The following is a 72,089-nucleotide window of genomic DNA, read 5'->3' on the forward strand; positions in this document are numbered from 1 at the left end:
GACCTTCTTGCCAACGCCAACGAGCTCCTATCGGCGCGGAGGTAGAGGACCTTCGCCTTCATTGTGCCGACGTGAAGGTCGAGGTGGCCACAGCCCAGACGCAACTCACCCCTCTGGCCGCGTAGGTTAAGGAGTTGGAGGAGGAGCTCACCCGCACGGTCAGCGACCGGGATGCCTTCAGGGGCCGAGCCGTTGAAGCTACAGCCTCGGCCGCAGCTCACGCGGGGTAGCTAGGGGCAGAATAGAGGGTGCACCAGCTGACAAAAGGTGCCTTGGATGAGGCCCTTGCTGCAGCTGAGGCCTCGCGGACCAAGGCTGTAATTTGGAGGGGGACGGTCGAGGGTGAGTTTTAGTCCCCTCATTTTGTTTTCTTTTTCTTATGTTCACTCCCTAACTCCCTTGCGTGACGCAGAGCTAGGGAGTGAAGCTTCCAGGGTGGCTGAGGCTTCTCGGGTCAAGGCCCAGCACTTGAAGGAGGAGGCCGAGGCTTCCCGAGCTGAGGCCCTACGCTGGAAGGAGAAGACCGAGGCTTGTCAGGTCGAGACCCGACGCTAGGAGCAGAAGGCCAAAGGTGGGTTCTGTGGGCTTCCACCCCTAACTTAGGTTGTTTTTTTCTCTCGCTCGACCTCATTCCATTTTTCCACAGTGCAGAGTCAGAGGCGAAGCTCACTCGGGCCACCGAGGCTTCCAGCGCAGTGCAGATGGTGCTCGAGACCGAGATCGGGGAGCACGAGGCGCTGAGACGTGCTGCCCTTTTTGCCTACGAGGCCTTGGAGGTTGAAGGGGTTCAGTCAGGCAGCTCCCTAGGGAGCCATTTGATCGCGCTGAGCAACCAGATGCGTGAGCGACTCCGAGGGGTGCTACACATGGGTGTCAAGCGCGCGGTGGCCGTCATCTCTTCTCACTACATCGGCGTCGACCTCCCGGCCATTAGTGATGGGTATGTACTGCCTGATGATGACGAGGAGGTAGACGCAGTGGTCACAAAGCTGATGGAGGCGGCGGAAGGCCCTGGCACGGCGCTGGCGATGCTCTTTGAAGAGGAGGTGGTTCCTCCCCTACCACCCGCCGATGTTGAAGGCTCTGAGCCTTGATCTGGGCCCTAGGGGCTTATGTAAAAATAGAGTAGGAGTTATTTTTGTATCATAACACTTGTGGCCATCGAGGCCTTTATTTTTGAAGTATTTGTGTTTCTTAGTTGTTTTTCTTATGTTTCCGAGCCTCTACCCTCTGTTGCTCCTTATCAGATTTCGTTTGCAAAACACCCCCTCGGGGCCTAAGCCATCCCTTGGGCGAGAGGTAGTGAGGGAGTGCCATAGCCCAGAGGCATAGGCCGTCTCGTGGCTCTACTGGCCTCTTGCTTAGGAAACAGACCTTGGTCCGAGGAGTTTTTACAACTGATTCGTCAGAGTCTGCTAGAGTCTTGGCGTAGGAATTTTTGTGAAAAACAACTAAAGAATGGTGCATGGGACCTATGGGGGAGTCCCCCATTTAGCCCCTGAGGGAGGCTTGGTTCTGCCAAGGCAAAGCCGAGTCTCCCTTGCAGTGTTATCGAGTTGCCGAGACCTACGATGGGCTCGGGGGGTTTCTCAAAAAATTAGACCAACTAAAGAACGCTTTTTAATTGAATTTCGAGAAACGACATATACAATGCTTGGAAATTTAGGGATAAAAGCGACATAGCTGTTCTATGTTCCAAGCATTGGTGAAGACTTCGCCCTTCTCATTGGCCAGCTTGTAGGTCCTAGGCTTCAGTACTTGGGCGATGATGTACGGTCCTTCCCATGGCGGGGTCAGCTTGTGGCGGCCCTTGTTGCTCTGTGCTAGCCTCAACACCAGGTCGCCTACCTTCAAGTCTTGGCCTTGGACACATCGGGCCTGATAGCGCCATAGGCTCTGCTGGTATTTGGCCAAGTGTAGTAGCGCGACGTCTTGGGCTTCCTCCAGCTGATCAAGTGCGTCCTCTCGAGTGGTGTAGTTACTTTGTTCATTATAGGCTTGTAGCCTCGAGGAACCATATTCCAGGTCAGTGGGGAGGATGGCCTCGGCCCCATAGACCAGGAAGAAAGGCGTGAACCCCGTGGCTCGGCTTGGAGTGTTCCTCAGGCTCCAGATGACCGACGGGAGTTTGGCGAGCCATTTCTTACCAAACTTTTTCAACCGGTTGTGAATTCTTGGCTTGAGGCCTTATAGGATCATGTCGTTGGCATGCTCTACTTGGCTGTTGGTCCTTGGGTGTCCTACGGCCGACCAGGCCACACGGATGTGGTGGTCGTCGCAAAACGTCAGGAACTTTTTGCCGATGAGCTGTGTCCCGTTGTCGGTGATGATGGTGTTGGGGACCCCAAATCTGTGGATAATGTCAGTGAAGAACAACACCGCCTGCTCGGATTTTATTCGATTGATCGGACAAGCCTCGATCCATTTGGAGAACTTGTCGATTGATACCAGTAGATGGGTGTAGCCCCCGGGGGCCTTCTGCAGAGGCCCAACCATGTCGAGCCCCCATACGGCGAACGGCCATGTGATGGGGATGGTTTGCAGGGCTAGGGCTGGGAGATGTGTCTGCCGAGCATAGTACTGGCATCCTTCGCAAGAGCATACTAGCTTGGTAGCATCGGCGACCGCCGTCGGCCAGTAGAACCCTTGGCGGAAAGCATTCCCTACGAGCGTCTGAGGCGCCGCATGGTGTCCATAGGCGCCTATGTGTAAGTCCCAAAGCAGGGCTTGGCCCACCTTGGAACTGATACATCGTTGGAGGACACCTGAGGGACTTTACCTATACAATTCATCATTGTAGAGGGCGTAGGTCTTGGCTCGGCGCGCAAGCCGTCGCGCTTTGGTTCTGTTGTTAGGGAGCTCCCCCCGCTCAAGCCAATCGAGGAATGGGATTCGCCAATCCGTGTCCTGGTCAGTCTGTAGAGGCTCGGTGTTGACTTCCATGATCTCGGGCTCGGTCGGGGGGGTCTCGGCAGTAGAGGGGGCGTCGAGCTTTGCCATGGGTTCCATAGGTGGGCCCCCCTCTGTTGTCGAGGTGTAGTCAATGGAAGGCTTGTGGAGGTCTCTAGCGAAGACATTCGGGGGGACCGGGGCCCATGCCGAGGCCATCTTTGCTAGCTCATCGGTGGCCTCGTTGTATTTCCATGCAATGTGGTTTAGTTTGAGGCCGTCGAACTTGTCTTCTAGGCGACATACCAATTTGCAGTAAGCCTCCATTTTGGGGTTGAGACAATTTGACTCCTTCATCACTTGATCTATGACGAGCCTCGAATCACCTCGGACATCGAGGCGCCATGCCCCAAGTTCGATGGCAACTTGCAAGCCGTTGATGAGGGCCTCATACTCAGCCATGTTGTTGGAGGCGGTGAAGTGGAGCCGCACCATTTAGCGCATGTGCACTCCGAGGGGCGAAATGAAGAGCAAACCCGCGCCTACCCCAGTCTTCATCAGGGATCCATCGAAGTATAGGGTCCAGCACTCCATCCGAATTTGAGCAGGTGGCAGTTGGGTGTCTATCCACTCAGCCACAAAATCGGCCAAGACCTGAGACTTGATCGCCTTTCGAGGCACAAAAGTCAAGGTTTCCCCCATAAGCTCGATGGCCCACTTGGCTATCCTGCCCAAGGCCTCCTGGTTATGAACTATCTCGCCCAGGGGGAAAGATGATACCATAGTCACCGGGTGCGACTCAAAGTAGTGACGCAATTTGCGCCAGGCCAAGACCACGGTGTAAACCAGCTTCTGGATGTGAGGGTAGCATGCTTTGGTCTCGGAGAGCACCTCACTGATGAAATACACAGGACGTTGGGTGGGTAGAGCATGCCCCTCTTCTTGCCTCTCCACCACTACGACAGCGCTGACCACTTAGGTCGTTGTGGCGACGTAGAGTAGGAGGGCCTCGTCCCTGGCCGGGGGTACCAGGACAAGAGGATTTATGAGCAGCCTCTTGAGTCTGTCGAGGGCTTCTTTGGCCTCGGGGGTCCAAGAAAAATGCTCGGATTTTCTCAAGAGTCAGTACAGAGGCAAACCTTTTTCACCGAGGCGTGAGATGAAGCGGATCAGGGCTGCAAGGCATCCCATGACCCTCTGTACTCCCTTGAGGTCTCTGATTGGTCCCATGCTGGTTATGGCCGAGACCTTCTCTGGGTTGGCTTCAATGCCACATTCTGAGACTATGAATCCCAAGAGCATGCCTCGGGGGACCCCGAACACACACTTCTCGGGATTGAGCTTGATGCCCTTCTCTCTAAGGCATTTGAAGGTTATCCTCAAGTCATCGACGAGACCCTCAGCCTTTCTAGTCTTGACCACGATGTCGTCTACGTAGGCCTCGATGGTCCGCCCAATGTTGTCACCAAAGACCTGGGTCATGCACCGCTGGTACGTGGCACCTGCGTTTCTGAGGCCGAAGGGCATCGTCACGTAGCAGTACATGCCGAATGGTGTGATGAAAGAAGTCGCGAGCTGGTCGGACTCTTTCATCTTGATTTGATGGTAACCAGAATACGCATCAAGGAAAGACAAGGTCTCACACCCTGCAGTGGAATCGATGATTTGATCGATTCGGGGTAATGGGAAGGGGACTTTTGGATAGGCTTTGTTCAAACCAATGTAGTCTACACACATTCTCCATTTCCCATTTTTCTTCTTGACTAACACGGCGTTAGCCAACCACTCTGGGTGGGACACTTCTTTGATGAATCCGGCCATCAAGAGTTTCTGTATCTCCTCACCGATGGCCCTACGCTTTTCCTCGTCGAAGCGGCACAGGCGTTGCCTCGCCGGTCTAGATCCAGCCCTGGATGTTCAGGGCAGTGCTCGGCGACCTCCCTCGGTATGCCCGGCATGTCTAAGGGACTCCATGCAAATATGTCGGCGTTTGCACGGAGAAAGTCAACGAGCACGGCTTCCTATTTGATATCGAGGGTGGCGCTGATCCTCAGTGCCTGGTCGTCGGGCAGGCGGGGTCGACCAGGACGAGTTTGATGGCTTCCGTGGGCTCGAACGCCCCCGTACGATGCTTGGAGTCAGGCGCCTCGCCACTGAGTTGGTCGAGGTGGGCGATGAGGGTCTCGGCCTCCGCCAGAGCCTCGGCATACTCGATGCACTCAATGTCGCAGTCGTATGCATGTTCATACGTGGACTCAATCATGATGACACCGCTAGGGCCTGGCATCTTGAGCTTGAGGTAGGTATAGTTGGGTACTGCCATGAACTTGGCGTAGCACGGCTGCCCCAAGATGGCGTGGTAGGCTCCCCCGAACCCGACTACCTCGAAGGTAAGGACTTCCTTGCGGTAGTTGGAGGGAGTGCCGAAACAGACGGGAAGGTCGATGCGCCCGATGGGTCGCGTGCGCTTCCCTGGCACGATGCCAGTGGAAGGGGGCGACTGCTGCCTTGGAGCCTCGACCGGTCGATCTCCAAGAGCTCCAGGGTATTGACGTAGAGGATGTTGAGGCCGCTGCCTCCTGTCCATCAACACCTTGGAGAGTCGGGTGTTGCCGATGATCGGGTCGACGACCAGTGGGTACTGCCCGAGATTTGGAACATGGTCAGGGTGGTCATCTCGATCGAAGGTGATCGCCTCCTGAGACCAGTCAAGGTACTGGGGGGTGGCCACCTTGATCGAGAAGACTTCTCGGCGTTCCCTCTTGCGCTGCCACGCCGTAAGGCACACCGAGGGTCCACCGAAGATCATGAAGGCATTGCGTACCTCAGGGAACCCATTGTCCTTGTCTTCGTCCTGGTCACCGGCGCCCTTCTGCTTGGCATCATCATCGGGGAGCCCGAGCCTAGCATAGTAATGTCACAGCATGGAGCAATCCTCGAGGGCGTGCTTGACCGGGCCTTGGTGATAAGGGCATGGTTTCTTGAGCATGTCGTCATAAGGCCTAGGGCCTTTGGGGCCTCGGGGATTCTTGTGTTCTACAGCCCCGACCAGATCAGCCTCTAGGACCTCCTGCTTCCCTAGGCGCCCCTTTTTCTTTCTCTTGGGGAGGTGGGAGGCTGAGGCCTCGGGGGCCTCATCCTTCCATTTTCCCTTGGTGTCGCTATCGGGGAAGATGGCTTCGATAGCCTCCTCACCCGAGGTGAAGTTGGTGGCGATGTCAAGGAGTGCAGCAGCGGTGCGCGGCACGTTCTGACCTAACTCCTGAACCAGGTCTCGGCAGGTGGTGCCGGAGAGGAAAGCCTGGACAATCTCTGAGTCGCCAACGCTGGGCAACTCGGTGCACTGTTTGGAGAAGCGTCGGATGAAGTCTCAGAGAGACTCATCTAGCTTCTAACAGCAGCTTTTAAGGTCCTAGGAATTCCTAGGGCGCACGTATGTGCCTTGGAAGTTCCCAACGAAGATCCTAACCAAGTCGCGCCAGTCATGGATTTGTGAGGGAGGAAGGTGCTCGAGCTAGGCTCGCACTGAGTCTGACAAGAGCAAGGGGAGGTTGCGGATGATGAGTAGGTCATCATCCGCGCCGCCTAGCTAGCAGGCCAGGCGGTAATTGGCAAGCCAGAGTTCGGGGTTGGTCTCGCCGCTATATTTCATGAGATTGGCTGGTTGCCGAAACTGGGCTGGGAAAAGGGCAGCGCGGATGGCCCTGCTGAAGACCCGAGGGCCTGGCGGTTCATGAGAAGGACTACGGTCCTCCTTGCTATCATAGCGACCGCCTCGGTGTGGGTGGTAGCCCCGAGCGGGCCCCTCATTGTTGTGCCGTTGTCGCCTGCTGACCACCTCATGGTCTCCCTGCACCTCGCGTCAATTGCCGAGGCGGTCCAGAAGCATGGGGACCCCATGGGCTATCGGTGCTCGAGTAGGTTCGGGATGAGCCGAGGCTTCCCTGTCCTGCCGAGGCGGTGCCGCGGGCAGGTTCGAGATGCCCCCGTGCCGTCGGGAGGCGGAACTCTCGGCCTGCTGTACCACGGTGGTCTCTAGGAGATCCCGGAGCTCACCACGGACCCGCCACCCCTCCGTGGTAGAAGGCTCGGGCATTGCACGGACCAGCATTGCCGCAGCCGCGACATTCTAGCTAGCGCGATTGAAGACTGGGGGTTGCTCACTCCCTTCGTCATCATGGATGTGGTGATGCACATCGCGGGCCCTCCATCAGGCTCCCCTGCCTTCGCCGCGACCTCGCTGTTCTTGTTCGAGAGTGTCTCGAAGCTGCTGCAGCAGGAGTTGGTCTTGTTCGACCTTGGCCTAGAGCTCACGGAGTTGTTCCAGGTCTAGGCGTTGAGGTCGCGCAAGGGCGAGGGTCTCATTTTGTGTGGCCGGCAGGACAATGCGTGGAGGTGTGGCAGCGCCTGTACCTGGGCGAAGCGGGGAACAGCTACCTGCCCCCTCGTCCTCCTCGCCCGCTCTCGGGATCCCGAGCCCGATGTGAAAACACTCGCGAGTGGGGTCATAGGTACCCTCGTCGTCGGAGTCAGAGTAGCCGAAGCAGTAGTCGCTCGTGGCCAAGAACTGGCGCATAGCCCCAGGGTCTTGGAGTTCAGAGAAATCCACTCCGGGCCATGCCTCGTCCTCCTCCGAGGAGTCGGCGTGGGTGCTTAGGTCGAGAATGAAGCGCTGGCGGCGTTCTAAGGGATCTTCGTGAGCGGCAGTGTAAGCATAGGCGTAGGAGGCGGTGGCATTTCTCAACCCAAAGGGGTATGGGGATGGTGCCGTCGCCTGACTCTGCTCTGCCGGGATCGGCTCCTCAGGGAGTGGTGGAGCAGATCTTGACGACTGGGCATCACCGCGTGCCACCAGCGATTTTCCTTTGTCCAAGCTCAGGCCAGACAGGTCCCCAGCTAGGGACCCCATGCCAACAGCTGGTCGTAGGATATCGGCGGGGAGCGGCGTGCCATCCCGAATTCGCGTAGCGTCGGGGTGGTCTTGCTCGCGTCGTGTCTAGCGAGCACGGCGAGAGCGGCCGCCCGGGCGCCGCCTGCGCCTGGGCTGCCGGTGCATGACTTCATCGTCGGTTGGTGGGGCTCGAGGGGTGAGGAGTACCATGTCGTACTCATGCCCTAGGGACATGAACTCTAGGCTCCCAAACCAAACCACCGTGCTGAGACGCAATGGTCGTACGGGGTCTGCCATCCGGGACCTGTTGGGTTGATGAAACTGACACGCAGAGGCCCCTACCTGGTGCGCCAACTGTCAGTGTTTTGGACTGGGGGGTCCTCAACGAACTAGTGAATTTGAGCTGCGTGCTCCCGATTCTGGATGGTGATGCAAAGAGACACAAGGTTTATACTGGTTCAGGCAATCGATGCCCTATGTCCAGTCTGAGAGATCGATCTTGTATTCCTTGCACCGAAGTGCTCGTAGCAAGGGATTACAAGCTAGGGGAGAGAGGGAGCTAGTCCCAGGTCTCGGCAAGGCGTCGTGTGGGCCGTCTAAGACGTTGCTCTCAGGTGGCTGTGATGTGTGCGTGTGTTACAATGTGTTCCCCCTCTCTAAGCGGCCCAAGTCCTCGCCTTTTATAGTTGAAGGGAAGATAAGGACAGTACCTGTGTTAACTATGCGGCGTCGTGCCAACAGGGGCGGCATGTCCAAGCCCTATGGCCTGTTCCTGTGGCGACGTGGTCGTCGGTGTGGTCCGTCCTTGGAGCACCGGGGCGGCGTGCTAGTCCCATCCGATCCTGTGCGTCGTGAGAGCCCTGGGACCGTCTCGAAGCAGGTGCGGCGGTGGATGTGCAAACCGCTGTGGACGGACTGTGCGTGAGGCCGAGGCTTGGTCGATGCCGAGGCTGCACCGCAATGAGGGGTCTCGGCGGGCACGATCCCCAAGATAGCTGAGACCTTGGTGCACAGTGTCGAGGCCCCGAGTGGGTGGCTAATCTGGTACGTCGGCTTGGAGGCGGTGATGTCCCGGGATAAGTTGTCCGTGCGATGTTGTTTTCGAGGCGGGGATGGCGGGACACAGTGCAGTGTGGGCGCTGATCGTGGGCACAGTGTCAGAACACAGTGGTCGGTAATCCCCGCCGTGCCCTGCCCCGGCCGGTATGGCGCTGATGTGACCTCAGGTCCCGTCGGCCACTTCTATGGCGTCGAGCCCTCATCCGGCGGAGATTGCGGGAGTGGTTGAAGTATTAATGAGACACGATGTGCTGTCGGAAAGACCGGTCGAGGCGGGGGCGGCGGACCATGGATAAGCTGGTCTCGTGCGATACGGGGAATGAGGCCTCGCGCGAGATGGAGAGCGGAGCCTCGCGCGGGACGGAGATCGGACTCCTTGCTGAGGCCTTTCGTGGAGAGCCTCGCGCGAGGCGGAGATTGCGTCAGGACTGCCGAGACCTCCTGCGCGAGGCTCGAGGCGAGGCGGAGGGCCTGGTGGGCTCGGACGTGGCGGGTGAGGGGCCCATGACTTACCTTCCAGCTTTGTTTTTTGACAGGACTTAAGTGACCCCTTTGATTGTTCGCTCGGGGTACCCCGTTCTAAGGTACCCGACACGTCTACTAGCGCTTGCCGCATTAGAGCACTAATATATTATTTGTATGGAGTTAAATGAAAATACTTTTTATACCAAAGTTGTAGCTCTCAATAAGATCTACAACTTTGTAGTTTTGAGTTTTTTCATTTGAGGACGTTAAGATGCTCAAAAAAATAATATAAAATTTCGGCGTCTCCCGAAAATAGAAAACCACTTTTGAAACCAGCCGAGGACCAAATTTGTCCGGTTTTGATAGTTGGAGGGTGTTTCTTAACCGGTTTCATAGTTGAAGGTTGAAAATCGAACTTCGGCGCGAGTTGAGGGTTGAAAAGTGTACTTTACCCAAAAATCTATCTCTTATTAATTAGCATTCCAACCGTCAATAAATCAATCTTGCACTCATATTCTAATTGGACAAAACAATGTAGACTCAGAACATAAGCATTTACCAGGGGCGTTGCACACACCGAGAGAATAATTCTTTATATATCTAGGAAAAAAAGTAAAAAGAAGATCGAATGTATTTGGAAAAAAAAAAGAAGGATCACCTCTAAACCAAAAAGCAGTATCTTTGGCACGTATGCCTCCTCACCTCTGTATTTGGAGAGTCGGAGCTAGAAGGTGACTCACACAGTGCGGTTGACAGAGCTGCCATCTGTGCTGATGACTTAGGGCTCCACCTCCGCATCATCAAGGTCCAGCAGCACATTGGCATTATCAGCACTACTATCTTCGTGAACGTGATCATACTGACCACAACATCACATTGGCATTATCTGAAAGTATCTCCAATCACAAAAGGACAAGATCAAATATTTTTGTCAGGCAACATTAAGAGAAATATATTAACCTCACCGTTCATCTTTACTACCATGTAAAAGCATACTCTCAGAAATCTCTACCACAATATTTCAAGACAATCAAATCTAAAGAAAATCTGATAATCGAAATATAACTTTGAATTTTCCATCTTTGAATAACACTGCATACAGTGTCATGAACAATATCCCTCAAAAATTTGAATCATGAAGAGTTTGCTTTAGTGGATATCACGATTGAACTGCTCAAGGTTTTTAATAGATAAAAAACATATACCAAAAAAAGAAGCCACACATAGCAAGGTAGAAACATTCAGATCTGAACTTCTACTTACCTACACATAAATCATTAGATATGGCAAAACAACCAAAAGGCAATGCACTTCTACTTACCTACACAAAAATCAAATGCAGGCAAGCATCTGACCCAATTCTAAATCACATACCTCCAAGATGTAGATAGGATTGGAACTCCTCTTCTCAGTGCAATATCATCGAACACCTATGTTGCATCCAAAAGCAAAACATGATTAATTTAAACATGACTGTCTGCAATTGCTACCTGCTCAAATTGGGTGGAATGCTAGATCCAACGTACATCTAGAGAGGGAGGTAGAGAGTGGATCTCACAGCCAGAGATCGTGGAGGCCAGCGACGTTGGGGAACTCAGCCATGGAACCAGCCTCCTGCATCACAACCACTCCGCCGTGGAGCCCGTGCGCGCGGGTGCGCCGCCATAGCTGAAGGCACCCACCATTGGGGCCCGCTGCGCCGACGCGACACCCGGCGGCGCTCGCCGTCACCCTGCCCATGCCGCACGTGGGGGGGGGGCGTGCGGGGGTTGAGGCGGATGAGTGCACCGCGCAGAGGGCCGATGACCGCCGACGACCGGTCGACCAGTACTGCGCCGTCACCCTGCTCGGTCAGGCTTGGCCGCATGGTCAGGAGAGAGAGAGAGAGAATGAGAGGAAGGGGAGGAGGCGCGAGCGCCGGGAGCGCCAGGGCGGCGGCGGCGTGGGGGCGAGCCAGCCGGCTGCCGCTGCGATGGGGCAGGAGGAGGGAGTCGCGCGATGCGATGGGACAGGGAGGGGAGATGAGGAGTCGGCGTGCGGATCGGGCCTCGCGCTTCGCCCCCGATGTAGGGCAGACACACTAATCATGAGCCGTCGGATTTGGATGAGTAATGGGAGAGAATGGCTAAGAGATAATCTGGTGCATCCGTTTTGATGGTGTTATATTTTCTGGATGCATTTATAGGTGTGGATGTAGCAAAGATTATGACGGTGGAGCAAGCATTTGTTGTGTGGCTGTAGATTTATTCTAATTGATGTATTATTATAGGGTGGGGTAGATTAAGGAGTATCCATGCTCCTATTCCGTTGCATTCGATGAACAAAGGGGGAAAATCCATTATAACATCATACATGGGCTAAATTGTGACACCAAAGTACTAGAAGTAGAAGAGACAACCGATCGGATTCCGATCCGAGAGAATCGGCCAAGCCTGGCTAGTGGCACCGCGACTGCTCGCCAGTAGTCGCGCTCCTCCCGCGGCGCGCCCCACGTGGACGCTGCACGCAGCTATATATAATGGCCTTACCCTTGGAACCTGTTGGATCCCTGCATATCTTTTAGCGATTCTCGAGAGTGAGGCGGCGATTGCTGCGTTCCGTTGGTGTTTGCGTGAGAGAGAGAGAGAACCCAACCAAGATCGCGAGGAGATCGGAGGATGTTCGTGGAGAGCTTCCAGGGTGGAGAGCCCACGGGTGCAGTACGGCGACGGCGAGATCCAGTCGGAGTACCGCTACGACACCACCGAGGTCGTCCCGCCGGGGAATGGCGGCGGCGCGGGGTGGGTGGTGCGCCCAAAGTCCGTCACCTACAACTTCAAGACCAGCACCAACGTCCTAAAGCTCGGGTGCGTCGCGTATACCCCAGCGAACCAGTTGCCCATGCATGTATAGATCGGTCGATCTCGATCGACCGGCCGGTAGCGCGCGGCCCTCTCCGTTCTCGTTCAGAGAGTGATCGACGATTGCGATGTTCTTTCTCGATTTTATTTGTTGTTGGGTTTAATTTGTTTTTCCCCTTTAATTACTTTTCATTTCTTTTGTTGCTTCGGACTTCGGTCGAGAGATCTTTAAGAACCTGAACCGCTTTGTTCTCGATTAGGCTAGTCACATCAGCAGATCATCAGTTCATATTTACTTCCTTCCGTTCCATCATATATGATTGATTGTTAATTGTATCGTTTCAAATATGATGGATGCAGGGTGATGCTCGTCGGATGGGGCGGCAACAACGGGACGACGCTCACTGCCGGGGTGATCGCCAACAGGGAGTAAGTTCCAGTAGCTGCATGCCATTTCCATGCTTGTTACATCGCACATTTCTCTCGCTCTTATGAGATCCGTGCATGCAGTTAGTTGGGTGAGAGGACTCAACAGCTCCATCAGCTGATGACGAACTGCGATTTCGATAAATAAATAAATAAAACCCTCCTCCGTATTGCATTGTTTCACGTTTCAGATGGTGTTTCTTGTAGAGGAATTTCGTGGGAGACAAAGGAGAAGGTTCACAAGGCCAACTACTTCGGGTCCCTGACCCAGGCTTCCACCATCAGGGTCGGCAGCCACAACGGGGAGGAGGTCTACGCGCCTTTCAAGAGCCTCGTGCCTATGGTGTGATCCTCTCCCTCTACACTTCCTCATCACTCGCTGCTTCACAATTACTGATATCCCGCAGCCTTCGGTGGCCGGATCTGCTCGGTGGTGACCAGATCTGCGCCCCACTGCTGCTCGGAGGAGAGAGAGAGGGGTCGCCGTGCTCGGAGGAGAGGGATGGGTCGCCGTGCTCGGACGAGAGGGAGGGGTCGCCGTGCTCGGAAGAGAGGGAGAGGTCGCCTGAGAGGCCTCGAGCTCCGCCCCACCGCCAGCTTCTCCCTGCTCCGCTCCGTCCCACCGCCGGCCTCTCCCTGCTCCACCCCGCCGGTCTCCAGCTCCGCCCCGCCGGCCTCGAGCTCCAGCTCCGCCCCACTGTCGGCCCCTCCCAGCTCCGGTGGGCCGGCCTCGAGCTTCGCCCCGCCGGCCTACTGCTATGCCCGAGAGAGAGAGAGAGAGAGAGAGATGGATGGAGGGAGTGGGTGCCGGTAAGGAGTGAGGCCGTTCGGATAAGGAGAAGAAAAGAAGGGAGAAGGAAAGAAAAAGAAAAATAATTCCAGTTACATGCACAATCCATGAATGCAATAGTACAAAGTTTGTACAGTGCTCTATTTATTAATTTCTAGTGCATGGATGGTGCTAGTTAACTATCGAAGCAAATCAGGATCCTAATTAATTACCCAAGCAAATGAGAATCTGAATTAGCTATGTCTTATTTTCCTCGATCTGTTAGTTTTTTGTGCTGCTACACTATGATATTGATACCCATTCCTTTCTTCAATGTTTCTAAGTTCAAAAAATTGTTTGGATGGTAGTTAAAAATTACCAAAGCAAATCAGGATCCAAATTAATTACCTAAGCATATGAGGATCCATACATAATTATGTGTCATATTCCTCAACAAAAATTATCAGTTTTGTTGTGACACTGTGATACCCATTTCTTTCTTCAATAGTGATAATGTATTGCTTGAATCATGCAGGTTAACCCTAACTCTATCGTCTTTGGTGGATGGGACATCAGCAATCTGAACATGGCCGACGCCATGGCCAGGGCCAAGGTCCTAGACATTCACCTTCAAAAGCAGCTCAGGCCCTACATGGAATCCATGCTGCCACTTGCCGGCATTTTCAACCCAGACTTCGTTGCCGCAAACCAAGGTGCCCGTGCTAACAATATCATCAAGGGCACCAAGAAAGAGCAGGTGGAGCAGATCAAGAAGGACATCAGGTGCTTAAATCCTTAAACTCAAAACATAGAATACTGTCACAAGATAGAAACCGAAACCCACAATGGTGAATTCGTTGTCTCAAGAAAAATATTAGTACTCCTCTTTTTCCGAATGAGGATTGTTATGAACTTAATCATGGGGCCAGGTTCGTGAACTATGTAGGGAGTTCAAGGAAAAAACCAAGGTCGACAAGATAGTTGTGCTATGGACAGCAAACACCGAGAGGTATAGCAATGTAATTGCTGGTCTTAACGACACCATGGACAACCTCTTGGCTTCGTTGGACAAGAATGAAGCAGAGATCTCACCATCCACCTTGTATGCAATAGCCTGTGTCTTTGAAGGTGTTCCATTCGTCAATGGAAGCCCTCAGAACACATTCGTGCCTGGTGCGTAGCGCTGCTCTACAAAATTCTACATGTGTATCCAGTGTTGCATTCCTCGTTCCATGCTTGTAGTAATGTTCTGTTCATGCACAGGGCTGATGGAGCTTGCCATAAGAAAAAATTCGGTGATAGGAGGCGACGACTTCAAGAGTGGGCAGACCAAGATGAAGTCCGTATTGGTCGATTTCCTAGTTGGGGCTGGGCTTAAGGTACCATCATATATACTCCTTGTCTATTGCTGGGAGCCTGGGATTAAGATGAATTGTCTTTGACATTCAAGAATAATCGATCTTTATTGGCATATCGGATAATAAGGTGGATTTTTTTTTGTGTGTTTGTGCTGTTGTAGCCCACCTCAATTGCTAGCTACAACCACCTAGGAAACAATGACGGCATGAATCTCTCTGCCCCACAAGTCTTCCGGTCTAAAGAGATCTCCAAGAGCAGCGTGGTGGACGACATGGTTGCTAGCAATCCCATCCTCTACGAACTCGATGAACATCCTGATCACGTAATCGTGATCAAGGTTCGTTGACTAGTTGTTTGTGTGACGGAGTCTATCCATGCTACTTTATGTTTGGTTGTTACTCAAAGCTGATCCCTCCTTTGCAGTACATCCCCTATGTGGGTGATAGCAAGAGAGCTATGGACGAATATACCTCCGAGATCTTCATGGGTGGCAAGAACACCATCGTGCTGCACAACACCTGCGAGGATTCGCTTCTCGCTGCACCGATCATCCTTGACTTGGTGCTCCTAGCTGAGCTCAGCACTCGTATTCAGCTCAAGGCCGAAGGGCAGGTAATAGTTGACGGACCAGATTAATCTATGCTTCACTGCATAGCGTAAATGCTGCACTAACTAATGAGTGAATGAAAATTATTGACATCGTTCTCCCTTTGCTCTTTGTACAGGATAAGTTCCACTCCTTCCATCCCGTCGCCACAATTTTGAGCTATCTCAGCAAGGCTCCTCTTGTAAGCTTTTCATTTTGTTTGCAATTGATACAATTTTTTTTGTCATCATGTTTATATTGGCCTCTAAAAATGGAGTATCAAAGAATTTAGAATCAAAACATCATGATTGTTTTTGTTGTCTATTAATGCATGTTATCAAATGGTTTATATTAGGAACAGAGAAAGTTGGTAAGGCAATAGTAAAATATGAGAATGTACGTTCGGAAGTAAGCCTAGCTCAACCGGTTGGGTAGAAGGTGTGGTCATGCACCCAACCACCTAGGTTTAAGTCCTCTCTCGGTTTCAATTTGGAGTCTATTTTCTCTTCTTATTAATGAAAAACGCCTAGTCCCTTCTATGTTGGATCTAATTTTGAGAATGTAGGTAGTTCATAACTACAGAATTACAGTTAGGATTCTCCTGCAGTTTAGTTGCTCAGAAAGATTTATAATGTATTCACAATTCAATATGTGTTCATGAAATTGATAGTAAATTGGTTTCTTAAACAGGTACCCCCTGGCACACCAGTGGTGAATGCTCTGGCCAAGCAGAGGGCCATGCTGGAGAACATCTTGCGGGCCTGCATCGGCCTTGCCCCTGAGAACAACATGATGCTTGAGCACAAGTGAAGAGTTTCACATCCCCTAATGACCACAAGATAGGATGGATGCAAAGGAGGGATCAAGCGAAGGTGTGGGAATAATCTGCCTCCTCTGAGCCCAATGAAGAAATAACAGGAGGCCACAGGAAGGAAAAGTGTAAGGAGGAAGATCAAGCATGGATGATGCCACATAGATTCTCTTGGAAGGCTATATGTTCTTTCTTTTTTAGATTTAGATTTGACTCATTTTTGGCACTCATGAGCTAGATTGTGTACTTGCTATCCACTGTATGCAGCATGAAACCTTTGTTTATTTGTTTTGTGATAGAGCTTATAGAAGTATCTAGCCTAATTTTTTAAACTCTTAGTTGATTAATATTTTTAATTGATGGTTGACGAACACATTTGATATGTAGTAGATGATAGAGATATCAATGGGGCTTGATTCCTAACGGAGAATTCCCAATGGAGGCAGGGCCAATTTTTCGCCATGGGTATTCAAACACATGGATGGTTCACTATCCTCGGTCCTAAATCCCCAGTGTCTCCGTCCCATTTTTCATATACGCATTATGGTGTGTTCGTTGTGTAATATACTAGTCTATATTTGTGTTGTGTGTCAAATCATCAATTACACCTTATGCTAAAAAAAGTAAAACTTACTTTTATATTAAATTCAAATTGTGATCTATATTCTGTGATGTATCGATATGAGGACGAGAATCCTACAGGAATTATTTTCGGTGTTGGAATATGGATGGGGACGACATCTCTACTGCAAATTTCAGTGGGAACAGAGACATTGAATTTTTCTTCCTGCTTGGACAGAGATGGGAGCCATTCCCCAACATTGATGAATTCCCTATCGGCATCGTCTCTTAGAAGTTAGAACCTTCCTCCCAGAACCAAGAAAGGCTCGCTGTCAAAAATTGTAATAGAAAAATAGGTCAGACAGAGAGACAGCCGCGTACCAAACAGGCAAAAGTATGGAACTTCGGAAGAAAGTGCAGATCTGTATGATAGGATTACGGATCCTACGGCGTAGATCACGGAGTCTGTAGGGGTGAGAGGGAGGTGGAGCAGGCTGGGAACCTCGCTGCCGGCGGCTGGACGCCGTGGTGGAGGATGGGCGGCTGCGGCTGTAGCCCTAACCCTCGTGTAGCTACAGTAACGGCGACACTGTTCACGCGTGAACAGTAGAGGCGGCTAGGGTTAGGAACTCCCGGCTCCCAGGGGAAGCCGGAAACAATAGATTGTTTCTGCTTAATTATCCAAATGTCTTACAAGCCATATATATAGCTCTCACAAATAAGTGATATATCTAATAAATAGGCTAAATAATAGATAATATGGGCTGTTAGCCCCCTAATACCGGCGCACAAGCTCAGCCACTAATGGGCCTCCGCCTAGTATATGTGACGCCGGTCATAACATCTCTCCCCGCCTGCGCAAACAGCTCGTCCTCGAGCTGGAAGTCGGGGAAGTGGTCGCGGAACTCGTCGAGGGTTTCCCACGTAGCGTCGTCTGCAGGGAGGCCATGCCACTGGATCAACACCTGCCACACACCACGGCGCTGAAGCGCACGGAGAGCCCGCGCCGGAGCAGGAAGCAGCCGGCCATCCATGGCCGGAGGGAGACTGGTCGGGGTCGCTGGAGGGTCGCCGCGGTGAGGCTTCAGGAGACCAACATGGAAGACGTCGTGGATGCGGGCGTTCTCAGGCAGCTGGAGGCAGTACGCGACACGGCCAATGCATTCTAGCACCTAGAACGGACCAGCATAGTGAGGACCCAACTTGCGCTTAGCCCGCGGGTCGAGGGACTGTGCGGTGCGGTGGAGGAGGCGCAGCCACACCCAATCGCCCACCTGGAACTCCACATCGCGATGGCCGGCGTCGTAGTACTTTTTGGACAGCTGCTGCGCCTGTAGGAGTCGTTGGCGCACCTCTGCCAGCAGCTCATCACGGTCGCGGAGAAGGCTATCGACGGCGTCGGTCCTCGCCGACCCCTGCCTGTATGGCAGAATAGGCGGAGGAGGGCGGCCGTAGACCACCTCAAAGGGAGTCATCCGAAGGGCCGTGTGGAAGGAGGTATTGTAGCAATACTCCGCCCACGACAGCCAGTCCACCCACGCCCTTGGCCGGTCACCTGTAACACAACGGAGATACATGGCAATCACCTTGTTGACCACCTCCGACTGGCCGTCGGTCTGAGGATGAAAGGCGGTGCTCATGCGAAGCTTGACGCCCGCCATCTGGAAGAGATCCCGCCAGACATGGCCAGTGAACACGGGGTCCCGATCACTGACGATCGACGAAGGGAATCCGTGGAGCCGGACGACGTTGTCGAAGAAGGCGCGAGCGACGGAGGTAGCCGTGTAGGGGTGCCCAAGCGCAATAAAATGCGCGTACTTGGAGAAGCGGTCGATGACGGTGAGGATGACGGATTTCCCGCCAACCTTGGGCAGCCCTTCAATGAAATCCATGGAGATGTCGGCCCAGACTTGGTCAGGCACCTCCAGCGGCTGGAGCAGCCCGGCCGGCTGGAATGCCTTCGTCTTGTTGCGCTGGCACGTCGCGCAAGTGCGCACCCAGTACTGGACTAGGGAGCGATCCCCTGGGATGTAGAAGTCGGCGCGGAGGCGGTGGAGAGTCTTCTGTACACCCTCATGTCCAGCCGCATGGGCCAGCTGCAGGACTTGGTGGCGCAGGTCACCGATGTCGGGTACGAAGATACGTCGGCCATGCAGCAGCAACCCGGCGTCCGCGCGCCATGGCGCCGCCAAGTCGCCCGCGTGTAGGCGATGCAGCAGCTGCTGCGCGTCCGGGGCGTTGGCTGTAGCGCTGCGGACCGCATCCAGGAAGGCGAAGGACGGCCCAGAGATGGCCCTGGCCGCGCCCGTGCCTGCTGCAGCGTCCACAGCCTCGGCGTCACGCCGGGACAGTGCGTCGGCCACGGTGTTGAGGTGGCCCGGGCGATATTCCACCGCGAAGTCAAAGCCGAAAAGCTTGCTGAGCCACTAATGCTGGGGAACTGTGGACAAGCGCTGGTCAAGCAAAAATTTAAGACTGTAATGATCAGTACGGACCAAAAAGTGACGCCCCCACAAATACGGTCGCCAATGACGAACGGCTTGCACCAGCCCGATGAGTTCGCGCTCATAAGCCGCAAGCTTGAGATGGCGGACAGCGAAAGGCCGGCTGCAGTAGGCGAGGGGTCCAGCGCCCTGGTGAAGGACGGCACCAAACCCCACACCCGACGCGTCGCAATCCACGACGAAGAGCCTGTCGAAGTCAGGCATCTGCAGAACTGGCCCCGTAGTGAGGGCGGTCTTGAGTGCCTCAAACGCCGTGGTCGCGTCGTCGTCCCAAGCAAACGCGTCTCGCCGCAAGAGACGTGTCAGCGGGGCAGCGATGATGCCGAAATCCTTAATGAACTTCCTGTAGTAGCCTGCGAGGCCTAGGAAGCCTCGGAGACCGCGGGCGGAGCATGGGGTCGGCCACGCATGAACCGCCACGACCTTATCCGCGTCCATGGCCACTCCGTCCTTGGAGATAACATGGCCTAAATAAGCCACGGACGCAGCGCCGAAGGAGCACTTAGAGCGCTTGAGGTGGAGGTTGTGCGCTCGCAGGGCGTGGAGGACGATGTTGACATGTTGCAGGTGTTCGCCCCAGGAGGAACTGTAGATCAGGATGTCATCAAAAAATACCAGCACAGACCTGCGCAAATACGGCCGGAGGACATCGTTCATCAACGCCTGAAAGGTAGCTGGAGCGTTGGAGAGACCGAACGGCATCACCAAGAACTCGTAGTGGCCATGGTGCGTGCGGAACGCCGTTTTAGCGACGTCGTCGGGGTGCATGCGCACCTGGTGATAACCAGAGCGCAAATCCAGCTTGGTGAAGAAACGCGCACCATGGAGCTCATCAAGCAGCTCGTCCACCACTGGAATCGGAAACTTGTCCTTGGCGGTCTTGGCATTGAGGGCACGATAGTCGATGCAGAAGCGCCAGGACTTGTCTTGTTTCCGCACCAAGAGAACGGGCGCGGAGAACGGCGAGGTGCTTGGTCGAATGATGCCTTGCGCGAGCATCTCCACACGCTGACGTTCCAGCTCGTCCTTCTGGAGCTAGGGGTAGCGGTAAGGGCGCACCGCCACCGGCGCGGTACCGGGCAGTAGGTGAATGCGGTGGTCGTAGGGGCACACCGGAGGGAGCCCGCGGGGCTCGTCGAAGATGGCACTGTGCTGCTGAAGGAGGCTGTCCAGCAGGGGCAGCGCTGGGTCGGCGGTGACCGCGGCTGTGGCCGAGCGCTGCTGGTCGGTAGGCGTTGCCGAGCCACCCACACCTTGCCAAGTGACTCACCGACCGTCGCGCCAGAACGCCATGGTGAGGGCGGTGCAGTCCCACAAGATGGGTCCCAGCGTCCGAAGGAAGTCGAAACCGAGGATGAAGTCGAACCCGCCGAGGTCTAGACCAACGCACGTAATGATGAAGTCCTCGTCAGCGATGCGGATGGGGACAGCGCGAGCGATCCCCTCGCAGGCTAGGCGGTCACCATTAGCGACCGTGACGCGAAGATCCTCGCCACCGGATGGAGAGAGCCCCAGACGGCGCATGGCAGCACCCTGGAGGAAGTTGTGCGTGGACCCGGTGTCGAGGAGGGCGAGGAAGCGCTCTCCCTTGATGGTGACTGGCACGAGCATGGAGTTTGCCGACCTGATCCCTGCAACAGCATGAAGAGAGACGACGAAAGCATTAGCCCCAGCGAGCTCCGGGGCCGCCGGTTCCTCCAAGTGGACGGCAGCCACAGCAGCGTCATCAGCCGCGATGTCGTCGATGAAGTCGTCGCACTCCACGTAGAACAGGCGCTGGCAGACGTGGCTACGAACATAAGGCTCGTCACAATTAAAACAGAGCCCTTGTCGGCGGCGCTCAGCCATCTCCGCCGGGGTGAGGCGGCGGAACGGACGCGCAGCAGGTGCGTTGGCCGCTGCTGGGCCGACTGCTGGAGGGGGCAGCGCGCCCCCCGGGACTGGAGCCACGCCCGGCGCGCGAGGGAGGGGCGGTAGCCCCTGGCGTTGAGGAGGACGGTTGCCCCGCTGAGGGGCAGGGGGCGCTGGAACGGCCACGCATCGCTCGAACGCCCGAGCCAAGTACATGGCAGATTGTAGGTCCCGCGGCGTGCGCATCTCCACATGCACTTTGATCTGGTCCGGGAGCCCCCCCACGTACGTAACTCCACCTTTTGTCGAGGGGAGAGGTCACGGGCATGGCACAGGACGGCGTTGTAGCGCTCGGAGTAGTCTTGCACGGTGGAGAGGAACGGCAGACGTGCCAACTCGGCCAAGCGAGTGCCCTGTACAGCCGACCCAAAGCGGAGGGAGCAGAGTTCCCGGAAGCGCTCCCAGTGCGGCATGCCCTCGTCTTGTTCCAGGGCATAGTACCATGTCTGTGCAGCGCCCTTCATGTGATAGGACGTGAGCCAGGTGCGCTGTGAAGCCATCGTCTGCTGTCCTCGGAAGAATTGCTCACATTGGTTCAACCAATTGAGCGGGTCGACGGAGCCGTCATACATGGGGAACTCGAGTTTGTAGAACTTGGGAGCAGCCTGGGCGCCGAAGATTGCGGACTGATCCGCTGCTGTGGGTGCCCCGGGGAGGGAGGCGTCGACCCCCTGGAGAGGACCTGCGGCACTGCTGATGACGGCGCGGGCGCGACGGCTGCTTGGGTGACGGTAGTGGCGAAGACCGGAGGAGCGGCCGAGCCCATCGCCCATGATGGAATCGGGGACGGCGAGGCCGGCCAGCGAAGAAGATTGAGCGGCACCCCTGGGCCTGAGACCGGCATCCCGTAAGGGAAACTCGAGGGCGGAAGCAGCGGCTGGGAGGTCACAGCGGTAACCCCCGTGGACAGCGGCGGCGTCGAGAACGGCGGTGGGGAGGGCTGCTGGACGAGTCCCGCCCACGCCGCCTGCATGGACGCGATGTTGCGGTTGATGTCGATGATCGCAGACGCCAAGGACTCGAGCGTGAGCGGCGCAGCAGACAGCGACGAGCCTTCCGAGACCTCGGAGGCCGCAGATTGGAGTGGCGCGGTGGAGGTAGATGGTGGTGGTGGGAAGGAGGTCGGCTGAGATTGCAACATCGTTCCTGAGCAGTCTGATACCATGCTGATAGAATTACGGATCCTACCGCGTAGATCACGGAGTCTGTAGGGGTGAGAGGGAGGTGGAGCAGGCTGGGAACCTCGTTGCCGGCGGCTAGACGCCGTGGTGGAGGATGGGCGGCTGCGGCTGTAGCCCTAACCCTCGCGTAGCTACAGTAACGGCGGCACTATTCACGCGTGAACAGTAGAGGCGGCTAGGGTTAGGAACTCCCGGCTCCCAGGGGAAGCCGGAAACAATAGATTGTTTCTGCTTAATTATCCAAATGTCTTACAAGCCATATATATAGCTCTCACAAATAAGTGATATATCTAATAAATAGGCTAAATAATAGATAATATGGGCTGTTAGCCCCCTAATGCCGGCGCACAAGCTCAGCCACTAATGGGCCTCCGCCTGGTATATGTGACGCCGGTCATAACACTGTATCTATTGTAGGGCCAGCATGGCAGCATCCGTACCAGACATGGCTCACGAGTTCGCCTACAATTACAGGTCATGCCCTTGGTCAGTTGATGATCCACCTTTGCTTATAAGCTCGCAGGGCAAACTGATACGAATGCTGAAAGCAGAAGGGGATGGTAAATACAGTTGCCAAAACTACGGTATATTAACCTTTTTAACTTTGCAAGTTACAATCAGTATTGCTTATGAATGTTCAGTTCCTATCGACAGGCTCATGCATACATGCCATTGGTACACTGGCAAGGGCAACATCTAAATGCCCTATATTTTCAAAGCGAAACCAAAAATAAAAAGGGTAAAGTTCACTTTAGGACCTCCAACTATCACAGAAGTATGGATTTCAACCTCCAACTTCAAAACCGGATAACATTGGCCCTCCAACTCTCGAAAAAGTTCACTTTAGGACCCTGGCCGGTTTCCCTGGCGGTTTTGCATGGCACTGTAGCAGTGCTGACGTCAGCGATGACGTCAGCACTTCTTTTTAATTTGCAAAATTGATATCTTTTTATTCGGAGCTTCAAATATAGCAAATAATATATCAATTTTGATCGTCTCGACAAGCTCTTTGCAATGGTGTACTCCGTTTTGTTGTTTGAGATAATTTTATTTCATGAAAAAAATAAATATTTCTACAAAACAAGTTAGAATAACAGAACTCGTGGAATTTGTTAGATAAATAATATTTTTATTATTATGTAACACGAAATGTTGTCTTTTTAGGTTCATTTGACCATAGAATATATAAGTTTGACCATTTTTGAAATGCAATAATTCAAAACTTGTTTTGTAGAAATATTTCTGCTTCGTGTCCGCCCGGTCCGCAAATATTTCTGCAATAATTCAAAATATTTCTGCAATAATTCAACAAGGGCGCCGTGTCCGTCCGGTTCTGGCTGCACAACACGAGCTTCTGCTTCGTGTGCTGCCACCTCGCGTCGGGCGGGCGCGAGGGCAACGAGGCGCACCGCAATGCCGACGCCACGGAGATCCTCGCCCGGACGACCTTCCCGCGGGGGCACGCGCTCAACTTACCGATGCCGCACAAGATTCTAGACCACGAGTAAGCCACTCACTATTGCTGCTACCTGCTCCCTCAATTCAATCTAGCTATCCACTGCCACTTCATGCGGTCATACTCATGCCATGCCAGCCAGGAAACAGATACGTACAGGTCAGCCGAATGGTCGTCCAGTTCCTGTGTGCTGCAATAGTAGCCGTAGGAAAGAAAAAAGGACAGGTGTACACGAATCGTATACTGTATCGGATTTGGGTACAAGATAAATATAATACTACTACTACCACTAGCTACTTAATTTTACCACAAAAACAGAAAAAAACTACACTAGGAGCAGTAAACATATCGTTTAATCGTGTCATATGTTGACAGTTAGTTAACCGCAGCTAGGGAAGGTTAATTCAAAAATATCTAAGCGATCGTGGCAGGTCTGATTGACCGTCCAACTCCCTGTTTTATATACTGACTACGTTGGTGTTGTACATATACAAATATACAAAGTATATAAAATACTTGCATACGTCAGCTTAATTGCATAACTTGTTTTGTAGAAATATTTATTTTTTCATGAAATAAAATTATCTCAAACAACAAAACGGAGTACACCATTGCAAAGAGCTCGTCGAGACGATCAAAATTGATATATTATTTGCTATATTTGGAGCTCCGAATAAAAAGATATCAATTTTGCAAATTAAAAAGGAGTGCTGACGTCATCGCTGACGTCAGCACTGCTACAGTGCCATGCAAAACCGCCTGGGAACCAGCCAGGGTCCTAAAGTAAACTTTTTCGAGAGTTAAAGGGCCAATGTTATCCGGTTTTAAAGTTGGAGGTTGAAATCCATACTTCTACAATAGTTGGAGGTCCTAAAGTGAACTTTACCCAAATAAAAATGCTGCGCCAGTACACTGGCAAGGGCAACAGGAAGGAGCTTCGCTACAATGCTGTTGTCAAATGGCTATTGGCCCGCCTATTGATCATCGAGCACGGTGTATGATGTTCATGCATAGGCCCTGAACGTTCCAGAAATCACCACATAGCTACACTTCTTGCAGTATAGGATACTGATGGGGCAACCCGCTTGGCCGCTTGGTGTTGAGCCTCCACAAAACATGAGCTTCTTCTCTGCATGCAGTCATCTTATCTTATCTTATACTATAACTCAAATTTCATGTCCGGACAATTGATACAACAACGACTATGTCATCCAGTTTGCCCCCACTGAAGCCAAGGTACCCAAACGACAGAGCAGCATCTGAAAATGGGCTTCTCCCAGCTCCAGACCTCCCTACTTCCTGGGCCTTCGCAGCCAAGTGTTCTGCAATCTCCTGCAAGTAGAACAACCATTGCAATTGAGTCATTTTGTTTCGCATTGGACATTTTTATTTACAAAGATAGTTGATTCTGACCGCTGGTTTTAGATCTGCCTGTAACGACTTGGAGATAATTCCAGCTATTTCATGCTCATATACATTATCAAAAAGGCCATCAGTTGCCGTCACAATTGCATCACCTTCCTTTAGATCAATAGTATAATTCTGAAGAATGAAATATTAGCCCAAACGTTAATATTTAACTATTCATGTGGTTGAATACGATTACCAGGGTTGGTCATTATTTGCACCTGTACAAGCTTTAAGGGGTCATCTCCCTTCTCAATTTGTAGTGGGAAATTGAAACCATAAACCATAGGTTTAGACTTTTCGAACACTTCTCCATTTCTTATCACCAAAAACCCAGAGTCCCCAATATTTGATGCTTGAAGGACCTGTAACATTGACAAGTGCAGTGAGCACCATGAAAAAGGTCAATAAGAAAAATGGTAAAGTGTTCATAAAAAAAACAGACCTGGCCATCAAAGTGAGCAACTAATACAGTGGAAGAACCAGGTGAACATGCTTCATCTGCTGCTTTGGAAAGAATTTGCTCAGGTCTAAGATCTGGAGCCCCTTGCTTCTCAGTAATGAACTTTTTACAACCATCCATTAGTTCTCTTGCGTAAAGCCCTGCGTTGATTCCTGAGCACAGAATTTACATCAGCACTCGGTGTGTTTTCCAACTTTGAAATTTTGACAAATAAATTATGGCTGGAGCCTTAAACCCTTGACATTTTAGAATTTCATTCTCCTAGAGTATGATGCTAAAAGCAGCCTTCAAATCCTTAATTGATTCTATAGCAAGCAAGTTAGGATCTTTTAGTGTAATACAGTAGTTTTTTTTGCGGGAGGAAGTATATTCAGGGACATAGAATTGTACTGGGTTCAAATACCAAATCAGCCTTGGTATTGAATTTGGCCACGATTCAAATTCTGTTGTTTGGATGACTATTAAATTGGTTTTTAGAATCCTATAAAGAGGCGTTGGTCGTGTGGAAAAGGAGAAGTACGACGGCAAGGAAAACCCCGAATTATGGGTCATGCTCTACGAAACTGCGTGCAGATCAGTCATGGCTGACGAGCACGTCATGTCTAACTACTTCCCAGTCGCTGTTGGCCATGCAGGTCACCAATGGCTGGTCAGCTTGCCGGCGAACTACTTTGATTCTTGGCAAGAGCTCAAGCAAGCCTTCATCGACAACTTCATTGCTACTTGCGAACAACCCGGCAACAAATATGATCTGCAACGGATTCGAGATCGAAAAGATGAGCCACTGCGCGAGTACGTCCGGCGTTTCTCGGAGATGCGCATCAAGGTCCTATCAATCTCCGACAACGAGGCAATCGAGGCTTTTATCGCGCAAGAGGCCTGAATCGGTCACGGCGCTCCTGGCCACCGCTACGAAATATGCGGACGCCGATGACACTAAAAAAATAATTATCGAAGAAGCAGCAAGGGTTCCACGCTCCGACCACCCCCCACACCGCGACGACTACCGCAGCAACCGTGGTCGGAATGACAATTTTGACCGCCGCAACTAGCGCAACGACTCCCGCGACCACCGCGACCAACGTAATCAGTGGCGTAACCGCCGTGACAATTACAGGGGCAAGCGTGCTCGGGAAGACGACGGCGAGGTCAATGCTGTTAAAAAAGGGGGCGGACGTCGTAACTACGAAGACGACTACGCCAAAGCATTGAAAGAGCCCTGTCAGCTCCATCCTAAGTCAAACCATACTATGAAGAATTGCCGCGTTCTCAAGTCTATCTACACGCGTCAACAGGCTCCGGACACATCCGACAAGCCTAACGACGCAGGAGAACAGCGCAACGAGGACAACGACGATGAAGACGTAGATCCCCGTCACAAGTACGTCAAGCCAACCGATCGCGTGCACACCATCATCGGAGGCAAAGTGTCCATCGAGACCAAATGAGAACGCAAGCTGCTCGCTCGCCCTTGCTTGAACGTGGCCAACATCGATAATCTCCTCGCCGATCCGCGGCTCCCTCCATGGTCTCACCGTGAGATCTCCTTCAGCAGAAAGGACCAATGGGCCGCAATACCTGAGCCAGGACGTTTTCCCCTGGTCCTTGATCCTTGCATCAACAAGGTTCAGTTCGACAGAGTGCTGATCGACGGCGGCAGCTCCATCGATATACTATTCAAGAACAGTCTGCCCGCCCTGAAGATAACACAGGCGAATCTTAAGCCATACGAGGCACAGTTCTGGGGTGTTCTCCCCGGACAGAGCTCTACACCTCTCGGGCAGATCACGCTACCTGTGCAATTCGGGACCCCGGACCACTTCCGCACTGACTACGTCAACTTCGTGGTCGCTGACTTCGACGGCACCTACCATGCTATTCTTGGTCAACCGTCGCTCACCAAGTTCATGGCCATACCTCATTACAGGTATCTGGTGCTCAAGATGTCTAACGAGAAAGGAGTTCTAACCCTCAGGGGCAACGTATACGCAGCTTATACTTGTGAGGACGATAGCTTCAAAATAGCAGAGGCTCACGACCTCTCTATTCGCATGGCCGAGACCATGCTCGACGCCAAGAAGACCTCCGCCGACCACCTGAAGATCCTAGAGCTCGAGGCTCCACGTAAGAACATCAAGTCCAAGGAGCACAATGTGATCCAGCTGGTCGACGGCGATCCCAGCAAAATGGCCCTTATCGGGGCCAACCTAGATCCCAAATAGGAAGACGCGCTCGTCAGGTTCTTGAGGAGCAACATGGATGTGTTCGCATGGAAACCTGCTGACATGCCCGGTGTACCTCGGAACTTGATCGAGCACTCCTTAAATGTCAACGGCAAGGCCAAACCTATCAAGCAGAAGCTACGACGGTTCGCTCGCGACAAAAAGGAGGCGAATAGGGTAGAAGTTACACGGCTTTTGGCAGCCGGATTTATCAAAGAAGTGTATCACCCGGAGTGGTTAGCCAACCCGGTTCTTATACGCAAAAAAAATAATGAATGGAAAATGTGCGTTGATTACACTGATCTCAACAAACACTGCCCTAAGGACCCCTTCGGTTTACCTCGCATAGACGAGGTCGTAGATTCAACCGCCGGTTGCGAGCTGCTTTCCTTTCTTGATTGCTACTCTAGTTATCACCAGATCGCTCTCAAAAAGGACGACCAGATCAAGACATCTTTTATTACGCCTTTCGGCGCCTACTGCTACACAACCATGTCGTTTGGGCTCAAGAACACCGGGGCTACCTACCAACGCGCTATACAGGCCTACCTTAAAGAAGAGATAAAAGACGACCTCGTCGAGGCTTATGTTGATGATATAGTTGTCAAAACCAAGGAAGCACATACCCTTGTTGACAACCTGGAACGCACCTTTGCAGCCCTTAACACATTCCAGTGGAAATTAAACTCAAAAAAGTGCATCTTCGGTGTTCCTTCTGGCATACTACTTGGCAACGTCGTCAGTCACGACAGCATACGCCCTAACCCGGAGAAAGTCAAAGCTGTCTTGGACATGAAGCCGCCCAAAAAGGTAAAGGATGTTCAGAAGCTTACCGGATGCATAGCCGCCCTCAGCCGTTTCATATCAAGATTAGGCGAAAAAGGATTACCGTTCTTTAAACTGCTCAAAGCATCCGAAAAGTTCGAGCGGTCGGAGGAAGCAGACGCTGTTTTCACACAGCTGAAACAATACCTTACATCACCTGCAGTCTTTACTGCTTCCAGAGAAGACGAAACACTCCTGCTTTACATTGCGGCTACTAATCGAGTGGTCTCCACGGCCATGGTGGTCGAGCGCAACGAGCCCGGCCACGTCTACAAGGTATAGCGGCCAATCTATTTCATCAGTGAGGTACTCAATGAGTCCAAGACCAGGTACCCACAGATTCAGAAGTTGATCTATGCCATACTGATAACATCCCGAAAGTTGAAACATTACTTCGACGGATATCGTGTGGTGGTCATGACTGAGTACCCTCTGCGAGACATCATTAGCAACAAGGATGCGAACGAGCGCATCGTTAAATGAGCAATGGAGCTATGCCCCTTTTCCTTGGAATTTGCAAGCCGTACTACAATCAAGTCTCAGGCACTCGTCGATTTCATCGTCGAGTGGACAAACTTAAGCACGTCTGCCTCTCTAGGGTCCGACGAGTATTGGACGATGTACTTTGACAGTTCTCTCAATATTGACGGTGCGGGGGCAGGAGTCCTTTTCGTGTCACCCTCCAAGGAGCAGCTCTGGTACGTCCTCAGGATTTATTTTCCAGCATCTAATAATGCCGCCGAGTACGAAGCATGTCTACATGGTTTGCGCATTGCGGTTGAGCTCAGCGTTAAACGTCTCTATGTCTACGGAGACTCTGCTCTGGTCATCAACCAACTTAACAAGGACTGGGACACGACCAGCGAAAAGATGGATGCATACTGCAAATCGATCAGAAAGCTGGAAGGCATGTTCTATGGCATCAAGTACATACACGTGGTCCGGGACAAGAATCAAGCAGCAGATGCGCTGTCAAAGTTAGGATCATCCTGAGCCAAAATCCCACATGGCATATTCGTCCAAGATCTGCTCACGCCTTCCATCGAAGAGGAAGATTTCACGGCAGACAAGCCTCCAGACCAACAATTGGTGGCTACGGTTCCGGCGTCGAGCACCACCGAAACGCCTCCGACCACTCATGAGCCCGACTGGAGAATACCTTTCATCAAGTACCTAACAAATGGCAGCGGTTACACTGATCGGACAGAAAACGAACGCCTGATGCGTCGCAGTAAGCAGTACCTGCTCGTCGATGGCAAGTTATGGCGCAAGAACGCAAAGGAAGAAATCTTAATGAAGTGTATATCCCAGGAGGATGGCGAACATCTCCTGGACCAAATCCACTCTGGCTCCTACGGCAACCACGCAGCCTCAAGAACGCTGGTCGGTAAGGCTTTCCGAGCAGGGTTCTATTGGCCGTCAGCAGTAGCCGACGCAGAGAAGCTAGTCCGCCACTGTGAGGGTTGTTAGTTCTTCGCCAAGAGAATCCACGTACTAGCACATGAGATCTAGACAATACCAGCCTCTTGGCCCTTTGCATGCTGGGGACTGGATATGATCGGGCCCTTCAAACCGGCTCCTGGGAAATTTACATGCGTCTTTGTGCTGATCGACAAATTTTCTAAGTGGATAGAATACATGCCTCTGGTACAGGCATCCTCAGAAAAGACTGTCACGTTCCTCGACCAGGTCATCCACCGTTTCGGCATACCCAACAGCATCATCACTGATCTGGGTACTCAGTTCACCGGGAACGCTTTTTGGCACTTCTGCGATGAAAGGAGCATAGTAGTAAAATACGTCTTGGTGGCGCACCCTAAAGCTAATGGACAAGTCGAGCGGGCAAATGGCATGATCTTGGACGCATTGAAGAAGAGGATGTACAGAGAAAATGACAAAGCTCCCGGAAGATGGCTCAAAGAGTTACCAGCTGTGGTCTGAGGCCTCAGAACCCAGCCCAGTCGTAACACCGGCGTCTCACCGTACTTTATGGTTTACGGCGCTGAGGCAGTCCACCCAGCTGATATAGCTTTCAGATCAGCACGGGTAGAGAACTTCGACGAAGGCAAGGTCAATGAAGTACGGGAGCTAGAGGTGAATAGCGCAGAAGAGAAGCGGCTCGATTCTTGTATACGTACGGCCAAATACCTTGCTGTTTTGCGCAGGTACTACAACAAGAACGTTAAAGAGCGGTTCTTCGGGGTCGGGGACCTGGTCCTGAAGTGGAAGACGAACCAGGCTGGTGTCCATAAACTCGCAACCCCATGGGAGGGGCCCTTCATGATCAAGGAAGTCACACGACCAACGTCTTACAGGTTAGCTCACCTGGACGGTACGGACGTACCAAACTCGTGGCACATCGACAAGCTTAGACATTTCTATGCTTAACCACTGAGATATGTACTCCTTTTGTACTTTCGATTTACTCCAATAAAGCTATTATGATTTCTCCGACCACTCTAATGTGTAACTTCGCATTTTATGGTTATTCTAACTTAGCCAGTAAAAGCCGACCACCATTCCTTCTACGGTTTTTGGAGCAGGCCCTGACTCCGGTTCCTCCCAACGCGTGCATGGGATCCGCTCTCTACGTTACGGGTGATCGACAAGTCCCCCTTGGTTTGACTTTTCCGCGTCTACGTGTGCACAGGTCACACACCTCACACTCCGACCACATGGCAAACTAGGGCCGCACAAACTTTTTGGGATGACGTGTCGAGCAAAATGCTACAACTAAACAGAACGTTAACATGTTCTCACTTAGTTACACCAACATGATTTTCAAGCTTAAATACGTTTTATACAAATCAAACAAGCTTATGATGATATACAGTTACGTTGTTACAAGCTTGCCTGAAGAGGCCCAAGTTTATAATAACACAACTATGTCCTTCTACAGCTCTAAGCCTATTCCATTGGCTGGTCGGAGGGCACGGCACCTACTGCTCGTTGCTTCCGATATCCTACTCGAGTCTCGGGGACTCTTGTGTTGGTCGAGCTGAAGAGGATGGCCCCGCCGATGCCTGGCTGGTCGAGACCGCAGGCTTCGTCGGTTGGCTTGCAACTGCTGGCGTTTCCAGCTGATTTGTCGATGGCGTACCTTGTACAGGTGTTGTCCCACCTCCACATAGGTTAATGTCGCCAATGATCTTTGAGGACAAGTCCAGCTGGGTCATCCGAAGCTCCTCAGCCTTGTTTGGGTCTACCTCCTTCGGGTACCTAGCCTCCAGGCGCTTGAGATCGATCAGGGGGTAGTGGGCACGCACCATGCTTAGCACATGCGCACCTGTGTACTCACCCGCCTCCTTCACGAACTCTTGGAACCAACTCCATGCCTTTCGGCATCTCTCGACCAGTCCGAGCTGCAGCGTCCTTGGCGTTTCCTCTGTAAGCGCCGGATCGATAAGGTCGAGGACGGGCAAAATGCCAGTTGCCACTTCGTGGCACCGGTTCTTCCATGTGTCCCGATCCTCGGTGGTCTCTAGGCATCGCGCCTTCCAGCCGTCACGATCTTTCATCACGGCTTCTAGATGTTTCTTGGCATTGACTTTTAAAACTGCAAACCGTAAAAGACATCAAAATGTAACAGCACGACAAGATAAGGCGGGCAACAGAATGAGAAAGGTGGTCTGGAACACTTACTTTTCAGTTCCTCCTTCATCTTGGTTGTGCGGTCCTGGAGTTGAGACTGGTCGCGCGCCAGTTTCTCGTTGTCCTCCTTCAGGCGACCACACTCTGCGGTCACACGGCTATTCTCCTCTTGGAGGCGGGTTACTTCGGTTTCTAAGCCTGCACTACAGTTGTCACTACCAACAATGCAACAACACGTGTCATGCACTTGCTGTGATAAAGTGACAACTTACTTGTTCTTTCCTGCTCTTTGTTACTGAGCTGGACGACCAGGTTCTGGTTCTGTGCCTCTTGCTCCGTCCTCTCCTAGTCGGTGGCTTCAAGTTGGCGGCGCAAGCGTTCCACCTCGGCCGCCAGTTCTCTATTGTTTGCCGTGATTCCCTCAATCTGGTCGAAGCACCTCTTTCGGTACTTTGCGGTCTTCATCAAGTCATGTATATAAACAAGCTAAGTCGGACAGTTCGACTAAATAGCAGGATCAAGTGGTCAAGCCAAACATACCTGGACTTCTGTCACCAGACGTTTTGCCGCTCGTTCAACTTTTAGGGTCTCTTCGACCTCTGGGATTTCCTTCGGCTGATGAAGTTCCCGACCACGCTTGGACCATCCAGTTTCTCCCACGGGATCATCCCAAGCAGTTCTGCGATCTGCTCCAAGTGCTCGGGCTTCTCCGACCAGCTGTTCTTCTTCTCCGGAATGAACCCCACGTCGCACAGGGTGATCGTGTTTGGCTCTTCACGGATGTAGAACCACTTCTTGTACAGTCGTCCAGTGATGTGTTCCAAGGGCAGTGCAAGTACTGGGCCTTCATCCCGTCATGCAGATTGAGGTATACGCCTCCGGCTATTTTCGATCCGCCGCTCTCTTTCTTCCGCAGACAGAACAGATGGCGAAAGAGGTCGAAATGGGGCTGGAAACCACCATAGGCTTCGCAAAGATGGATGAAGGTGGAGACAAGAAGAGTCGAGTTGGGATGCAGATTGCAAATCCCAATCTCGTAATACAAACAGAGCCCCTGAAAGAAAGGGTGCACTGGAACCCCAAAACCCCGCTTGAAGAAATCCTCGAAAACCACAATCTCACCTGGTTGTGGATCGGGGTAGCTTTCTCCTTCCGGCGCGCGCCATCCCACGAGTGCCTTGTTGTGGAGCACTCCCATGGTGACGAGGTCTTCGATGGTCTGCTCGTTACTCCTTGACTTCCACCACTCCTTCGCCATGACTCCGGTTTTCTTCTGGGCGTCTCTCTTCGCCATTAATCTGTCCTTGCTAAAGGGGTGGATGCGGTGGAGGGGGGATTGGTGATGCTTTCGGAGGTATAGGGTTCGGCAAGAGGAAGAAGAAGGCTGCGGCGGCGAATGATAATGGGGATCGATAAAAAGTAACTTACCAGTTCTATATTATAAATAACTAAGAGCTCCGTCGTTTCGTCCGCCCGAGATTCTTGGAAGACGTGCGCACGCGCCGCAGACGGTTGTTTTCACAACCTTGAAATCTACGCCAATAAATGCGTCCCTTCGTTACCAGTGTACGCGCCTCTTCGTTGCTAGTGTGGGAGGGCCCACACTGACGCACCTCCTTACAGGTGCCAAACGACTGTTTGCTAGACAGGGCAAGATGACAGTATGACGTGCTATACCCGTCTGCTTTTTTGACCAGGCGTGTACGATTGGACTTGACAGAATAAGAAGATAAATAAATACACCAATTAATAGTACAAGCGGCGTTCGTTTCTTTGCTGCATGTCTTGTGCTCAAGGATGGTCCAGACCACTACCGTGCTCGGGGACTGCCCGGACCACTGCCGTGCTCGGGGACTGCCCAGACCACTGCCGTGCTTAGGGACTGCCCAGACCACTGTTGTGCTCCGGTCCAGGCCTAGACCACTGCCGTGCTCGGGGACTACTCCGACTACTAATGTCCTCGGGGACTGTCCCGACCATTGCTCGGAGATCATTCTCCTCGGTTACATGTGATTTGTACTCACATACAGTTGAGAGACATTTATTTAGACCTTCCTACAAGGCTCATACTTTGCCTTCCAGCAAGCTCGGGGACTACATCGGTACGATGCACCTGCCGGTGCATCTCGTATCATCTGTACGATGATTGGGTTCTCAACTTAACTGGGAATTCTTTTTAGACCCTGGCACCACGTGCCTACGTTACCTACTACCAGGCTCTGGGACTAAGTGGACACACTTCACCTTACGGTGAATGTGTTTGTTTTTTGACCCCTAGCCTCTGATGATCCTGGAGGCTGGGTACCTGAAGGAGATAGACCCAGACAAGACTTGAGAACGCGGCAATTCTCCATAGTATGGTTTGACTTGGGATGGAGCTGACAGGGCCCTTTCAATGCTTTGGCGTAGTCGTCTTCGTAGTTACGACGTCCGCCCCCTTTTTAACGGTATTGACCTCGCCGTCGTCTTCCCGAGCACGCTTGCCCCGGTAATCGTCACGGTAGTTATGCCGCTGATTACGTTGGTCGCGGTGGTCGCGGGAGTCGTTGCGCTGGTTGCGGCGGTCAAAATTGTCGTTCCGACAACGGTTGCTGTGGTAGTCGTCGCGGTGTGGGGGTGGTCGGAGCGTGGAACCCTTGCTGCTTCTTCGATAATTATCTTTTTAGCGTCATCGGCGTCCGCATATTTCTTAGCGGTGGCCAGGAGCGCCGTGACCGATTCGGGCCTCTTGCGCAGGAGCTTGTCCCTTAGGGCGTCATGGAAGCGGAGGCCAGTGATGAAAGCCTCGATTGCCTCGTTGTCGGAGATTGATGGGACCTTGATGCGCATCTCCGAGAAACGCCGAACGTATTCGCGCAGTGGCTCATCTTTTCGATCTCGAATCCGTTGCAGATCATATTTGTTGCCGGGTTGTTCGCAAGTAGCAATGAAGTTGTCGATGAAGGCTTGCTTGAGCTCTTGCCAAGAATCGAAGTAGTTCGCCGGCAAGCTGACCAGCCATTGGTGACCCATAATTCGGGGTTTTCCTTGCCGTCGTACTTCTGAAGTTTCTCGAGCTTGAAGTTTTTGCGCCATATGACTTGGCGAAGGTGCGGAGTAAACTGCTTCAAACCCGGCGGGCCGTAGACAGTGTCATAATCCATACGATGATAACTTTCGTGGGATGCTCGATCGTTGGCTCTCTGGTTGATGCGATCACGTAGATCACGTTCCCCGAGGTAGCGGCGGAGATCGTTATTGCCATCACGGTGATCCCGGTTGCCATCCTGATTAACCCTGCGGCCGCGACGATTATCGCGGTTATCTCGGCGGTTGTCATCCCGAACATCGCGGCGGTTGTCCTCCAGACGGCGGTTGTCGTCCCGACCACCATCAGGACCACCGTTTCCGCCTTGACGGTTGTCTGATGGGTCGTTGTTGCGCGAGCCACGTTGGTTGAGTGGCTGTGAGCGACTTAAGTATTGGCGGCTGTGGCTTGATTCGACTTAAACGGATGGAGCCCGGGCTTGATTCACCATCTCCGCGGTCTGAGCCATAGCAGCCGTCAAATAAGCTTGTATATCATCGCGAACTGCCTGGGTTTCGGGGGTGTTGGGTAGCCGTTGCATTGTCGCCATAGCGACGGCTACATTGACGCTTGGAGTCCTGAAGACCTGTTTGTCCCCCACCCTGTCGAAAGCATTGTTGAGGTCGCGTGGCTGGACCCTTATGCGTCGTGCCTCCCCTTCTGCTTCAGCTTCGATTTGCCAGCGATTAAACCGGTCAATATTGCGTGCCTCGCGTGCAATCCTTTCTTGTTCTGTTTCGCCAACTACTGGCGGTTCGTCATTGCTGACAACATTGATCAAACCCCCTCGCCTTGGCGGGAAAGACGGGAATTGTGGGAACCCCGAGGCGTGGTCTGGGATATCCAAATCGTATTCGACGCCTTCATCGTCGTGATGCTGGAGCTCGGTGTGGACGGAGGCGTTAGATGCGATGCCAGACGAGGAGCTGGAGTCCCTCTTGGACCGTGTGGACGGATCCTTCTTGATAATCCTCAATCCGGATCATGTTGACGAAGTTGCTTGGCCTCGGCCGAGGCTGATGTACAAAACACAGATCCGAGCAGCGTTGTATATTATACGCGTAGTTGGAGGCAGCGTTTCGCAGGCCGTAGGGCTAGGCCTGGTAGTTCTCCATCGAGGCTTCGTACTCGGAGAGCCGGAGACCTGTCGCGGAGGCTGGCCGGCGACGAGCGGAACACCCTTCATACATACATATAAATAATGAACAACTTTATCTTAGGTTACTAGAATTTGGTGAGTGTATGTTTCTTGTATTATAGAAGAGATATGCACATACTCAGTATGGATCAATTAGAAGAAAGTTATACATCTACCTTGACAACGAATGTCAAACTTATTATACATCTTGCAGATAACCATGGTCATGCATGTACAATTTATTATATCATCTCATCTCTTATGCATTCGTGATCCTCATTTGTGCATATGCATGCAATAGGTTCCCCGAAAGAAGTGACGCTACTCGAGTTCGAACCCGAGCATCTGGAGGAGCAGGCAGCCCAGGAGTAGGAAGTTCAGGTGGAAGGAGGAGTCAACTTAGAAGATCTTCCTGAGTGTCCTGACCACCAACCTTCCACGTTCATGAAAAGCAAGCTCCGGAGCATTATATAGGCTCAAGTATAATAGTTTGATCGCTTCGGTGATTGCTATTGTACTTGTGCTCTTATAAATTGGACGGTTCAGTTACAGCTGGCATTGGAGCAAGATTCAACATTAAACTTGTCATATGTGTATTTAAAACAAAGGTTTTATTTTATAAAAATCTAAAGTATGCCAGTGGTCATCTTCTTTATGCCCAGTTAAGGACTATTAGGTTGCTATTTAAGTACTAACATGGGATGAGTTTTTACTTTCGTTGTCCATACGGCGTGCTATTGTACGAATGCCATTCACTTGAGTGGTAATGTATGGATCAATTGCTTCTACGCCCAAGGTAAGAGTGGCAAGACCGCAAGGGTGAACGTGCAGTCTAAGAGGAGAGGTAGCTTTGGTACTACGGTATACTAAGGTATTTAATTGTGGGTTAGCTTTGATACGGTTGTAAATGTATATTTATATGTATGTATGGCGCGTATTTACTTTCGGGTACCTTTGATACGAAAGTATATGTATGGATATAATATGAAAGTATTTAGTTGTAACCTAGAGCCTAGATTTACATTTTTTGCATATATAAGTGTTGGGTTGGGCTGAAAATGAAATTCTTGTGCAGGTACACTAACAGCGAAACGTGTAGCCCGATTAGTTATGTATATTGAGAGAACGTATGTATGCCACTGTATAGGTTGTTAGAATTTTAAATTTTTTCTAAGATTCGTGAGGACGTATGGAACGTGCATGCATCATGTTCACTCGTGCATTTACATTTTTGCATTCCTCCCTTATCTATAATTGCTTACCCCATTCATTAAATTTCTTCTCACGTATGATATCCTCTCACAAGAGTTGCACACTTTGCTACAGATGGCAGCATCAGGAGCCCCGCCTCGCAATGACACGTTACTGGCTGTGTTTGGCACTCCGACCTTGCTACGGAGGGTGCTAAACTCAGTTGGGTACGCTCAGCCACCCCGCTACTTCTGGAGGAAAGTGACAGCTGAGAGGCAGCCATGGTATGATGTGTGAGTTACCATTCCAGCTCGTGCAGACAATCTACAATGGCAAGGTTGGAGTATTGAGTCAGATGGGCAATCTCCTTGAGAAGGTGCCCAAGTGGCAGCTTTGGAGGCACTGAGTGAGATCTGTCAGGAGTTTGGTAATGAGTTGTCAATGGTCTAGCCGGAACCTTTCCCCGGGTGGATCCGTCGGTGACCGCTTGGATGCAGTCGGGCGGCAATGCACTGGTAAGGGACCATGATGAGCGAGTAGAGAGCTCTAGTGCTGCTATGAGCGCTATGTTCGCCGTCCTGAAGATGTTCTACTCCCGCCAAGACAGCCACGTCAGCTGCTTCTAGAACTCCAGCGAGCACAGGCCGCGCAACGCTAGCTACGAGGGCATGTGCGCAGGCATCGAAGAGTAGCTAGAGAGGCTCAGCAAGAAGCCGATAATGCTATTACAGCTCTGGAAGCTCGCCGGGTTCAGTTGGTAAATGCTGTTGCAAAAAGAGATATAGCTAGGGCAAAGTTACAGGACGTCCGTGCTGAAAGGGATGAGGTCATTCGCCTTGCTGAGACTAGGGAGGCAGCTAGAATTCGGACTGTGTTTCAGGCTACTAGGCAGGCAACGGAGTTTGATCGCAGAGAGCAGGAACTCATACGCCAGATTGAGGAGCTATAGCTAGATGTTCATCGTCCCAACTACATGATGAACCCAATTCTTCCTCCAGCTCCAGCGGTGGAAGAAGATGCTAATGTGTTGATTGCTGAGGACGATGGCATGGAGGTGGACGCCGAGGATGAGTCTGAGGAAGAGGTCGAGCCTTTTGAGGACGACCACAGTGATGATGTGTCCGACATCGACAGCGACCACTCCGGGGAGTAGCTTAGCTATAATATCTAGCTAGATGCGCTAGCTCCCTACCTTCGATCCTTTATGTAATGAACTCGTAATGTAGGTTTCGATCTCATGATGTACTCCTTTGATGTAATCTCGGAACCTTGCATGTTTAATCTATGTTGTTGTTGAACCTTCATAAATATTCAATTTGTGTGCTAGCAAGTATTGGCATGTATGGAAATGCATTACGTGATCGTTAAGTAATATAATTGGTGATGTTGTGTTGTGGAAATGAATTATTATGCCTCTGTTTTATTGTATGAATGTTAATTTTTTTCCAGTAAATTCGATTTGGCATAATTATATAATTCCTTTATAATTTTTCTAGCATCATCAATAATTACTTGTGGTTGCAATTCTGCAGATGACGCGCACTCGTAAGGGAGTTGGTGGAGATGATGCGGGTGGTAGTGGTTCCCTTGGCAATGACAATGAGGACCTCCCACCACCACCGCATCCCACGCCAACGGAGATGATGGCCCAGCTCATGGAGACACAACGTTCCATGGGAGAAGTGCTACGCGGTCTTACGCAGAATGATGGCCATGGACGAGGAAGGAACCAACACCAAGGACCTGAACCTAACCAGTTCAGCACTTTTAAGGACTTTCTTTACACCAAGCCTCCTACCTTTAAGGAAGCAGAGGAGCCATTGCAGGCAGATGAATGGCTGAATACAATTGAACAGAACTTCCATCTCTTAAGGCTGACAGAACACCTGAAAGCAGAGTACGCATCACACCAGTTGCAAGGGCCTGCTGGCATTTGGTGCAGTCATCATCGATTCACTTTGCCTGAGGATGCTCAAATTACCTGGAACCAGTTTAAGGCTGCATTTAGGGGACATTATATTCTCCTAGGTCTTATGAGCATGAAGCATACAGAATTTATGAGGCTAACACAAAGTACCAAGAGTCTAACTGAGTACCTGCATGCCTTTAACAATCTGTCAAGGTATGCCACAGAGTTTGTTGACACGGATGCAAATAAAATTACAAATTTCAAGAGAGAGCTTAGTCCAAAGCTGATGAAGACTCTAGCTAACAGCAAATGTGTCACTTTTAATGAGTTTGTTAGTGATGCTTTAACTCAAGAGAACCAGAACATCTATTCAGCATCTAAAAATCGTAAAAGAGCTTATGAAGCAGGTGCATCTCAGTCAAAAGCTCCTATTGCTGCGAGATTCCAGTTCCGCCCACCTGCTCTAAAGTATAGACCACCTCAGAAGAAGGTACAGACCAGTTAGACCCAGAAAGTGTATCGTAAGGCCTTTTCTGTTGCCCTACCAAAGGGTAGCACAAGACAAGGGAGCTCCAACGTTCCACCTAGCGGCATGTCATGCTGAAACTGCAAAGACTAGCCATTGGGAAAGAAATTGCCCCTATCCCTATAAGAACAACCAGAAGGTGTATGTTTCTTATATTATAGAAGAGATATGCACCTACACAGTATAGATCAATTAAAAGAAAGTTATACATCTATCTTGCCAACGAATGTCAAACTTATCATGCACCTTGCAGATAACCATGCTCATGCATGTAAAATTTATCATATCATCTCATCTCTTATGCATTGGTGATACTCATTTGTGTATATGCATGTAATAGGTTTCCCGAAAGGGGTGACGTTCATCGAGTTCGAACCCGAGCATCAGGAGAAGCAGCAGGCAACCCAGGAGCAGGAAGTTCAGGCGGAAGGAGTCAACTTAGAAGATCTTCCAGAGTGTCCTGACCACCAACCTTCCTCGTTTTTGAAAGGCAAGCCCCGGAGCACTATAATCCTCTTATGTTTTTACAAATATCACTTGCGTCCTTTATGTTTGATGCATTAGGTTATAGGAGTTAGTTGGAAACACTTGTTGCATATATTATCCTTGTCCAGGCAAATATATCTTGAATCCTTTGTAGGTCCAGGATCGAATATATGCTTAGCCTTGCTTAGTCTGGTAGAAGTTAGATGATTTCCTATCACCTGAAACATATAGGTAGATAACTGATCACGGTTGGTAGACTGGCAGAATCTTTGAGGGTGCGGCGCTGATCGGACCCAAGAAGTTAGTTCCTGAGTTATACCAAAGGTGAACCAATGCGACCCCGACGGGGAAAGTATGGGTTTATGTTAGGAATAATTCCCCAGCTGGGTAGGAATCGATTCGAATCGTCGTCTCTCCCGAATAGTGAAAACTTGACTGAGCAGCGGCAATGTAGAGTAACTTAATAGAAACTTGATGGTTACGATGATGCTTAAATTATTATACCAGATATGGTTACTACTGCTGGTTAGCTTAATCAAGTGATTGCTCTAGTACATATGCTAATCTAGATATGCTTAATTGAATAGGTATTCAAATTGATGCTAGAGGTACTAAATCTCCAAGTTATGTTACTTAAGCTTTTATGCAAAATGTTGTCAAGCTAACTCCACCGATAAAGCCTTGCATACTCCTTGGAGTCATATTATTTCTTATTTATGACGGGTAAGTCTAGCTGAGTACATTCTCGTACTCAGGGTTTATTCCCTCTTGTTGCAGATGACATGATGTATCATGGGTACTGTAAAAACTGCCTTCGTCCTGCCGTAGATGAGGACTAAACCATGGGGCATGGTACTCCTGAGTTATCCCCTCTGTTCTGCTTTTGCTGAAAATGACTGTGGTACTGGCATGTATTTGAACTAAGTGTGATGTTGATGTCAAACAACTTTGCTTCCGCTATTTGAACTTAGTTTGTAATAACTATGTGAACTCCGATGTATGTGAGATACTTGTGAACTGTGATGTAACATGTGACTAGTTGTGTTGAATCATGTATGATCTTGGTTTGTATGTTGATTTGTTTGAGATCCTTCGTGATTTCATCGGACTACCGGGTTTATATGGGCTCAAGTATGATAGTTTGATCGCTTCGGTGATTGCTATTGTACTTGTGCTCTTATAAATTGGACAGTTCTGTTACAGAGACGCAATGGGCGGTGCATCGTTGGTGTCTTGTCGGGGCTGAAGGCGTGTTGGGATTCTAATTTTGAATTCTCAACAATCCAAACAACTGCATTATGAACTACTCAATACCAATTCAAAATTCTGAGGCTGAATATCTACATCCAAATGGGGTATTATGAATTTCCTATGGGGATATAAAAAAAGGCAAGGCCCAAAATATGTTCAAGCCCTCTTTAGAACACGTTGCTTCAGAGTATATCCTATAATCCAGGTTGCTTCATAGCATGGAAGAACTTGAAGTGCCTGAACCGTGACTAGGGGCACTTGTTGGGTTTCAACTCTAGCCTACCCAACTTGCTTGGGACTGACAGGCTATGTTGTTGTTGTTGTATGTCAATGTAATGTCAGATTATTAGTTCAAGATTTCTCCACAGTCTATACATCATTTTGTTCTCCAATTAACATGGTTCACTCTCAGAAAATTTTGTTCCACACCTATTTGTTTTCTCTAAAGAATAAGAATCTCTATTAGTCTGACAGATAATGAATAGTTTCCTTGAAATGAACTGCTCTATCAACATAGAACTGCAGTGAGGAAACTTGGTGCCCATAAGTCTGAGCATAGTTCATAAGGTTGAACTAACAATCAAAGCATGAAAAAAATGATGAGGTTTACCTTCAAGTGACCACTGGCCAACTCCATCTGCTACACCAAACCAGCCATTGGCTGCAATGAAATATGCATCTTCTCCACCTGTTGCTACCTGGAAATGGGTATACAAATATCATAAGTTCATAACTCAAGCATCAGGAAAGTAACGGTTAGGTTGGTCTTTTGATGAATTTTTTTCATCCTAAGGGAGTATTTCATAGAAAAGATTAGCATGCGAACTTTACTTAACAAAGCAAGATAGGAATTGAGATCTCACAAGTAAAATTTCTTCTTGTCAATTAGTGAGAAGTAATAAATTGATTAAATATTTCACAAATTGACAAAAGCAGAATATGAAGACAGTTTTTACCTTTGAAGGATGAGGCAATATTGCAGCACCTGACGATAACACATGTGCCGAGTGAGCTACCAGAATCATCCTAGATGTGAATTGAAACATTAGAAAATGATATTTTTTTAAGTTCTGAAATACAAGCATAGAGCTCAGGAAACCCTGTAAAATAGGGTGTGTGAAAGAGATAATTAAATGAAGAAAAACCTGTGTCACATATAAAAACAGTAGAAGCCATTGCAGAATAATCTATTACTGACAGCTACATGGTTTGGAACACTTAAAATCAAAGTAAGACAGAGATTACCTATCAGAACTCTTGGCCTCTGAAGTGTCATTTTTCCAATCCGCCTTGTTGCTAACTTGTTCCTATAGGATGAGATCAAGCACGTTAGTCCCAGACATGTAAAAATTCAAGTCTAATCCAATACTCCCAACAGATGTGTCCATACAATGACATAAATGCACAAGGTTTCTGCCCACAAGCCACATAATGTTCACCATGATATTGCCTTTTTGTACACAAAGTCCACAGGCTAGTATTTAAATAAAGGATACATATGTGTCACCTGATGTCATTTAGTTGAAGGTTCCCTTGCAAGCTACAAGATATGGTCACAATGTGATGAACGAACAAAACAAAAATATCACGACAGCGATACATGATATAAAACATGATCAACAATGTGAACAGAAGGGGAAAGAGACAGTATAACAGTTAATTCTTCCAAAAGTAAAATAAAGATATGGCTGTCAGTGAGCTTAAGAAATATGGAAGGAAAAAGGGGACTTTGCAACAAAAGCTTGATGTTTGTGTTCACCATTTTAGCAAGCATAGATGTTCTACTCAACAGCATCTTACAAGTTTCGCTAGTTCTAAGTTTGCACTTCATCACAAGCATGAATCAAGAAGAAATCCTCGCTAAGTAGAACTCCACACTTAATTGAATGAACTCAATACCAGAAATTTACCATTATTTCAGTAAGAAATACTAAATCCATTCCAAATTATAATTCGTTTGACCTTTTTGACTCCAAGTATGACCACTCGTCTTATTAAAAAATTTGCGCAAAATATCACTTCTTTTGTTGTGGCTTGCTTTATTAATAAAAGTTCTTCAAAAATGCCTTAAATTTGACTATGTTTGCACAAATTTTTAAATAAGACGAGTGGTCAAACTTAAGGTCAAAAAAAGTCAAACGAATTATAATTTGGAATAGAGGGAGTAGCAAAAAATTTTGGCAGTTTTTTAATTTTTTTTTTCCAGAAGAATATCATCACTTTAGTTTAGTTAGGGGAATGCATTTATGAAACAGAGTAGAAGTTCATGATAAGTACAACAAACTACGCATCTAAATTCAGAAGATTAGAGCACTTTACCGGTGGTGGCAAGGAGACGCCGAACACGGCTCTCTGCTCGTCGCTGCTGGAGCCGCTGGACTCCGTCTCAATGTCGGTGTCGAAATCCTGCGCGGTGGAGCCTTCCGACGCGGCCTTGGAGTCCTCCAAACCGGCCGTTCCCGTCGCCTCATCCAAGCCACCACTCACATCAACGGCAGCATTGGAACCCGCCTCCTGCTCCGGTGCCTCCTCGAGCGCGGCGGAAGTAGCACCGGTTTCCACGCCGGCGTCAGGTGGTGGAGGTGTCGGCCAGGCCTCGGCTGCGGTATTCGGGCTCGGCGCCTCAACTCCAGCCGTGGCGCCCACTCGCACGCCGTCTACTCCATGTTCAGAGTCAGGCACTGGCTCCGTCTGGCTGCCGGGCACAGCGACCGAGGCATGGGCGACTCTAGAGTCAGGACCGGTCTCTGCGGTCACTCCTAAATCTCGGCTCGCCGGCTCCGGCTCCAGCACCTCGGACTTAGGATGTCCGAAGCGGAAGACGATGCTCCCGTCCGCCAGCTCTGCGCGCGGCGACAGCACACCCAAATCAGGGACCGAGACGAAGGGGAAGGGAGTGGAAAGCAAATAACACTTACCGGTAGTGGAGTGGAGTTCGGGGACCGCACGGCGCGGGGACGGAGCCGTCGTAGCCGTGGCGGTTGCGTGCGTGCGGCGGCGCGCGGGGAGTGGCAGAGCCGGCGGCGGCGGTGGCTTCGGGGAGAGCTTGCAGTTGCGAAGGTCCATCAGCCCCGCCGCCAGCGGCAACTCCGTCATGGTTTGCCTCCGTCTCTGTGTGTGTGAGAGAGAGAAAGAGTGAGAAGAGAGAGATTTGAATGTTGTGACTGCGGAGCTTCAGCCTCAGCTGTGGAATCGAATGGAGATCAGTTGGGCGGGGCACTCGAGAGTTCTTGACTGGACGGTGCGGGTCGCTGGCCCACGTGCCGTGAGGAGTTATGGCAAGCCCCACGGTTTCGATTGGGGTGGTTAACGGTGCAATGAAAGGTAATTTTCCAACCTGATTGGGGCTGAAAATGATACTGATTAAGGGTTAATTTTGACCGTAACATTATAAAGAAGAAAATTTTGCGGCAGGACACAGTTCGAAAGTGTAATATGTTGGTGGGCACCCCAAAACGAAATATATATATAGTACCATTACAAAACTGTATCCATTTGCCCAAACACACCGTCAACCTCCGGCTCTTCACTGATATTTGTCATAACACATCTGTCACGCCTGGTTTTCTAAAGAAGATTAAGCATTCGTCATATGTGTGCCCAGAAAGTTCACACATACAACAACAGAATAGAAATATCAAAACAATGTTGGTATAAAATGGAAAGCATATTTATATTAACATTTACAACTATCAGAGTATCGCGAAACGGTTGCTAAACTTCTCCTCGAGGCTGCATTCTTCTCAGGGACGGCTGACCAGTACACCAAGTACTTCTGACAGACCCTAGAGAACTCCTCCGCATCTTTGTCCTTGTGAGCAGCACATTACTACACACGGGGGGTGTGGGGGGAATAGCAAGCGTGAGTCCATGCCGAACTCAACAAGTACAGGCAGAAAGTATATGACATGCAAGGTATAACCAAAGGAAATGCTGACACTGTTTAACCATAGTTAAGCATTTTAGTTGATAAACTTTTATTTAAGCAACCTGTTTACTAATGTGAGTGAAATATCCCAATCCTTTAATTAATAGAGTGAGGTTAACAATATTATTAATCATCAGCATTACCGAGGTAGCAACCTCAAAAGTGTCCCGGGGTAGCAACCCCAGTTAAGAACACGGGACAACAATCCTACCGAAGCACGAGATAGCCACCTCAAACCAAGTATCCATCTCCATAGTTCAAGTGAGTCCAATTCTAATCATGCGAGGATTTGGGCCGCTCGTGTCCGTGAGCACGGCTGATATATCAGTTTTAACTCTGCAGATGTGTACACTTTCACTTGAAGTCGTAATTCCCATTTGCTCGGGGCGGTCCATTCCCCAAAACACTACCAATGTGAGCAGGCAGGGTTTCACTACAAGACTGTTCACAGGTTCCAACTAATAGAATGCAACCCGTAAGGTTTTGCCTAAGCGCACGATAGCCGTCCCCATAGCCATGGGACTCGGACAACCGCCACTTGATACATACTGTACTTAGGTTACTCCCTTACGCCAACCTGGTAAGCCGCACTCTACTAGTAGAGGTCCTGATACTATGTCAAGCTAGAGCCATATAGCTTGAAGTTGTACGATAAGTCCTAGATGTCCACTCCACGAACAGGTCCTCAGGGAGGGCGGACACGGGTACCCTCGGGAACCGGGCCAACCTCCAATACCCATTCCCCCTTTCATCACCTCAACCACGATGCTATAAGCATCATTACTTCTCCATCATCATAGTAGCCATTAATCATCTTTAAAGTAGTCATTAGTCATCATTACTTTCATTAACATGTAATAATTGTGGGTGGAGCAGCTAAGCATAACTACACTACCCGAATATTGAACCCTAGGTAATACAAGGAGGGTAATAGAAAGACTAGTCATGTCCTTAGGGTTTGCATAATTTAGACACATGCATGAAAAGTAAATGTAATTAAAGTTCATGGTACAATATGATCAAAGGGAGCCCGCACTTGGCTTTTTCCCAAAGTTAAGCTACTCAGAAGTCTTTGGCCTCTATCTTTCTGGTCTCTAGCTTCTGCTTCACTGTCGGTACTTAGCTCCTTGTCTTCAGCACTAACGAACCATGCTTCCTCTACTTGCAGCAATCAAGCAACACAAACAAACAAGACACAACTAAGAACAAATCACTCACAAGAAACGCTTGAAGAGAGCACACTAAACGACATGGCTCGGTGCTACGGTCGCGAGAGCGTAAGAACGACCGAGAACGGAGCTATCGTTAAAGAGGACACGTCTATCGAGATGCTTGCGACCAAATGGAGAAGATAGGCTATAAGCTTGATGCATTTTATTTATCAAATTAAAGTGATGGACATTTTGGAGAAATATCCTAAAGTTGAATTAGCCAAATTGAATTATTAAAGCCAAAGTATAACCTTAGTCTTATTTTATTTATAAATACATATTTCATAGTATTTAAGTCATTTAAATATTTATAATTTAGAAGACTTAGAATCATGTGACAATGACTATACGAAAGCATTTATGATTCAAGGTTCAACTAAGCAGATTATATTAAAAAGGTACTATTGTGGATATTAATTATATTAACATTTACTCGTGAAAGACCGAAGCTATAAACCTAAATTGCTTTTTATGAACTGAAAAGGCATTTATTAACATTAATCAAATTCATATTTATGTCTGAATTTAAAAGCATAGAACATGGTAAGCATCGTTGCTAACACGTAGCTTACGTTACGGACCTAACGCAACAAGAACGGGTTTAAACAGAGCTAAGACACGCAAGTTATGGCTAAAACTAGGTCTAGTGGCAAAACTGTGATTTACTAGAACTATTTTTGTATTTTAAATAAAATAAAAAACAACATTTTGTAAGGGCTTGGACCCCGGGTATAAAAACTAGGGAACTCGAGGGCTAAACTGCTAAAAGCTCGGCTTGACTTTGAACTGTGTTGGATTAAGGGTTAATTATCGAAAACTGCACGGGCTCTTTTGCAAAATGGCTAGAGCTGACCGGTGTTGACCGCGTTGATGCTAGCGTGGCTCCTGCGTGGCACTAACGGGGCGCTAACATGTCCGCTGACCTAGGGTTGACCGGGTCAGGGGTGGATTTGAGCCGCCGGATCCAGATCGGAAGGCTGGGAGGGGCTCGGCCGGGCTTTGACCGGCCAGCAGTGGTCAACGCGGGCACAGGCGCGGCGGTGCGCCCTGGGAGGCGGCGGCGGCTCACCGGAGTGCGGCGACGCTTGCGCTACGACGCACAACGGGCAAGGGCGAGTGCATGGGGTTGCAGAATCTCGCCTTCGCGCACTCAGGGACGGGGCTTACGACGGCGGATGGTAGCCGGAGGCGACGATGCACGCGGCGGGGCGGTTCGGCCTATGGCGGTGGGCGTCGGCGAGCTCATGCACGCGGCACGAAGGGAGAGACAGAGTGAGACCGGGACCGTCGGGTCGCTCACCTAAGGGCGAAGCTCGTGGCGGGCTCTCGTCGGCGCGGACTCGTCGGAGTGGGAGATCGACGGCGGCGGTGGCAAAGGCGACACGCGGGCTAGGGTTTACGGGGTGGCGGCTGCCGCTTCTAGGGTTCAAAGGGGCGACGCGGTGGCCAGGCGTGGCCCTTTATAGGCGGCGGCCATCCTCGGGGAGCGCGCTCGTGAGGATCGAGTGACGACGGCGGCATCCGTGCGATGCGGAGGTTAAGGACGACGGGCTCCCTGCTGACGCGTGAGGCCATGCTATAGGCGGGGCCCAGCTGGCAGCGGCTGCGCGCGGGACGCGGGCGCTGATGCGGCTCGCGGCTGGTCTGGAAGTTGGCCCAAGAGGGAGGCGGGCACGCGCGGCTTGGCGAGCAGGTTGGGGAGGCTATGCCGCTGGCGGGCTGGGCTAGCAGTGCGCGGGTGGAGGGGAAAGGCCAGCCGCAGGCTGGAGGAGGCCGGGGTGCCGGGCTTTGGGAGCTGGGCTGCGTGGGCCAAAGCAAGAAAGAGAGAAAGGGAAAAGAAAAAGGGTTTTCTTTTAATAGAAATGATTCAAACCATTTTTTTCTAAAAGATTTTGAAACCAAATTTTGATTAATAAAATTGATCTTGTTTTAGGCTATTTTAGAAAGCTAAACATATTTTCTTTTAAACACATTTTTAAATATTTTTTCTAACACAAATTTTGAACTAATTTTGAAATTCACCTTTTGAAGCTTTATTTTTTTAAAAAAAACCGAAAAGACCTAATCATGACTCACTCGAATTTTAGAAATTCATTTTTCTCACACAACCAAGGCAAAGCAAAGGCAAAAAACTAACACATCACATTAATTTTATAAATCCACATTTTTTATTTTGTATTGACAAATAATTAAATAAACCTTAGATAATTTTTAGAAAAAAAATATATTAAATTCTTTATTTTATTTAGTGTTTTCTAATAACCATCCAAAATAAGAATTTTGAGGTGTTACAACATGGTCGCCGCCGATCCATCACTGACCACCTGCGCGCCTAGTCGAGCATTGGGGCCACGCGCCCCCACGGCCGGCAGCCCAGCGGCACCGGTCCCTGCGACCCGGCCCCGGCGGCACTGGCCCCAGCGCTGTGGCCCCTGCGCCCTGGCCCCGGCGGACGCGGCTTCTCCTGTAGGGCGACCGAGCTCCGTCTTCTCCTGGAAGGCGAGCGCGACTCCTGTTGCGATCGAGATCCGTCTTCTCTTCTCGGTGTGGTACCCTGCATTGTTGGGTGAGGCAGCGCCGTTGAAGCTGAGGATGTAGTCGAGGCCGTCAGGGGCCGGAGGGGGTGAAGCGCGACCTGGAGAGATGGTTTTGGCAAAAGCAGGAGGCCACCGTGCCGCACGGCCGCGTCATGCGGGAGGGCGTCTAGTTCTACTGCAATGTGGAACACAAGCACCGGCGACGGAGGGTCACGAGCACAGGCAGCGGCAATGGCAACATCTAGAGGTTGAAGACAAGGACAAAAGAGTTATTTCATCCCTCTTCTCTCTCTCCAAAACTAGGAAATGCCAACTACAATTTAACATCAATGGCATATATGAGAATCATGTTTTTTAGTGGTAGATAAAAGAATTAGGTTTATGCCAAATAGTACGTAAGAAATCTTTTCAAAAATCTATCAGTTCTATTCTTTACTTGAATTCGCTGACTAGTTGGTTGCAGGATACACCTGGTATGCATGAGTTCTCCATTGTTCGGGGTTCATCTAAAGCCGGAAACCTACGTGTTTTTTCTAATGAAAAGGTAACAAGATTATCGTCTCAGAAGTGATTATATTAGATAAGTTAGTCTACAGATAGTTTGTAGAATCGCAGTCTGAAAATACGACCCAATTCTTGTCAACATTGATGAACAAAATGAAGGCGTGCCAAGTGGCTGAAAGATACCTCAGCGATAGCAACGGATTCAATCAGTAACGGAGATAATACTATTAGAGCAAAACCGTCAGAGTCGATAACAATCAGCCTGTTCGGTTGGCTGGTTCGTTTCGTTGCTGGTTCGTGAAGAAGTACTGCTGGCTAGTTTGTGTGAGAGAAAAATACTGTTCCGGCTGAAAATTTACGATCATTTACGACAAGCCACAGCCAAACGAACAGGCTGAATGGAGTTTCGAAACTGCAGTATTGTTTTTCACTGGAATATCCTACTTTATCGCACTGGTTCAATGTTACCATGCTACTCCGAAAAAGCAAAAATAGACTGATGTATTAATTCTAACATTTCCTGCTGGCTGCTACAACTACACTTTATATATTGTTGTAAAAAAAACTACACTTTATATATTAGGCTTATGTGATACAGATAGAAGTCAAACAATAGTAATTGCAATTGGGGATCAATTTATTTTCAAGATGAATAGGTCTTAATTGCCTGACTGTTTTATTTCTTATCAAACTCAAAACAATGTTCGGCTTACCCTTGCCCTGTTTGGCTTACCCCATATTTAGCTTGTTCGGCTTTTTTTTTTCAGCCAGAACAATGTTTTACTCTCACAACAATTTAGTCAGAACAGTGTTTTTCAGTCAGTTTCAGCCAAGTTTCAGACCAGCGAACGAGACCAAAAACACATGCAGCAGAGCTACAAGTTTTTTGTTTTGCATAACAACAAGTCAATTCAAAGGAACTTACCTACTTCCCACGCAAGCTTTTATTCTTATCCATGTGAGGTGTACCATATTAGTCTACACATGTTCTTTGGAAAGCTATAACTCTGCTAGTGAAGTTACAGCTCACCTTCACAAGACTACAAGACATTGAGATTTTTATTGCCATTACATTACACGGGCCATGTGCATGGATACATATCCATCTTCAATCCTGCCTCCAAAAGCTGGCCGGCGAGCGTGCCACGTCGCCTGTTTTTCTCGGCCGTTCGATCGGACGCGTGGACGGCCCAGATCGGGCAAGCCACGGTATTTTTGCAAAAACACCCTCGAGCTTTAGTCGAATCAACCCGCAGTCCAAGCCTCCTCTCAGTTTTGTTTTCAAAAAAGCCCTCGAACTTTACCGAAATCAACCCTCTATCCATCGAATGGAAGAGCAGGAAAAACCCGAGCAAGGCATCGTGGCGCTCCACCGGTGACGCGGCGCGGCGCCGGACCAAGGGCTTCCCTGCGCCCGTGACCTCGCTGCTGCTTGGGCAACTGCATCTCCCGCATCCCGGGCCTCCGCCTTATCCGGCTGTCGGGCCTAGAGAAGAAAGTAGGCTTCTCCCGCGGCGTCCTCGCGAGATGCCGGCGTCGGTCCTTCCGTCCCAGCATACGTCCCGAGCATGGCTGTCCCGTGCTGCAGCGGCGGTGTTGCTGGGTTCCATCCTGGTGTCGGACGTGGAGGATGGTGTTCCTGAAGACCGCGGTGGCCAAAAAGAGTAGTTGCGTGCTCTGCACTGCAGCTTCATCTCCACCTCGCTAATGACTTATGATTGGCATTGTCAAATCATTATCACTCATCCTTGATCCCTGTGAGTCATAGTTGATTTTTCTTTCTTTTACCTCTCGGTACTGATCTGAGCTCGTATTATGCAGTCATACATGCTAACTGTTTGACATAATGTCTCCCTAGATATACATGCTATGTTGTGTGGATCAACAACATCAAAATCTTTCCTGAATACACTGAAATACACATGGTAGAGACTAGCTTGTCTTGATACTCTGGCAATCTTCGTGGAGTCATTGATTAAGCAAAAGAAAAAGGGTAACAAAAAATAAAAATTCTTTACCTACATGGTGATTCCATGATGCTGAAATACCAGTAGTTGCAATACCATTGTTGCAGCCCCATCTTCAAAGATACATTTTCTCAAATGCATTTCAGCAAAACTGGAAGTGTGTTCACATTATATCTGTTAACTATTTAATTATGCAACATAAGATTGGTTTCTACTAATATCTCTAAAATAGTTGAGCCTTTGCATTTTAGTTATGCTATTTCTGAAAATAATAGTACATCCACTTCATCAGTTCCTCAGAAATCAATGCCTACTCACATGTCTTATTGCTTCATGACTAAATTGAAGTCTCACTTACTGTCATTGAACCGCAGTACTTTACCACTAAACCATTGTTTCATGATACAATGGAACTGCATTTCAAGTGAAATTGGATTAGTTTGATACTAAAGTTTTTCTGGAAAGTTAAGTTTAATTCTCACCGTATTGCTTTGTTCTACACAAATAATACACCGACTGTCGATAGTCCTCTCCTTTGTATTTCGTAAAATGGTGATTTGTCCAGGACTCATGTTACTGCTTTGCTGCCTGCTCGAACAAGTGCCCCACTGGTACCTACTTAGTATCAAATTTTGAAATGCTAATAAGTTCTCCATATGTTTAGACAAATTTAGTTTTACCTTCTGTTCCCTGTTTAGACTACTTCTACTAAGCACAGCACAATGATATCTCATTTAAACTGGGAACTATGATGTGCTGGTTGTGACATGTTTGCAGGACCTACAATAGTTTTTCCAATTTAGTGGTATCACAAAAGCTGCCTTCTATCTTTTTTTTCTTGGACTTTATATATAGCAGGGGAGACCCCCACCTGCGTTCTATCTATCACTTGCAATATGTCATACAATACCATTCAAAAGGTAATTTATGTCATATAATACTTTCTCTTGTTACCTTTTGGTCTATTAATAAATTATCTTAGAGTAGTGTAGGATATTTGCTGAGATGCCATAGAAAGTACTACTATATCCTGATCTGCACGCCTACCATGTTTTCTCTGTTCCAGAGTTCTAAAGATCAACCCAGTTTTTTTTTTTTTGTGCATTTCACTGCAGTTAAAACTACAAGAGTTAGCAGACCATGCCCTTTTCTCTGGTAAAGCAAGCTGTAGCTTTTCTTTCACTTTGAGCAGTGTGCTCATTTACGGCACTATACTCTGTACTATTCTGCTATAGTTTTTTCTTGAGAACATGCAGGAGAGATGCATATATTTGTGTTAAGAATACTGAAAACTAGTAATTGTATCTTTAGATTTGAAAGTTAGTTGCTTTTAGCCTTTTGCTTTTGGTTTATACTAAATTAAATGGCTCAGCATTATTCTGGTTTTGTGTTGCATTAAGACGTGAAGTATTTTCTCCCTATTCCGTACTCTGGATTTAGAATGCCGCGCGTGTGTGTGATTAGTTGCTGATTTAGTTGGAAGCAATGTTGTCCATACTGTGCAATCCATTTGTCAGCTTTCTGCTTAGTAATCGTAAACCATTGCAGATATAAACTTAATGGCAATTACCAAGGTATTGCAAAGAGCCAACTTCTGGAGCAATTCATCAATGTTCCTTCAACAAGTGTAGAACCTAGACGGGGAGCAGTGGTGTGCTGCTCACCAGACAGATCCAATTACAAATGAGTTTGCCCCTAAGGATGGAGCATTGGCAACACTCACCTTCTAATTTCTGTAATTCCAACTGGAAATGCACTCTAATGATTTTCCCTACATATCGGCTTCGTTCATGTTTATCTACAACATTTTTTTTGCATTTTAGCAAGGTTTACATCCAGGGATTCTCAATATCTGGAACTGTGACTCCATGCTCGAATGTGAAACCCTTGATGCACTTTACTGTTTACACATTTGAACGGTGTGGTTTCAAGATATACCAGTTCAACTCTTTCCATCGATGTACTAGGTCATGAGGAGGTATGTTATCATATCTTGTAGCGCTAATCTAAATAAACAGAAACAATACATTACTCTGGTGTATAATCCGTATTAACTTTAATCTGCTATAATTTGCTTATTTCCAAGGGTGCATAAAATTATTTGCTCTTCACTGATTGCTAATATGTCTCTTGCAATGAAATGTTCCTGTTTACTAACCATCAATTCGAGTACTGGTGCTTTCAAAGCACAAACGTTGTCACCTTTTCCATCATACTAAGAATATACTAAACAAATATTGCCAATACTGTACTGGGACACTGGGACAGCATAAGCTGGCGCGGCAACGCCGCGCCCTATGTTTTCTAGTAAATCCCTAGAAGTCCATGCTGCAGTGCACTAATCTCTGGATCTACTACTACTACTACTCGTCAAGTAGTTGCAGTTAGATCTTCTACTATGTTCTTTTTTACTTCTTGTAATGGAGTTATGCAGTAAATACTTCATCTGCGATACATTTAGTATGTGACTTTTTAGTACCTTTCCGTGAAAACATTTCAAGAATCACATTCACAGTAAATATATTTTTCTATAATATGTATAGTAAAGTGTAGACATGTAGATGTATTAGGGTCTCTCCGTCAATATCTCACGGTTTTCTTGAGACATCTGAAAACCCGTTCCCAGCATGCAAACTACATGATATACTCCGTACTTTTGACAGGGAAACGTCCCATTGCATCGATGGACCATAGAAACAGTCATTTTTAGTCCGATCCGAGCCATGACGACTCAGGATATATAATCAGCAGCAGCGTCAGCAATGGCATAAGAGAAAGAGTGGCCTAGTGCACTCTGTATGAGATTTTTTTAAACTCTAAATCGGATTTAACTATGCGAGCGTGGGGTATAACTCCCGATACTCATAGGGCTGTACATGGGTCGAGCCACTAGGGGAGGCCCAACCCACGAGACTACGCATGGATCGCGCTACTAGTGGAGACCCAGCTTACAAGACAACGCCGCGTGAAGCACGGCACATGTCGGCGTGCCTCGCAAGACTACGTGAAAATCCTCGCTGATCTAGGAAACTTGCTCGGATATGCTAGATCACGTAGTATTTGTAACTTTCTATCTTGTAAATCGATCAGGACAGAAACAACCGACCTGTAACCCTACCCCGGGCTATATAGGGCGAGTAGACCTCCTCGTTTTCATCTCATCATATACAATACAACCCATCAAAAGACACATGACGTAGTGTATTACGCTAAGTCGGCGGCCTGAACTTGCCTAATCGCTGTCTTTTTACGTTATGTGTCACTGTCCGGTTCCCTCACGGGCACCTCCACCGATTCATCTACTACCACTGGCATACCCCTCGGTAGACTGCCGACTCAATTTCGTCAACAGTAGCGTGCCAGGTAGAGGGTGTGCGTGCTGAATTCATGGCGAACCAGATGATCACCTTTCTGAGCTCCATGGCCCTTCCCAAGCCAGGCCAGATCTTCACGGTCGGATCCATCACTTGGATCATCGGCCCCGATGGCAATGGCGAGATCGTGGAGGCGGTGTAGGATCACCCTGCGCCGATCGCGCAAACACCTGCAATGACATCTCTGATCCCGGCGCCCCGCCGCTGGATTAGGAGATCTATCAGCAATGATGATATGATCGCATCCATCGATCGGGTCATAGACCGCTTAACGGAACGTTAGCTCCTCATGGATTCGATCTTAGATCAATCTAGAGCGAGTGACGATTTCCTGCACTCCAAGATCACCAAGCCGCTGCGACCGAGCGACCTGCTCGTCCACACCGTTCGAGGTGGCCAGATTCTGATATGGTGATCACGGTTGCTCTAGAGGGGCGCACGGCGTGGCACCGACCACTTCTCGCTACCGACCTATGCTTGGCCGATTACGAGGCCCCGATGGAGAACTCGCCGAGGCCCTATCCCTTCGGGCTGGAGGGTATGGGATCTGTGTACTAGAACGCCGTCCACCACCTCTTCGTCAACCACGTCAAGCGTGACCACATCACCGACCTCTACATGATCAACCCGACTGACTCTGGTCATCCTACGCCCGTGGTCAACATGGTGGCTATTTGCCAGCTCTCGGATGATTCCCCTCTTTCGACCGAATCTCTCCACAACATTGTGAATGAGAGCCCCAACGATTATTCCGAGGGCTCAACCAAGACCATATCAAGCTGCCCTACTTTCCCTCTAGGGTTCGGGGGCATGATTTTTCACGTCAGCCACGACAGCGTCACCAAGGATGGTGAAACCGCTAAAGAGCGCGAAGCTCGTCTAGCGAAGAACACCGATCGCCAATGTCGCCGAGATGCAGAAGTAGCCCAAGGGGCCCATGAGGATGGTCGTGACCCGCCCCGCCATCAACGTAATCTGGAAGAGGCATTTGACATGGTGGGCGACCAACCAGTCTACTAGACTCCAAGCGCCAATCTAGCCACCGCTTTCAATGAGCTCGACAAACTCCCTCACACTCCAGAGGTCGAGAATATAACAGAACCATATAATTTATAAGAGCACAAGTACAATGGTAGCTCGCAAGCGGTCGCACTATCATATTTGAGCCCATATAAACCCGGTAATCCATCGAGTACCACGAAGGGTCTCGATTCATCACCAACATACAACCAAGAGCGTACATGATTCAACATACATGCCACATGTTACATAGAGTTCACAAATACATTGCCATACATCAGAGTGCGATTAAAGTTATTACAACCTAAGTTCCAAATAAAGTAATAATAGCGGACACAAAGTAGTTTTAAAACCAACATCTCACACCATTGTTTAATACAAGCCAGTTCATGATCACCACCCACAAAAGCATCATAGATAAGATATATAAGTAGAAGCGCCTTGCCCGGGGCCTACTCCTCGTCCACAACGGGACAGAAGTAATTCTTACAATAGCTATTTAAGACTATGTTATCTGCAACAAGTGGGAAATAAACCCTGAGTATAAGAAGGTACTCAACTAGACTTACCTGTCATAAACTAAAAATAAAGTGACTCCAAGGATCATGCAAGGCTTTATAAGTGGAGCTAGCTTGACACCATTTTGCATAAAAAGCCACTAATTCAGCTATATATTTTATAATTCGGTCATCAAGTTAATTATAGCTATTCATCTCTAGATTAGCAGCTAACCTACGCCAAACATGTGGTATATCATTTAGTAGCATAACAATAGTAACCATAGCTGGTGTATGATTTTTATATTCATCAGAACCATCATATTCCGTAATCCAATTACTACGATGAAGGGGCTCCGTCAAGTTTCTCACTATCTGGGAGAGACGACGATTCGAATCAATTGCAACCAGTTGGCAGTATTCCTAACACAAACCTAGGTAGACTAGATCAATGGTCACCTTAGGTAACCTTTGGTACAACTCAGGTCGAATTCATGGGTTCGATCAACACCGCACAATCAGGGACACTACTAGATGCTAGGTCGATCAGGACTCTAACCTGCACTTGGCCTCACACCGGCTCTCTAGACATCCTTACTACCTCCACTATGCTCACTCTAATAGAACGAGGCCCAACCTAAGTTGAGCTACTCAGCTTCACGGTTGAAATGAGTTATTCGGCCAGCTAAGTGAGAGGCATGCGTTCAAAATGACAAGAGGGCCTCCAACGATGCAGTCCTTAATTGGCATAGACAGAATCACATGAGTCAACCTACACATAGACTCCGTCCAGCCTCCAGTTACATTACCCCTTGGTTTTGTTCCACGATAGCAAATATAGCCAGCCGTGCTCTAGTATCCACCTATATCTCGCAGGTGATAGGAAATCACGCGACTTCTACCGGTCTAAGCATTGCTAAGCATATATTCGATCCTGGACCTATACAGGGTTAAAGGTATATATATCTAGATAAGGTAGTTCTATGCATCAAGTGTTTCCAAATCAATTCTTACAACCTAATGCATCAAATATAAAGGACTCAAGTGATATTTTGTAAAACATTGGTGGCTTAAAATGCTCCGGGGCTTGCCTTTTAGGAAAAAAGTGGGTCGGTGGTGAGGGCACTCCGGAAGTTCCTCAATAGCTGGCTCCTCGCCTTCAGGAGCTGCTGGCTGTGGTGTCTCCTGATTCTCCTCCGCCTCTTCTTTGAATTTCAGTAGGGTTACTCCTTTGGGCGATCCTATATGTATGAGCATGAAATAAGATATCATGGATGCATAGATAATGACATGGATGATATGATATGATAAAATGCATACTCATAAGTGTCCTTAACAGTAATGTCTTAAAGTGATAACATGATAAATTTTCTTTTACTAAGTAGGTGCATATCTCCTCTCTAGTAATTAAACAAATTTCTATTTAAGCAATTTCTGGATTACAAAATAGTAGCCACTTGTTTTGACCATAACTGGAGTTTTACACATCCAAAATAATATGATCTTGAACTTTTTGGAAAGCTTATAAAATTGTCTACAACTTTCTTATAATCATCTTAAGATGACTCAATAGCTATCCAGGTCAAACAATTAAATCTTTCAGATCTGTCTAGAGGACAAGCAAATGTGATAGCAGATTTTTAAACGCTATAATTTTCAAACCATTAAGCCTATGACCATGAAATTTTTGGATAAGCTAGATGAGTAAGTTATCTACAACTTTGTTATTGACAAGCTTCACAGAAAAGATCATTATCATCATGAATTTGTCACCACAACAGAAACTACTCATGCAACCATCTAGTTGAATTATAAAGCAATAATTAACTAGCTGCCTATAATCAATTAATTTCAAGCATAACTACTAATATCAATAGATCATATGCATCACAAGCACCATAGAAAACATCATGGTTAAGCCCAAATAATTTACTTATGTGAATTTATTAATTTCCTTATATAATAGGGTGATTTAGAGGATAATTATTTGCAATGATCAATAAATTCAAAGAAAATTACAGTAGGTTACATATGTCTCCAATAGTCTACTGTATAAATTTCATGCCATTTGAATAAGTATAGCAACCTCTATAAATATGACAAGTTGCATAGGCTTATTTTAACAAAAATAGTTTAGCCTAGTGAAAAGTGTCAAACAACAGATTTCGTATTTTCCTTACTTTCATCCTAGCATAAGAACACTATGTAGAAATTTGCATGATCATAAGTTATGTATTTTGTTACTAGCATTTAATTAAGGTAAAATAGAAAGCCCATATTCCAAGTATGCCCACTGTAGGTTTAGTATTTTTCCTAGCTAGAGCATGCCAACACAAGACCCACAAAATTGGAATCACAATTTTAGCACTTCCCTAGCTCAAGTTATGCATTTTACAAGATAGAAACAAATGTAAAAGCACTTTACTAGCTTAATTTAATTCCCCTAGAAAATATCCCAAATAGTAGGTTTCATATTTTTATCAAATAGTACACTTCATGATGAATCCAGCAAAATTTGGATTACCCCATTTGGACACTCCTAGCACAAGATATGGATTTTTGAAGTTTGCATTTAAATATGTGAAAACAAATAAAGAAAACATTTAAAACTCTGATCGACAGCTGAGCCCCGCAGGTCAACGGGACCCACATGTCAGCAAGGCAGAGCAGAGCATCGGCTTTGACCGACGAGAACTCACCGATGGCGAGGTCTTCGGTGACAACATCACCACCACTACACTCGTCTTGTTAAGCCACATCGAGGGGTACCCTTGGTTGACTTAGAGGCTCGCCAGAGCAAGCTCGACGGTGGACATGGCAGCTCGGTGGCGATGCGCGGCGGTGCACCGGCCATATCCAACCATGAGAGACTCAGGCGAGCTCTGCTACAGCTTCATGGTGACCTAGCGAGGCTAAAGGGTGAAGGTTAGGGTTAGTAGCAGCGCCGGAGGAGCACGGCCATGTGCAAGGCGGTACGGTGGCAAGAGCGCGGTGATGGTGAGGTCACTGTTCCGACGAGATGGCAGTCCATGATGGTTCTCCATCTTTGGTGATGGTGCTAGGGTTAATGGAGATGTAAAAACATGCGCTAGAGGGGGACAACAGGACCTAGTTGGTGCCGGCCGCGGTGAGCCTGAGCTCGCAGCCTTGGTGAGCGCGCGTGGTGTGTGGCAGAACCTCCTAAGAAATCGGGCCCACGTGCACCTATCGTTGCCTCAACAGACCTCTGATAGCGTACACGAGTTCCCAACAACTTAACAGGTCTGTCGGGTGTCCTCGGGAAACCCAAATCATCCACGAATCTTTTTCAAACAGGATCCCAATCACAGACATTGCAGATTACAACAGTTTATTCAAATATATACATCAGAGTAAAATACAGCAGAAGTCTTAAGATAACATAGTTTACAAACCAGTTGTTTTAAACTTACAAAACCATAAGTGTCATACAACCATAGTAGCGGGATAATATTACATTAACATTATTTATCATACAAACTAGTGCCTTGTCCAAAGGCCATTCATCATTCCTCATCGTCATTAACTTCAAACACAGACATGCAGCAGGGACCAAAACAAGCCTATGCATGTGACTCACCTGCAACAAGGGTTAACAAACCCTGAGTACAAAAGTACTCAACAAGACTGACCCGACGTAACAGGGGGTGAAAGACTTTAAAGATGTAGGTGTTGGGGCAAGGTAAGGATGTAGCAAGATTCAAAAGTTCTTTGCCAAAAGCTTACTATTCTTCATCCTATTTTCAAGTTTTACCCCTAAGTCCTTTTAGTTCATTATCTCAAACTAAATGTACATTTCCCATATTCCAATCCTTCTCATTCCATTCTTTTTCTCATGTTTTAGTAATTCACCAGTCCTGCATTGCTTCTGTAATGAAATGAGTCTCCATATCCGTGGAGCACCAACAATTCGAATTGATTCAAGTTCCAGCTGGGGATTCCTTATCACATGACATATGTAGAACTTAATCTTGCATATATCAACCTCGCTACTAGATCCTCCTATACTAAGCCGTCTCCACGCCACCCGAGAGCACATCACACCTCAAATCCGGCCACATTCCAACCACGAGGGTACACGCTACTCCCACCATCTCTCCACTCCCAATGCATGGGCATTTGTCTTAGTATTGGTTTAGCCGAAGTAGGCTTACCGGAGTATGTGACCAGTATTACAAAGTGTCTCGTTCAGAAGATCCACAATGAGTGGCCTTTAAGCGACACAGTCGGCAACATTACCCAACATTCAAGATAAGTCACCCGACCAGTCTCTAGTTCATTCTATCTTCTTTCTTTCTTTGGCCAGTATGCCATCTTTGATTGTATCGAAACTTTTACTTTGAAAGCCTACCATAAAGCATACTAAGCATTCTACGCCTTTGTAAATGAAATCATCTTCAAGGATGGTAAACAATTAACAAGGTAGGCAATGCATCAAGTAGGTAACATTTGAATTAATCAACTTAATGCAATAGGTAACATAGGTGATAAACTTTTCAAAGTAAACAAGGTAATGGTTTAATGCATAAACCGGGGCTTGCCTTCGTTGACGATCTCAGGTTTCGGATCAGTACCACAAATATCGAATCCCGAGGTAACTAGGGATCCTTCCACAACTTGCTCAACTAGGATCGGTTCACTCTCGGATTCTACACGAAATGATAACATATGCTTCAACATGATGATAATGTAAACATGATGCTTTCATGGTACATAAAATATAATAACACTTTGAATACAACTCTCCTTCACGATACAGTTGCAAGCCAACAAAACCAACTTGAAATCCTACCATCAAGGACCACACAAGTGACTTGACCAAAATGATCTTGAAACCCTACTGGTCACAAAACATGACCAAAACAAGATCAAACTCTAACCTAACACTTAGGGTTTACTTTTATTCATTTTTGAATTAATTTGGAAATAAGCCCAAAAATGAACTTGTTCCAAATGACCTCAAAATTTTATGTAAGCTTCCTCATGACAAATTAGTGTACCAAAATAAATTTCATAATTTTTGGAATTATACAGTGGCCTACAAAAATCATGGAAATTACATTTATCAATTAATTGAGCAATTTTCATCACATTCAGAAGGTTCTGTAAATCAACATTTCATATTTTTACTAAATAATATTCATCACAGAGAGGTTACACAAAAATTTTCATAATTTTTGGAGCTCTAAATAAATCTACACAAAATAACAAAAATAGACACTATTCATCCATTTCTGAAAATAGAAAAATTCCATTTGAACTATACAGTCGCTGACGCACGGGACCCACTTGTCATCCCTAACCTCCGGCTTTGACTGCGACGACGACGGCGTTGACCGACGCTAACTCGTCGACGGTGAACTCAACGGCGACGGCCAAAGTACCAAAACGCTCACAAAGACTAGGCGCATCGATCTGTGGCATTTCGGAGGTTGATTATGACACGGAACAAGACTGACGCCGACCATGGCGGACGCGGTGGCACGACAGTGTTACGTCGGCAAAACAAGGCTGGTAATGGTGAAACAAAGAGTCCAGGAAGTATCAGGGGCTCACCCTGGACGTGTTAAAGCAACGAGCGAGACCGAAGAAGCTATGGTGACGCGTTTCGACGGTGACAGTGATCACGGCAGAGCGGACCTCGTCGACGACGGCGTTCCGGCGACTGCAGTGGGCAAAACGACCAAGCAAGAGTGGATTAAGCACTACAGCATCGAGACGAAGCTGTAGAGACAACAAGCAAGGTCAACGACTCACCAGATGATGCTAGCCGCGGTGAAACGGAGCTTCGGTCGAGGTCGCCGGCCACGAGGAAGAAGAGTTGCTAGCGGCGGTTCTCGGTGGACTCAGACAACCATAGTTGGTGGGATGGGTTCGCAAGGAGGAGACGGAGTTGGAACACTACTTTGTCAAGGCTGGTTTGGGCTGAGGAAGCGAGGGGAGCTCGCCGGAGTTGAGGCGGCGACGTCAGGAAACAGAGAAGAGAAAGAAAAGCGGACGGCGGCGTCGGGGCTTTATAGCGCGGCCAGGAGCGCGCGGGAACGACATGCAGTGTGCACCCCGTGCCAGCGCGAAGCTGAGGGCGGCCACGGGCGTGCCTGGAAGGCTAGAGAAATGACGTCGGCGGTGGGGCGGTGGCGCCTTGTTGTCAACTTGATTTTTGAAATATTTACAGAATTGCCACTGAGTTCATTTTACAAATTACTCTCAAATTTGTATAACAACTGAAAAATCTCCAAAAATAAAAGTTGTTCAAAATCAAAAGTTCTACAACTTCTTAAATGAACATTTTCAAATTCTGCCTCCATTTTGAAATTTGAATTTGGGGTGCATTTGAGCATTTGAATCATTTCAAAATTACTCCAAATTTTATATGTAAACTTTAAAAACTTTGAATACCAAAGTTGATCCTTATAAAATAAGCTTCAACTTTGCTTTTTGTCACACCCCCAAATTCCAAATGGATTATGAATTAGACAAAAGGGGCAAAAAGGACTTTTATGGTTTGAATTTGAATTCAAATTTGATTTGTATACCTTTTTACTTAACTTTGATTTTTGACCAGTAACATGGCCCATTAGGGTTATTTGAGTCAATTGACACATGGTCTCACATGATCACATGAAAGTTGACCCTTGTGGTCATGATCTTTATTTAGAGTTTTGAATCACATTACATCACATAAAATAACAACTTATGAAATAAAGCTTATTTAGTGAATGCATTCCAAATTTTCTACTTTATGAATGCTTTGCAATGCATATGATGACATGTCAAGTTTTAGTGCTAGGTCAAAACACTAGAGGTGTTACATGGTGCGGTCACGTGTTCCCATGCGACAGCGGTGGTGGCGGTTAAACCGGCTACGGCATGAGCTACTATGACTTAAAACGATGATGGACTAGGGGAGAAAGAGGTAGGAGGAGCGGTGGATAAGGCTGGCCATGGCAAGCTCAAAGCTCAGTGATGCTCCATTGCCATGGCGGCGATGGCGACGTGAAATGTTGCTTTACCTTGGCACGAACAGTGGCAGTGGTAGGTTAGGGAGGTAGAGGAGATGATGACAAAGATTTGAGCTTGATGGATTGGATAGAGGTGCAGCGAGGACAGCGAGCGCTGCCAATAGAGGCTTGATGGCGGCATGACGGTGCGGTGCCCTCTCTAGCAAGGCAAATACGAGAGAGAGCAGAACGAGAGCGAGAGAGCGCAAGTGAGAGTGGAGAGTGAGTGCCCGGCCTCTTCTGCTCTTTAGCACAGCGACACTGGGGCCGGCAACGGCATATGACCACCATGCGGTGTGCACGCGCTGATGCCGGTCAGCCATGACGCGCGTGGCTTGCCGGTTCAAACCGGCCATCAGGCCGACTGATAAGCCATCTTTGTGCCATTGTTACTCCTAATCCATGCAGAATTAGCAAAAACTCCGTTACTAAGATTTGTAGAGCTATAGGAGATCTACAACTTTACTTTAGAAAGTGTAGTCAAATTCCCAATGGTTTTCAAACTATAGTGCTCTAAATTGGTATACTTTGAAACTGTAAGTCATTAAAGACAAAATTTCACATCCCTAAAATAGCATTTGATTGATTCTTTTAGGCCATATTTGACCATGTTAGGCACTAAATTAGCTCATGACCCTTAAACAAAGTTTGTTCCAGATAAGATAAGCCACAACTTTTATTAAGGGTTCACTGCCATGTAAACAATCTATGCTATAGTTCAACTTTGGTCAAAGTAGGATCATGAAAAATGATATTATGAGTAAACTAGGACTTAGAAGCAAAATTGGCCCATGTCATGAATACAAACATTATTCCATTTACCATCCTAGATATGTCTAAGGTGTTTTTGTGACCTCACAACCATTTCTCACATTGGTCACACATGATCACAAGCATATGTAAGTATATAAGCAACATCACATGTGATAAAGAGAAGGTGAATGAAATGAAACTTCACATGCTCATGCTCATGAATGCTTGGATGATGCTCGTGCTCATGAAATGCAAGTGCCAAATGCATGCTTAACACTAGGGTGTTACAGAGAAGGTCCGAGCACATATCATAGCTGCGCAAGTCCAAGTCAACGAGTTCCAGAACGATGCCCCATCTTATTCCACTATGTCAGCTCATAGTCACCGCTCTCACCATGACGGGGGAGGCCAGCATCACAGCATCGAGGGTCCCTGACCTTAGGCTAGAGATCCCTACCTCTACATAGGATCCAGAGCCAACTATGAAGCTCATTCATGCCACGATGGCTGCCCTCTATGCCGCTAGGGAGGTTAGGGTGGGAACCGCAACTAGGAGGTCAATCAACCCCTCCCTCGTAACCTTCATGACCACATCAACTATAACACCCTAAAATTGCCTCTTTTGAAATAGAGTTAAAATGATTTATTTATGAATTTTGTGCACATGAAATATAGGAAAATAAAAATTTTCATTAATTTAAAATACATCATAAGGTAGCAACATGTATGAGCATACATGCCATTGCATTTGATTTTATTGGTTGAGTGACTTTAATTGAAAAGTCAAAATGGTTAAAATGCTCTTAAAATGAAATTAAAAATGGATTTGAAATAAAAGAAAAGAAAATTTGAAAATAAGAGGATTTAAAAAAATGGAAAAGTCTATTTTTGGAAACTTACCAAAATTGCTCATTTATATTTGAGATGAAAAGTATATTGAGAACATATTTGAATTTGATTTGATTTTGGCTTAGGATTTGAAAACTAGAAATAGAAAAAAGATTTGTATTTGAAAATCTCCCTTCCTCCCTTTTAGCCCAACTCCAGGAACCGGGCTGGCCTGCTTTGTCCGCGTCGACCCGCTCCTCTTCACCAGCCCAGCTCGTCGCCTGGCCCAGCTGAAAGGTCCTAATGGCTAGAGGGGGGTGAATAGCCTAATAAAATTCTACAACAACACTTAACAAAATATGTTAGACAATTATGCGGCGAAGCGAGTGTTGCGCTAGCCTACTAAAATGCAAGCCACCTACCACAATTCTATTTCGAATAGTGTATATCCACATAATAGCTATGACACTTAGCTAAATTAGTGTGCTCTCAAAGACTAACTAAAGAGCAACACTAATCAAACAAACAAGCTCTCACAACTAACTACACTAAAGAGCTTGATAACTAGTTTGCAGTAATGTAAGAGTGAGCAAGAGAGTTATACCGCCGTGTAGTGGTAGGAACCAATCGATCACAATGATGAATACCAATGTAGACCAATCACCTCGGAATCAAATGATGAACACAATGATTTTTACCGAGGTTCACTTGCTTGCCGGCAAGCTAGTCCTCGTTGTGGCGATTCACTCACTTGGAGGTTCACGCGCTGATTGGCATCACTCGCCAAACCCTCAATAGGGTGCCGCACAACCAACACAAGATGAGGATCACACAAGCCACAAGCAATTTACTAGAGTACCTTTTGGTGCTCCGCCGGGGAAAGGTCAAGAACCCCTCACAATCACCACGATCGGAGTCGGAGACAATCACCTCCTCCACTCAATGATCCTTGCTGCTCCAAGCCGTCTAGGTGGCGGCAACCACCAAGAGTAACAAGAGAAATCCGCAGTGAAACACAATCACCAAGTGCCTCTAGATGCAATCACTCAAGCAATGCACTTGGATTCACTCCCAATCTCACTATGATGATGAATCAATGATGTAGATGAGTGGGAGGGCTTTGGCTAAGCTCACAAGTATGCTATGTCAATAGAAATGGCCAAGAGTTGAAGCTTGAGCCGGCCATGGGGCTATATATAGAGCCCCAATCAAATAGAGCCGTTATACCCCTTCACTAGGCAAAACGCGTTCTGACCGGACGCTCCGGTCAGACTGACCGGACGCTGGCTCTCAGCGTCCGGTCGCTCGATGTCAGCCACGTGTCCAGACTCAACGGTCATCAGCCTCGACCGGACGCTGCTCCTTTGAACTGACCGGACGCTGAAGCCCCTGCGTCCGGTCGTTTACAGTAAGCTCCCGAGCATGACCGGACACGTCCGATAAAACTGACCGGACGCTGAAGCCCCAGCGTCCGGTCGTTTCCAGTAAGCTCCCCGAGGCAAGTTTTTTTGACCGGACGCGTCCGGTCCACCTTGACCGGACGCAGCCAGCGTCCGGTGCTCAACCCTAGCCTACTGTGCCGTCTGACAGCTCGACCGGACACAGCCTTTCAGCGTCCGGTCGCTGAGTGACCCAGCGTCCGGTCAGTAGACCGATGCCAGCATCGTTTCGATCAACTCCATTTCAACTCTTACTTCTTCACCCTTGCTCAAGTGTGCCAATCACCAAGAATTTTGCATCCGGCGCAATAGAAAATAGACATTTCATTTTCCCGAAAGCGCCGAATCCTACAAACACCTTGTGCACATGTGGTAGCATATTTTCACAATATATTATCAAGGGTGTTAGCACTCCACTAGATCCTAAATGCATATGCAATGAGTTAGAGCATCTAGTGGCACTTTGATAACCGCATTCCGATACGAGTTTCACCCCTCTTAATAGTACGGCTATCAAACCTAAATGTGATCACACTCTCTAAGTGTCTTGATCACCAAAACAAAATAGCTCCTATAAGTTATACCTTTGCCTTGAGCTTTTTGTTTTTCTCTTTCTTCTCTTCAAGTGTAAGCCCTTGATCATCTCCATGCTATCACCATTGTCATGTTATGATCTTCATTTGCTTCTCTACTTGAAGTGTGCTACCTATCTCATGATCACTTGATGAACTAGGTTAGCACTTAGGGTTTCATCAATTCACCAAAACCAAACTAGAGCTTTCACCAGCGCGCGCCTCCTTTCCCTCCTTCCGGCCTCTCACGCACCAGCCCAGCTAGGCGGCCGCTGCTCGCTCCCATCCCCCGCTTCAGTCGCCCATGCGGCCCAGCTCCACCGCGACCCGCATCGGCCTGGCAGCAGCACCTTCGCCCACCCCCGTTCGGTACCCTAGCAAGTTCACAAGCACTCGTAGATCGCGTTCATGTGGTTAGTCTATCTCGGGATGGTCCAGAACATCCTACCGATGTCCGCCGCCGAGCTCGGCTCACCGCCGATAATGGCAGGCTCGCCGGAGGTGCCCTGTAGCCGTCATAGGTACTCCCGTGCGCCCTGCGCCGTCAGACCATAAAGGGATGGCCAAGATTAGATCTACCGGTTCGGTGAGTAACCGGTCCACCATGGACCCGTAGACCTGGCCTACCGCGCCAAGTCAGCGCGTGTCCACCACACGCATGGTGCACCGCCCAATCCCCGGCCGCCACGTGTCACCTGGTCAACAGCCACAGTCAACATCCAGTCAAGTCACGCACGTTTTGCAGTAAAGCCCCTAGGTTTCTAGTTAATTAACCCGTGATCCAAATCAGTTCAAAAGGATTTCTTTTAGGTCCTGTTTTCTTCTGTTTTAGCCCCTGTAGTTTTGAGAATTAGTGCGCGTAGTCCAAAATCCATTTAAATTCATATTCTTAATTGTTTTAATTCAAAAATGAGTTTGAGATATTTATAGAAATGCCACTGAACCTTATTTCAATTGTAACTTTTGCGTTTTAAGTCTGATTTGACCTGTTCAAATTGTGTTAGGACCGTATTTATGTTTTCTACGTGTTTATACAACTGTTAGGCATGTTTTCAATACTTGAAATTCATGAGTAGATTTAATCTATTATTTAACTAAAGTAAAACTTATTTAAATCATAACTTATTCATTTTAACTCTGAAATAGTCCGTTCAAGTTGCGTTTGTTTCATAACGACGAGATCTACGCGTTAATTATAGTGTTTACTATATTACTATTTCATAAAAATTATGGTTTAAATCGTATCTTGATTAATGATTATGCAACTGGGTTTTATACATAAAATATGATTTGTTTTACTTTTGTTTTATAATATAAATCTAAAATTGACTTAATTCAATCCATATTGTTTATAAAATATCTTTTGTATATGAATTTATATAGTTAACATAAATGAAGCCTATAGCTTTCTTTTCCACGTATTAGGCAAATCTCTCGGTAGTTATAACTTTTGAACCATAGCTTCGATTAGCGTGCATCTCGCGACTGTGTGTCCATAACGATGCGTAGAATCGTGTTTCAAACTCTTTTACTTATTTTTCTATGATTGATGTATTGTTCTCATATATTCTTATGTGTATGCCATGTATGGATGTTTGTGTGGTGATATATGGTTCAATCAATCGGTGAGGTTTACGTGGTGATTAAGAAACAGTTCTCTGAAGACTAGAAGCTGAGAATTGGAAGCAGCAGATAAAAAGTGGAATACTAAAGGCTTTTGAGCATATTGCTTTGGGGGAAAAGCAAGTTAAGGCAAGTATAGCATGGGACTATCCTTGTTACCTATTCACATTTAATCACTTGATTCATATTGCATATGTCTACCTTGTTGCTAGTAAGGATATCCTTGATATTTGATATCTTGTACCTTGATACCTTTAGGATATTGCATTGGGTAGTTTTTGCTAGTGCTTAACTAAACCATGATCTTGTAACTTGACTAATGGTATATGCAATAAACATTAAAATATGACTTTTTAGTACCATGGAAACAGGGGGCTGGAGTGTTTATATGCTTCAGATTCCTCTCCCTAAGGACTTATCTATAAGCGATCATCCGGGACTTACAGTACAACTGTGAGGGCCATATGGCTCTGGCTTTAGCTCAGTATGAGGATCTTTTCTAGCTTGTTAGTGGTTACCTTTAAGGCGCATGGTATGTTTCCTTTGCTGCTAGGAAGTGTGTACCATGCTGCGATGCCCACGCGTGCCACTCCTAGAGAGGGGCCACATACGCCTAGCGGCCCTAACTTGTTAGACAAATCCTTTGAAAGGCTTCATAGTGAACCCTACTGACCTTCCTTGGAAGTGGGTCAAGAGATTAGCTACCTCAGGCGAAAGGGTAAATCATGACTCATAGTGAACGTGTACAACCTCTGCAGAGTGTAAAACTGTTATAACAGCCGTGCTCACGGTCACGAGCGGCCTTAGACCCTTATGGAATAGAGATGATCACTAATGGATAATGATGATGCTAATAATTGATTGTTTATGCTATACATTATTCATGTTTACCTGATCATGTGTTTAAGGGAATGATAAATCCTTTGCCACTCAATTGCTTAAAAAGATGACCTATTAAAGCTAATCGTAGTTAAACCAGTGTCAGCCTTTTTGAGCCTCATGAACCCCATGATATAATTGTTAAGTACGACATGTATTTACGCTTGTTTTACTTTTCTATACATTGGATAAAAATCCTGGATGGATACCAAATTGTTAGTTTGGAGGAGTTAGGCTTGTGGTCAACCAGTCAGTCGTTCCTATGGATTTGGAGTCTTCACCTGAAGATCGGAGTCGACTTTCCGCTGTCTATACTCTGAGGGTACTTTTCTTTTACTAATACATTATGTAATAAGTATTGTCTCTTGATATTACCCTTATTTATGGCTATATGTGAGATTTGACTTCCTAGGCTCACATATAGTGTGTATCTGGTTTTGTCTTTAAAACCGGGTGCTACAAAGTGGTATCAGAGCAATGCTGACTGTAGGACATAAGCCTAGATAGAACTGGATGTTTTAGCATGCTTTTATCTTGCTTAGTTCTTGTTTTCTCTCCAACCTTGTTATTTGCTAAAATTTATGCTCACTTCAGCCTCTGTCTGTTATGAAAACTTTGTCTCTATTCTCAATTCTCTATCTTTGTCTATATAGATGGATCATAATAAGGAGACCACCAGCATCAAAGATTAGGGGGACCAGGCTACATTGTCCTTAACTGTATTCGACAAGGAGAAGCTTGTAGCTATGTAATAACAAGCACCAGAAGGAATGACTCAACCTAGGAGTTTTCAACAGTGCTTGCCACAAGGTCAAACCAACATACCAAAGGGACCAGTGAAGAGACAAGCAGCAGAAGCTTGGAGGAATATGAAGTCTAATGAAGATGTTGGAAGGATGGCACATGAATGCTAGGATCACCCACAGCAGAAGCAAGAACAGAAGGTCCAGAAGAAACATGGGCGAGGAAGTAAAACAAAGAGAAACTACATCCAAGGAAGATTGAATAATATGGATATGACTACTACTCATGGATCTAAGGAGGTTGTGTACGGTTTCATTCTAATAAACTCAGCTTCTACCACAGTGCTGTTTGATCCTAGAGCTTCACATTCGTTTATCTCTAGTGCATATGTAAAAGAACATAAGATAACTATGCTACCAATGAGGAAACCTGTGATAGTTAAGTCCCTAAGAGGAGAAATGAAGGCAAACCTTATCATTTTGGAGTTAATGGAAATTGATGTTATCCTAGGACAAGGATGGCTATCTACTTGTAAAGGAGTGATCAAGTATGCCCAGCGTTCAGTGCTTCTAACAACACCGTCAGGAGAAAGAATTGAATATGAAGGTATTCAGCCTGTACCTGAGGACAATGTGGATAAGAAGAGAAAGGAGATCTCACCAGAGTCAGAATTAGGAAGCAATCAACATTTGAGTTCTATTACATCGTCACATCCAACTCCAATCCCTAGTTAGTTAAACTCAGACTCTAAAGAATTAGAAGTTTCTCAAGCTAAGGTTACTCCACTCTTTCCACATGAGGTATGTATAGATGGGTGGATAATCACCTACATGGAGTTTCAACCCCGAAAGATCAAGCGAGCTAAAAAGCGGTCTAGTAAAACAAAGATGAACTTACAGAGTCAGCAAGCTAACAATACTCTAAGCAACAATTCTGTGGAATATGACATCACTAAAGATCTAGCTAAGAGAAAGTGTTATCATTGCCAGCAGGAAGGACATTATGTTAAATCTTGCCCATAGAAGGATCAACAATTATGCCATGGAGGTAGCCAGAGTTAGGTCAATACAGGACTACCACCAGCAAGCGATGGTGACACACAATATAAAGGAAGCCCATGATGAAATTGATGTAGTGGATGACGTGTCACTCCCATGTGAGAGATGTCCCTATAATCATGCCATTTTTAAGAATTAGGAATTTGTGCCCTTTATGTAATAAAAATGATAGTATCGCAAGTTGAGTCGATAATTGAGTTGTGCATCTTTACTATCTTGTTGAATTGTCATTATGCTTATGATTGCTTTGAATCTTTGTAATGATTGCAATGATCTTGTTGGGTGTTCCCAGCAATTTCATTTAGTTCATAGGTTTAAGGTATAAGGATTAATGGAATAAATAGTTGGGTTA

At 47.9% G+C, this 72,089-nt stretch overlaps 2 protein-coding genes, 2 long non-coding RNA genes and 1 pseudogene across 4 annotated transcripts; 2 read left to right on the forward strand and 3 right to left on the reverse strand.

Moving 5' to 3' along the window:
* Positions 1–11,946: 11,946 nt before the first annotated feature.
* On the forward strand, positions 11,947–16,451 carry LOC136539197 (inositol-3-phosphate synthase 1-like; annotated as a pseudogene).
* A 5,155-nt stretch (positions 16,452–21,606) lies between these two features.
* LOC136536787 (lysine-rich arabinogalactan protein 19-like) lies at positions 21,607–22,212 on the reverse strand. The gene has a single exon (XM_066528968.1). It carries the CDS (start codon positions 22,210–22,212, stop codon positions 21,607–21,609), a length of 606 nt encoding a protein of 201 aa, XP_066385065.1.
* Positions 22,213–24,440: 2,228 nt separating this feature from the next.
* LOC136539199 (probable protein phosphatase 2C 71) lies at positions 24,441–45,011 on the reverse strand. The gene is made up of 9 exons (XM_066531135.1): positions 44,703–45,011; positions 44,104–44,627; positions 43,030–43,091; positions 42,741–42,810; positions 42,395–42,482; positions 25,561–25,730; positions 25,337–25,480; positions 25,122–25,250; positions 24,441–25,040 (listed from the first exon to the last, which is right to left on the reverse strand). The coding sequence occupies exons 1-9, from the start codon at positions 44,878–44,880 to the stop codon at positions 24,882–24,884; spliced, it is 1,524 nt and encodes a 507-aa protein (XP_066387232.1). The 5' UTR covers positions 44,881–45,011; the 3' UTR covers positions 24,441–24,881.
* On the reverse strand, positions 31,615–34,635 carry LOC136539198 (uncharacterized). The gene is made up of 3 exons (XR_010779594.1): positions 32,757–34,635; positions 32,489–32,675; positions 31,615–32,414 (listed from the first exon to the last, which is right to left on the reverse strand). It is a non-coding gene; the product is annotated as an uncharacterized lncRNA (long non-coding RNA).
* Positions 45,012–51,310: 6,299 nt separating the features above from the next.
* On the forward strand, positions 51,311–53,722 carry LOC136539200 (uncharacterized). Its single transcript, XR_010779595.1, has 2 exons — positions 51,311–51,721; positions 53,480–53,722. It is a non-coding gene; the product is annotated as an uncharacterized lncRNA (long non-coding RNA).
* Positions 53,723–72,089: the final 18,367 nt, after the last annotated feature.

Source organism: Miscanthus floridulus, chromosome 2 (genome assembly GCF_019320115.1).
Source record: "Miscanthus floridulus cultivar M001 chromosome 2, ASM1932011v1, whole genome shotgun sequence".
Classification (NCBI taxonomy): domain Eukaryota; kingdom Viridiplantae; phylum Streptophyta; class Magnoliopsida; order Poales; family Poaceae; genus Miscanthus; species Miscanthus floridulus.

Excerpts from the sequence above, each read along its gene's own strand:
- LOC136536787 (XM_066528968.1), bottom strand. The coding sequence starts at position 22,212 with ATGTTGCAATCTCAGCCGACCTCCTTCCCACCACCACCATCTACCTCC.
- LOC136539199 (XM_066531135.1), bottom strand. The coding sequence starts at position 44,880 with ATGACGGAGTTGCCGCTGGCGGCGGGGCTGATGGACCTTCGCAACTGC. Across the intron at positions 25,481-25,560 it reads TTGCTCACTTTGATGGCCAG|GTCCTTCAAGCATCAAATAT; the intron begins GTCTGTTTTTTT and ends TCAATGTTACAG. Across the intron at positions 25,041-25,121 it reads AGGCAGATCTAAAACCAGCG|GAGATTGCAGAACACTTGGC; the intron begins GTCAGAATCAAC and ends TTCTACTTGCAG.